Here is a 72,089-nt window from a genome sequence, read left to right as displayed (position 1 = left end):
ACATGTATGGAGTAGTGTCTTTTGTGTCAACCAAATCATTGACATTCATTTTCCCGCGTTGCTTGCTATTCATCTGAAAAAAAAAATGTCATCATAAGAATACGAATTTAAATTCCACACTGAACTTATGAAGAAATTCCAAAATAAAAAAACACGCGGCTTTTTTTTAATGATACTTTCACAAAACTCGTTTTGCATAAATCACTTTTGAATATTTTCTTGTGCTCTCAGCGTTTTTTATTCGTCGCCGTTCTCTTTAGTGTGAGAATGATTATGCGCTGAATATGCTAGTCGTAAATGTGTAAAAATTCAAAACAAACCAACGGAAAAAAAATATAATTATAAATTTATTATAATTTTTTTCTTCTTCAAATTTACATACATATCAACATTTTCTTATTAGCACTAATAAGATCTGTTTCGTCTTATTCTCCGTACGCTTTAAAAGAGAAACTCGAAGAAAAGAGATGTAATTGTTGGTTTTAAAAACAGATAAGCTGCGAATATGTGCATTTTTCATTAATATTTGTTGTTGTTTCGTTTTTTCAAACACTCTTTTTTTTGTTTTCTCTCTCAAAAGTCGCAGTAGTTTGTTCATTACGCAAAGGTACAGCCGTTAAATTACAGCATATGCGCTCATAGATACATTTTCTTCATTACACCAGCAGTGTACGATATTTGGACGTTTTCACTACTTTTTTTTTTCTTTTTTGCATTCATTTATGCATTCACTGCATCACATGAGTTCGCGTGGCTAACTATATTCGTTAGCAACGACATCAAATTGAGCTGAAACGTTCCATCTGCATTCTGTTGCGATTTTGCTTGGATTTCGGAATGCTTCACCATAAGCGCGTATGCCTGAGATGTGAATGGAAGAAATAATAATTATGAAATTTGTTGAGCGCTGTTAGTCACTCTATTTCCACTTACTTTGACTGCGCTCTATGAACCGCGCAGAAAAATATGCAACTGTCGCACCTAGATTTCTTTCACATTCAATGGAGTTTGGTTCGATTGAATGTTCAATCTACTGAATGGAATATGAACGTCGTATTTTTTCTTGAAACGCCCATACATTGAACGTTATGCTGGTTCGGGTAGTTGCGTTCAGTTGAGTTGATTGACTCTTTAAACAGTTGTTGCACACATGAAGTTGAACCGACCATAATGGTGTACGATTATTATTGTAACTTTACTCCAATGAATGTTTTGGCTTTCCTAACGTTTTCTTTTTCTAAGGTAATAAATTGCTGCTCGAATTGAATGATTCACTGAACAAAAATTACTGCAAAACACGGGATATTATCGATGCGAGAGAGGCAATCAAACGCATGCTCAACCAGATGGAGCAAAAGCAAATGGATTTCATGGCAATTTGGTGTGAATTCGAAACATTTTTATCAAATTTGAAAGTGGCAACAACGCTTATCGACAGCATTGGAACGGTTACTAAATGGATTTTGGGCAAAGGCGAAGAGCTGATTTCCGAGCAACATAAAATCGGCACTGATTTGGAAACGTCCGAGGCTTTGCGTGATGCTCACGATGCACTCGAACTGAAATGTTGTGATACATATGGATATTATGCTAAAGTTAACTATAAAATCAATTGTTTTATCAATGACAAAGATCCAATCACAGCCAATTCAATAATATACAAAGATTTATTGGCTCAAAAGCAGTTTATGCAGTTTTTGTGTCGAAGTTTTGCGAACCGTTTAGAAAAGCGTCGTATTATTTTGATCACATGCGTTCGATTTTATCGATTTGTCACGCTTTATTTCGATAGATCGAGCCAAGTGTTTGATCAACACATTGTGGGGAACAAAATAATGGAATTCGAAATGTGCGCGAAAAAACTGAGATCACTGCGCGAATCGAAAAAGGAGCTGGAACATATTGTCGGGGAATTAGAAAAGGAGGCGGAAAAGCTGAGTGATTTACTTTCCATTCCAACGAAAGATGTCTATGGACGAGACACTGGACTAGATTACACGGATGAAATCACCATGATACGGGACATTCTTACCGAAACAATGAATCGACGCCGCATTTTTTTCGAGAGCGTTGAATTACAAACCCTGACATTCGAGCAAATTATGGCAATTTACTCGTACGAACGAGACGCCTCGATGGCAAATAAATGGATTGACGACTTATTGTCGATCACTATAAAAACCCATTCCTATGTCGGCTGCAACATATTTGAAATTCAAAGACAAAAACAAAGCCTTCAGAAGATTCAAGAGACTGCTAAGGTAAAACACATTCACATTCTTTTCCGGTTCATTAACTACATTTATTTTTTTTTTTCGAACTCCAGAGAATTTTTGAATACGGAAATCAACTTTTGGAGGCCTCGTCGGCCTTACGTGTGTCTTGCAAGCTAGATGACTCTGACAGCCGTGCAAAAATAAAAACTCTCCTCGATACATGGAAGAGTTTAGATAATATAAGTCAGGAGCAAATGACACGACTAAGGGTGTCCGCTGTATTTCATCGTACAATGGATGTAGGTTTATATGATTCGCAACAATGGCATAATAAATTGATTTTTGTTTTTATTTAGGAACAATATCAACAACTGAAGGAATTAAAAGAAACGATCGAGGCAGAGTCAGAGTCGGAAAATAAGGAAGAGCAATTGTTGCGATTACGTTTGCACATGCTCAATCGAGAGCAATTGATCGTTGAGATTGGTAGAATGGTTCGGCTCGGAAAACTATTACGATCACGTTTGAAGGAGCCATTTGGAATGGAATCAATGACCTGCACAATAAACAATGGGTGCGTTATCTTATTAATTTGTTTGTTTATATCATTTTCTGAAATGATCACTTTATCTATGTAGGAAAACCGATGAAGAAAGTGATACAACACTTCCAATCCCAAAAAATATCGAAAGTAACATAATTGCAGCGAATGCAATCACTGGTAAATTGAATGAGGTGTCTAAAATCGCCGAGTCACTGGATGTTGCGTTAAGAGAAACTCAAACCATCCTAGAACTTGACAGTGCTCAAATTGACTCTCTTGAACGAAAAAATGATGGAAATACCAGCATTGACAGCCGTGGTAGTATTGATGTAAGTCATCCATTGATCTTATATTTACATATTCACAACTAAATCATTTTCTTTATTTATTTTTTTTTTTCAATCAGGAATTGAATTCGTTTGCAAAGTCATCGACAGAGGACGAATCATTTGTTACAGCATCCGAATGCACATTAACACCTCATTCGCATTCGTCGTCTTATGAAACAGCATCAGGTGGTTCGATGTCGCCATGGTGGGCAAGCAGTGGAACTGACAAAAACTCCTTTGAAACATGCAGCAGTTCTGACATGGACTCAGAAGTACCATCGATGCAATTACTTTCGGGAGTTCTTTCATCGGCAATCAATTCATTTTATGATTCAGATAACAGCTTTCAGTCCATTTATAATTCCAGCGAAGATGTTGACGATGACTTGAATGGTGGCAGAAAGAATAAAAATCTAGAGCAATGTTCTGATTTATCTGACGTTTTCATTAAGGCTACAAAGCATACTGTTAAAGGGTGTCTGTAACAAATAAGACAGTCACATCAATTAGGTTGAATTCATATATTCCATATATTCCATATTCATACATTCGCATCATGTGCCTCCATTCACATCGATTTGTTTTATGTTTACTTTTTCAAACGAATCAATATAAATGTTCAAGATAATTTTACGAAGGAAAAACAATAAAACCGAAATTTATTTCAATTCGAAAAAATATTTTTATTCCAATTGGTAAGAGTTTTCAAAAAAGACAGCGGGAGCGTGATATTGAAAGACTATAGCACCATTGCAAATTAATCTTCAGAGTGAGATACACTTTTTATTATTGGAATATGTCTCAACAAAATTTTATTATGGTGAGTTTTAAAATGGAAAGTTTACCCCGTTCACTACAAAGGTTAACCATACAGTAAGGTGTGATACATGTCTTGATATTGATATTGTTTGAAAAAAAGGACCGCTCTGAACTTGCTCTGAGGATGTCATACGCGTGCTGCTCGCGATGATGTATTTTTGGCTATCGAAAAATTCGATGTTTTTTCGGCTTTTTGTGCAGTGAATTATGTACGAGGAATATGTGCCAAAAAGCAGAGGAGACCTGATGCTTGAGTTATTGGCAAGCCTCACATCACATGCACGTAAATAGATTGTGATTTGGCATTTGTTCAGTACGAACTGCGCGTATCACACACACACATACACACACACACACACATATATACTGACAAAATCGCGCATATACATCGCGGTTTTTATACACACTGATGTATTTATTCGCTTCGCGAAGAGCACGAAATACGATAACAACAGAATGTAAGCAATGTATAGCGCTCATGCGTTATGGACAACAGATCGAGAGAAGAAGAGATAAATGGAGATGAGTGTAGTATTATCGCTGCTTTCATGATCATCGAGTGGATCGTATTTGTTGTAATCAAACTTGTATCGGCGCGCGCCATACACAGCGGTCTCGTTGTGCTATGTGCACGATGCAAATGTTTCCAAATGTATGTGTGCCAATATGAACACATGTTCAGGCAATCGTAAATGGTACGTGTCTGTGTATGTACATTATACACTTGAATGTAAGTAACAGCAAAAGCAGCAGCAGCAACAATATTAACGGCAAAAATGAAATAGAAGACGGGCAAAAACGTCAACAAACACACAGCAAAAGCAACTTCTTTCGGTACACGGATACGCATCGAATGTTTCTTATATTCGATTGAACCTTAGTCTGCTCTATCTCTTGAAACGAATATGTGATGGATTTTGTTTGCGTGTGGCTAATGTATAAAAACATTCAAATCGAATGAACGCGCGTATATTTCGGCGAAAAATAATTTTGATCAAAATAACAATCTTCACCTACTCCTGATCAATCGAATATCCAATGCGATTGGTCATTTGTACACCGATCAATCGCACTTCATTTGTTCCGCGCTCTTGTACAACGTGATGAGCAACTCGGATTGATTTTTCTTTTCATTGAAAATACTCGCACCGTATCGATAGCTTATTCACCAATTAGCATGTGAAACTGAATAGTTTGAACAAATGAATTTATTGCTGCTCGGCATTTTTGTGTGCGCCAGAGAATTGGATGAAAGAAGATAGTTGTGCAGAAAGTTTTATCTGTTCAACCGGAAAATAAAGTGTTAGATAAACATCGTGACTTTGTGCCGTTGTTGATTGATTTTATCTAGTGTCTTGGATTTGTATGATTGATAACAGTCATTTTGTGCTCTAATTTCATTAATAAATAAATCAGAAACTGTACTGAATCCGGTGTGCTTGTGTGTTGTTGTATTTCAAAGATTCGAAGAGTCTTTTTTTATTTCGCTTCAATTCAAAACGGTTATCGGTGAACACAATTTTGAAGAGTGGAGCTGAAGTGACCAAACGAGGAACATCAACTCAACGCAAAATCTAAATATATGCGTTTTTTCTCTTATTCCTTCGTTCAAACAACATAAAATCAAAATACAGAGAGAAAAAACAACAAAAGAAGAATTAAATGGATTCTTCAGCGAATAACAGTAGATATAATACGATGGATACAGAAGACGATCGCGCTATTGCAACAACATCAGCATCACCTGCAGCAACTGAAACGGCAACCACGATCAGCACAATCATCTTACAAAGTCATCCAATACAAATCGTTGTTGGGATTTTGCAGGTAAAAATTAAAAGTGCACCATCACTTGGTGCGTCCGTTCTTTCTGGATTTTTTTTTTTCATTTCGTTATTTATCTGTTTTCGAATATAGCCCATTAAATATCGCCTTATAATAAATTATCGACTTCTTACTCCATGCCGTTGTCTTCACATATTTATGTGCATTTTTTTTTTGCTCGTCAGTCTCTTTGCAAATGATATTGAATGTATTTGAAAGCCAACCGTGGCAAGTTCTTGGTTTTGTCTTGCCTTGTCTTGTCTTGGTTTGGCTTTGGCTTTCGTGATGAAATACTCCGGCATCCATAAGAAATTCGTATGGCAAATATTTTCGCTGATCATCTGTAAGTCTGCGTGCGAATGTAAGGCGATACTATGCTATAAAAATGCTGATCCTTTCAAAGAACAGATTAAAGCATGCAGAAAGAAATTTTGTGACCACAGCGAATTGAAATTAGTTGCCGTTAAAATATTGCGATCTGAACTCCTAAATGTGCTATTGCCTGCATTCGCACAAACAACACGCGAATTCCATTTTCCGCAGTGACCGTATGTTGCTTGCTTAACTTTACCAAATTGATGCCATCAAACGCGCTTATTTCATTTGCTTGTCAAGGAATCGAACAACTGAAATCCTAATGAAATTGAATAGTTTTCAATTTTCCCCCAACAAAACCTGAAGAATTTTTTTTTGTTTCTTCTTGAAAATTTGCCATGCTTTAAATCAAACAACAACAATTGTGGTACTCGTGTTTTTTTTTTCTTCTTCATATTAATTTTGTTTTATTTTTTTTTTTTGTTCAACGCTACGGGAAAAAAATCTATTTTCGGCCGCTCGGCAGTATAAATTTAATGTTGCCACTATAAAATCTAGAAAAATACGTATACTTGAAACATTTTCATTCGGCATTTGTGTTGATACATACACATGAAAATCGCTTCTGTAAAAATGTTGAAGTGAAACTGAATTGAAAAGCGGGTTATAGCAGTGATTGTTATGTTATGCAGCCCGTTCACAGTAATGTCGGTTCTCTATATAAATATTTATTGGTGGCATAAATACAACAGTAACAGTAATTTTCGATGAATGAATGTTTGAACTAAACATGTATCGTATACATCACCGAAAAAAACCGCTGGCGGCGGCACATATTTTCACTTCGCCGAATGACGCTGCTCGAGTTATTATCAGAAATGCTAAATGCTCGGAAGTATCAAGTGTTATTGGCCCTAATTTGTCTCACATCAGTTGCGGTTACAAAAGAAGAAAACCGAAAATTAAGATTTGTTTCTTTTTGTGAAATTGTTTTGCCAGTCGTATAATTCGATGCGCTGGTGATTTTCTTCATCGACCATAAAAGTAAGACGTCCAAAAATAGCGCTCGAACATATTTAATTGTAATGATTAGGAACAGTATCCAGTGGAAAACCGTATGATGCCAAAGCAGCGCAGCAGAGATATTCACGAATACTGAAGAAAGCAAGACATTCGCTCTCATTGAAGTGCAAACAGCCACTCACAAATTGAACCGAAAATAGAAAACATGAAACACAAACGAACCGTATGCAGATTGTAAACCTAGTTGTAAACATTGAAATGAATTTCACATCAAATCAAAGTCACACATGTGCTAAATGCGAGTCTGTTTGTTGTTTAAGTACCTGGGTATCGTACATGCTGCACCGTACACATATTCCTTGTCTACTTTGTCAGCCAAACAAATATATAACACTGGCAATGATAACCGTCGTCAGTTTTGACACTATATTGGGTGCGGCTCATGTGATAGCAATGAATCTCTCTTCACCACCGTCCACGGATTTTACAACATTTATTAAATGCATTATAGTATGTTTGCTGGTATTGTCTTGAATTCAATGGTATCCAGGAAACAATCATCGATTGAGAGAACAAAATTTATACTTAAGTGAAAGCAAAAGAAAAATCTCCGTGTAAATTTCATAAAATGTCACATTTGACACTTTCGCTCATTTTTCGTTTGCTTCAAGAGATTCAGAGAGGTTTAGCTAATGGAGGTATGCTGTTGAAACCACAGTACGCAAATATATCAAGCCGATGACTGAAAATTGATTGTGGCTTCATTGAATATACGATTCGTAAACATAATCGCTGAATCTTTGGCATTGTTGAGCGTTGAGCGTGCTATTATCGTTTCCATTCTCAATCCGAAAAAATACAGCCTTGATTTCATTAGAGCTGAATTTTTGTTAGCGACGATATGTCCGGAGGAAAGCAACGCAATTACTATAGTTGCCGCTGCGGTTTTAATGCCCCAATGGAATTATCACGGCAAATATTGTCATCATTGATTGAGACGCGTTTGCTTTGCTAAATTGCGGAATTCGAGCAATATCAGTTTCGCAGCGGTTGTCTGCCACACTCTATACATCTTTTATCATGCGTATGATGTGTGAGTTAAAAAACAAGTTACTGACATCATGCTGTTTGGTCTTTATCGTTTTCCAGCATTCGTTATTCGAACTGGGATGCTCTATGAAACCGAAACTATTGTTTGTCATCGTCACCATCGTCGTTGTTTCTTATTGTATGCAAATGTTATATTTCAATGATGCATATACATATGCAATATTTTCATTTGTGGTGTCGAAGTTATGCGAACACTTGTCCCATTATTACTATTAGCCACAAAATGTGTGCTGTAAATATGTAACAAAACTTTTGAATTAGCCAATTAAAATAAATTGAAAGTAGTTGCTGAAATGAACTGGCATATATACTTTTTTCATTATATTTATTCAAGCCAACTTTTTGGTGGTGGTGATCATTGGCCCGATTACTTGCAATAGCATCTGAATCATTGCAACAGATATTAATATTATAGATTGGAAATTGATCTTGCATTCATTAACATAAACATGCTGCGCTGCTTCTTCTGACTCACCATTGAGAAGAAAAAAAACCCATATGTTTACAGTAAAAATAAATATTGTGCATAAAATATGCTACAAATACGAAGTGCACATTTAAATTTACCTCAAATAAATGGGAATAAGATGTTTGATTTGATTTGTTTTGCGTTTTACCATCCTTTTACGCTTTCGAATCGCATTGGAATATTTTATAAATTTATGATATATTTAAAGCGTTTTTCTCTCCATATTTTTGTTTATAAAATATTTTCCATTCCGCTTGTTACAAATTATCATTAAGATTCGCCGCGACTCGCTCTCAGCTCGAAATGATGAGTGTTGTTGCTCAATGCATACACCTCGAGCAATGCATTCACTAGGTTTTTATAGAAAATCGATAAACATGAGTAAATTCATTACGACAAAACTAAGTGCGCTGTGCTCCCTCATTATTGTATTAATTGGCTTAAGCAGAGCATTTATTCCGAATTCATTTGCATTATGTTGAGAACCTTTTTTTATGTTGGCGAAATCGTAACATGCGCGCATAGCTTTGAACATTTTTTCTTCTATCGGATCTGTTGAAACATTGGCCAATCAACACAAATAAATCGATGACCTTTCGTACTCAATCGTCGAATATTTGTCGACGTTCATAATGTTTGAAGACATTTTCAATGTTCCTCCATTTGCACGCATTTCAAACTATTGATTTTTTTGAAATTGAAAATTAAACGTACCGTGATCGATGCTGCTTTACGTCAAAGCAAATGAAAAATACCTCATTTTTACCGATCGATTCGGACTTCTGTTTGCTGTTAGTTTCACTTTCGTTGGTAAATCTGTCGTTAATTCCGACGTGCGTATATTTTTGTTTGCAATCAATAAGCCGACTGTTGTAATCAATAATCAATGATCACATAACCGGTTCCCGATTTTATTCCAAAAAAACTACTCAATTTTGCAATAGTCAAAGAGAGAGAGAGAGAGAGAAATGGTTGCTCTTTATAAATGAATGGGCTGTATTGATATTTGTGGCACTGTGCGATATGATTCATATAGTATGGACATGTTGAATGTTTTACCGGCTTTTCAGTGACTTAATTTATTCGATCTAGCATTTGTGTTACTGGCTAAAAGTTCTGCACTCTGTCTTATTCTTGTTCGCATCGCTTCGCATGTATATCAACGAATAATTGAAAAACAATTTAGCTGAAGCAAAACATTCTTGTGAATCGGATTGAAAAAGAAATGCGTGTCGAAAAATTGGCGGAGAGCAAATCTATAAATAACAACTAATAAGTTCATGTTTACCACATCAAACACCGAATTGTATGTGTAATTCATTTTGTTTTCGCGGTTATTATAAGTATATACTAGATGTTCATCTACATACAGGCCGGTCGATTTGAGATAGTCAAATATAGATTCATGGGGGAATTGGGAATCGTGCATGAGCATGGGTGAGTCATAAAAGAATGGATGAAAGGCAAGCAAAAGAAGAAGAAACAGCGGTTATATCCACGATAAAAGTAGCATATGATTTGTTGCCATTTTAATTTTGCTATACATTTTGGACATATACTAATATCGTATGAAACGTTTTTCTTTCGAATAGAGTAAAAATAGTCTGCATATCAAAATCGTCGAGATCACACCGAAGCTCAGTTTTCTGGGAGGAAGCATTGAGGAAACTGTTCAAATGCAAAGAGAACATGAAGTCGTTTATCGCAAATTGACCACACAAAAAACACCAATTGATGAGTTTGCTGTCAAGGCTGAACAATTGATTGCCGAGAAGAATGCAAACCCAAAGTTGCTGGAAGCAATGGAACACTCCTTGAATATTGCATGGCAAGATTTGCTGAACATTTTCGAACAACGCAGACATGTACTCAACATAAATGCAAATTTTCACGAAAAAATCGGCATATGCTTGGGCAAAATGTCGTCGTTGGAAGTTGCATGTCGTGACACAATGCTACCGAACGAGATCGAAGCCATACAGGATTTCTTAAACAAATTCAAGCAGCTTCGCATTGACGTTCTTGCATCGGTGATGATGACGCTGAAAGAAGGCAATGAATTGTTGGCAACTTTGCGAGAAACAGCCATGGGTGGCCAGTGCGACACGAGGCCCGACAGCATTAAGGTTGAAATAAAAAAATCATTGGCCCAGGTCGAGCTGTGGCTCGAGCAATTGCATGATCGACGCAACGAACTGGAACAGGCATGGCAGACGAGAAAAACTCAATTAGAGCAGTGCCTAGCGTTTGCAATACTAATCCGTGACATCAATGAATTGCAACAACAATTGAGACGACTAAAGGGAATTTATGACAATCGTAAGCACCAATTAGATTCAGAGATAAGTGCAAGTAATGCACATGCCGAGGTAGTCGAGTGGAAGAATGATGCGGTCGTGATACGCGATCGAGCGATCAAAATAACAAGATCAACAGAAAAACTGTCAAGCACCTGTCGCTTCGACAACAGCAACAACAACGGCAACAATCGAGCTTACATGTTCCTAAACGAATGCACTGAGCTGGTCGAAGATTTAGATAATTATGAAGAGCTTTTATCGAAAATTGCATTATTCTTTGAAAAGGCGGAAAAAACGCTAACTGCTCTACGCCAACTAGAAACCGAATCATCGAACTTGATCAAAGAGAAGATGCTCGAAAAGTATACGCTGACACGGTTGATCAATGACACAGCTGCACTTGTTGAAGAGCCACTGCGCCTTGGTTACGCTTTATTGGATCGTATTGGCCGATCGAATCCAGAAGCATTTAGCATTGAAAAAACAATTGTGGAAATTGAAAATCGACGAATCTATTTAGAAGAGCTATACTCGCAATACAATTTGGACTACATTAAAATCACTCAGACATTGAATGAATTCTACGAAAGCTGTAATGGCATTTCGGCTTGGCTGGTGTCGGTGAACAAAGCATTTTTTACTTCCAACAATTCGATGGGCAAGTCACTCCAAGAGGGGAAACTATTCCTTCAGTTGCATCATCAAATGTTGTCCGATCTTGAGCACAAAGGAACGGAAATCAATAAACTACTTATCGACACTAGCCAAATTCTTGAGTTGATCGAAAGAGAAGAGCGCGATGAAGTGGACGAGCGTGTTCAAAAATTACGCGATTCATGGGACATTGTCAAAACAATCGTGGAAAATCGAGTGGATTTATCGACAAATTTCATAAAATTCCTGCAATTAGCGGAAAAGCTGGCCGAAATGTTCAAATGCGTAGAACAAATCCTACAATCAACACCCGACGAGTCGAAACTGAGCCAAATAGACGAATTATGGGCTAGAATCAACTCGGCATATACACAGCTAAAAGAGGACGGAAACAGTTTCGTTGAACACATTTCAATGGTAAGTAGTTTGATCGCGTGTAATTGCTAAAAATACCTACAAACCATGTTTTGTGTGTGCACTCGCATGAAAATACAAATCAAGAAGAAATCGTAGCGTACTGAGCATGCCTTAAAATAGCTCAAAGGGCTTCTTCTTCTTCTTCTTCTTTGAAGACTATCACCAAATTAGTGGAAGTGAGGCAAATATCTATGGCATATTCCGTGAACTGAGAATTGAATGCATTCTGGGTTGACTTTGACTGCGTGTGTACACTGTACATATGCCAAAATGGCACTCTTTCTCCTTCACTTTCACTCTCACAGCACGTCTAGTCGAAAACGACAAATCGAAATGAAACAAGTCATCATCACGATCTTAGATTGAACGCGACAAAAATGGTTTGTTTCACATTCGGCCATTAGCCAGAATAGACCAAATATACGTATACATGCTCAAACCGCAGTGATTCGTCTTCATGTCTGTTGTCAGTTTACGAAATGCGCCTTTATTCTCCAGAATAAGATTTGTACGATCATCGCACACATGTTGGAACCTAAGACCTAAAGTCTATTTATGTAATAGGTTGTCGACGATAGTCTTGAGAGGCGAACGACTCGTGAGTACGTTGAACAGATTTTGACGGATTTCAGTTTGCGAACACTTAGTATTAACAGCTTTGTTGAAAATTGGACCACAATAATACGTGAACGACGGGATATTGAGCAAATTCTTCAGCAAATTATGTCCAAAAATGAACTGGTAAGTGTAAAACGAATGAAGAAATTGAAATTTTACAAAAAAAAAATTGTCCAAATAATTTGCCACATGTTTGAAATTTTCGTTATTTTCTTCTGCATTCCATTCTCTTCTACACAGTCATTGATTTCCGCATCGAAATTAGATGCGCAGCTGTATCCAATTTTAATCAAACAGACCACCGATTTAAATTTGCTCAAGGCATTTCTGCACGATAAATTGCATTTATTTTTGGCCGATATAGAGAAGGCACAAATCGAAATAACACATCATATTCAAACGACGGCCGCCTTGCAACCAAAAGATGACAAAACGATTGACAAAGTGACACAAGTGCTGCGCAATCTCAATGCGATTGTCAATAAACTTGCTTCCATTAAAAATGATTTCCAATCGTTAATCGATGGAATCGTAGACTATATTGAAAGTCTCATCACAACGAAGAATTCGATTGACTTGTATTTCAAGCAAGCCTCATTCAGCTCCGATTCAAAGAGTGTTGATGCCAAAATTGCGGAAAATGAACAATTCATCGCGAAAATTCAACAAGAGTTGTGGATTTTGTCCCAACAAAAGGATCGTCTCATTGAGCAAATTAGCAAACAAGAACCGTTCGAAGCCAAAGATCACGATATAAACTTTGTAAAATCACTTCTGGACATCGTACAAGATGAGTTGACATCACGGAACTCTGCTTTGATTGAGCGATTAAAGAGTGAAGGGGACATCGAACGATTCAAAGTGAATTTCAAAGCCATTTTCGAAGATGTTGACCGATTGAAAACGCAAATAAACAACACTGAAGCACAATTAAAGGAAACTCTGCTCACCTCAAACACGAAATACATCAGCTATGAAAGCTACGAACAAGTTATACAGGTGAGTTTGTGCCGAGTGTTTTGAAAATTATACGAAATTGATTCTTTGTTTCTTGTTATTTCAAATTTATCATATTGAAAAATGTGCTTATCTCCATTTTGTGATGAAATTTCATCCTCATTCATTTTAGATCCTAGATCAACGAATTGATAAATTCATCAACACATCGGAAAATGTGTGCAATAATAACAGCGACGCGAAGCCGTTCATTCAAAATTCGATAAGTGAATTGAAACGTTATTGGAACGATTTGAAGCGCCAAGCCAATGAATTGGAGAAAAATATCGAGAATATGAAACAGTATTTCACAGTAAACGAACAAGTAATTTATTTTTTACGTTCTGGTTTTAGTGCAATCGATCGTTACAGATTTGAAAATAATTGATTTTATTTTGGCCCACACACAAACAGATTGATCGGATTTATAGAGAGCATAGAGAATATTTGCAAATAATCATCAATCAAATGTCATTTGCGAAAAACGCACACGAAACAGACGAACTGATCAACAAAATCGACCGATATATTTCGGATCACGAGTCTCGACAATTGGAGCTACTGAAAGATTTGGCAATTCTATCGAAAAATGTGAGTGAAACTTTTGTTCGATTCCGTTTCTTCGCTTCTCAATATGAGATTAACGTTTTTTTTTTCTCGTAGGTATATGGTTTCGATAAGACCATTGAAAAATACAGTGAAAATATCGAACTGTTTCAATCTTTCTTTTCGACGAAAAATAAGCTAAACCAATTGGGTGAACAATTATTGGAGGAGGAAAAAGCAAAAGAGGCTGCAGAAGCGGTGGCAGCGGCTGTAGCAGCCGAACAGCTGCGACGACAACAGGAGATTGAAAAACAGCAGCAAATAAAGCAATCGACTCAAGCTACTGAAGTGGTGGATTTTGTACCCAAATCGATTATACAGCAAAGACAGTCGATAGATATTACAAAAATTGCTGAAACCCGGCAAACACTCACACTTGAAGAGGCACCACGTTTTATCCATCAGCTTCGTGAGTCGGTGGTACAGGAAGGTGAAAAGTGCCAATTTGTATGTCAGTTGGCAAGCTGGCAACCAGCCATTCATATCGAATGGTTCAAAAATGGTGTTCCAATTGTTATGGTCAATCCACACTATGTGGTTCGCAATGAAAACGATCTCTGTACTCTTTCGATTGAAGAAACACTTACAGAGGATTTGGGTTTATTCACTTGTCGCGCCACAAATAACATTGGATCGGCCGAAACATCTGCTAGACTTTGTATACAACCGAACGAACAAACTGAAATGCTGTGTCCTCCGAAATTTATAAAGCCGTTAACAAATTGCAGAACATCGTCTGGCTCTTCCCTGCTGTGGAAATGCTTTGTTGGTGGCACGCCACTACCAACGTGCCAATGGTTTAAAAATGACGTATGCATCGATGTTTCGCCACGATACAATATTTCTTATAATAATGGCGAAGCAACATTACGTTTAGATGACTTATGTGCGGATGATGCAGGCAAATATACATGCGTTGCTAAAAATATCCTGAGCGTTGATCAGTGTTCAGCTTCGCTGACTGTAAACGTTCCGCCACAATCGATTGATTCACTTGGTAAAAATGGTTAGTTCAAGTTTACATTCGATCTGAGGCATGTTACTTGTCGCTTTATATATTGTAACATGACACGATTAATTTTCGTAGTTTTGCTTTGGCACATTTCAAATAATGAAAATAAAACGCAAGGAATATATTTTTCCGTTTTTTCTCTTTTGATTTTTCAATCGAGATCTGGGTTAAATTTATTCATTTTGCTAAAATGAAAGCCGAAGAAAAAAAACGATAAACCAAAATGAAATAAACACATTTAACTTGATTTTTATGTTTTGAACAGCTGAATCAGACAGTGCCTTGCAATCGCAGCAGCAACAGATTCATCATATTAGACCCGAATTCAGAACGCCATTAAGTAATATATTCACATCGGTGTGTCAGGCATTTGAGCTGGATTGTGAATTGGTTGGTTGGCCGAAACCAGACATTCTGTGGAAGCTCAACGGCAAGCCGCTCCTAATTAGTGACCGTGTTAAAGTAAGTGAGCTAACAAAATACAGTAGAAAACTAATTGAAATGCCAAGTCTCTTGCAAACGAATAGTCGTTGTGATCACACCAGTCAACACCAAATCAACGCGGGTTCCGTCAATATTTTCAAGTTTATTTTTATATAAGTTTGTGCTTAGTGTTTGAAAAAGCGCAGATAATTACTGCAAAGACTATGGTCGTTCGCGTCATCACCGTTTTTGTTTGGTATGTTTCTTCTATTGGCCCGCTTTTTTGCCAGTGCGTGCGTCCATTTAACCCAATGGATTATGACGCTCGTGTTTTCATTGAACACGAACGAAAAGTGAGCTAAATTTACAACTTATTTTCACGAAAACGAAAACTTATCCCAACGAATAAAATTTTAATATGTTTTAATAGCTATGACTTAAAGATGTACATGTTAAAGATTAAACTTTTTTTCGTTTATTTCTGTACATTTATTGAGCAATTTGTTTGCACAGAATCAGCATACATAGACACAAGTCGATAGCTGCCTCAACGATTACTTGGCACACAAAATGAAAACAGAAGAAAGCGTTTCAATAATCCTCAATAAAAATTTACTGTAAAATTTATTTTTTGTCGACAGTTGCAGCACGACCACGATCGAGTCAAGTTGCTAATAGCTAAAGCTCAACCCATCGACGCTGGCACTTATACCTTGTGTGCAAAGAATATTGCTGGGATTGCGTATACTTCGTGTGAAGTTGCAGTACAATTAGAGATGGCCGTGGATTCAGAGGTAATAAAACGGAAACCCAATCATAAATCTCTCCCGTTTGGGGGAAGGATTTAAATGGAAATTCCAGCGGAAAATCTCATTTTAGTGTGATGAATCTAAGAAGAAGGGAGTTTGAAGGGAATTTCAAATTGAATCAATTTATTTAATTCTCACATAGGTTGTCACAAACCTTCAACCGACCGTATTGCTGCCCTTGAAAGATGTACACGCCATTGAAGGGAAGTCCGTACAGTTGCAGTGCGAAATTAGTGGATCGCCTGAGCCAGAAGTGATTTGGTATCATGAAAATAAACCGGTGAAAGAGTCATCAGATGTCCAGCTTTTGTTCCGAGGTGATCGATGTTCGTTGTTTATTCAAGAGGCCATGGCTGAAGATGCCGGCGAATACAGAGTAGTTGCATTGAATTTGGCTGGTGAGGCATCCAGCATGTGCAAGCTATCAATTGAATCTTCCAATAAGAAAGTTGATTCGGTTAAAAACAGTGCAAGTGCAGTGAATGCCACAGTCGATGGATTCGCGCCAAAGTTCGAGAAACTTCTGTCTGACATTTTAGCCAATGAAGGGGAAACTGTTGAATTGGATTGTGTTGTGGTGGGCGAACCCAAACCGGCAATCAAATGGTTTTTGAGCAATAGCGAAATTATTGAAAATGATCGCATTCAATTCGATTACAATTCGGAAAATGGAAAAACAAAACTAATTTTGAAAAATGTTTCCATCGATGACAAAGGAGTGTATACAGTGCAGGCAACTAACTCACTTGGTGATGCGAAATGTTTTTCACATGTAAATGTGAAATCGATTAATGCGTCGGAAAATATACCAGATAAACAAGTCGAGAGCGATGAATCACACCATTTTCTCGAATTCAAAGAGAAATTCAGCGATAAGAGTGCTCACATCGGCGATTTGGTCAAATTTGAATGCATCGTTGTGGGAAAGCCAACACCAAAGATTCGTTGGCTATTCAACGATAGACCCGTTCAGGGTAAGCAATTTTTACCTTCAACCAGCGGTGACCGACAAGTTTTGACAATTCCAGCGATCAGCAATGAGACTATTGGTAAGATTTCTTGCACCGCCGAAAATGATTTTCACCGCGAATCTTGTTCGGCTCTTCTGAGTTTAACGCCTGACCTTGTACTTCCACCATCATCGCAACGCACCGAATTTTATGCGGAGGAGTATGATACAAACTCGTCAAATGTAACCATAAAGAAGCAATCAACAATCTCAACGCACACATCACAAATTACATCGTTCCAAAATGGATCAGCACCACTAGGTACTGCCGAAGCGTTGAGCATACAACCAAAGGAGAAAATGGTCAATTATGGCGTTAATGACTTTACCCAGCTGAAGAGAAATGCTCTTTTACAGTCATCACAATCGAAATTGGTGTCAACCGAAAGTCTTTTTCCCAAATCACCAAAGAAAGAAACAGCTCCCCGATTCATTTCTCCTTTCATTGGGAAAATTATTGAACAGGGTTCCAGCATGACATTGGAGGCGATCATTGACGGTTTCCCTCAGCCAGAGATTGAATTAACGAAAAACGGCGAGCCATTGTTTGAAAAAGAAAATTTAAATATTGTTCGCAAAAATAATCGCATCACTATTTCATTACAAGATGTAACCACCGCAGATGCCGGTCGATATTCGTGCAGTGCAACAAATCCCATTGGCAATGCGCTCAGCACGGCTGATGTTGTCGTTAAAAGTGAGTTAATAATTAGATATGATTACAAATGTTTATGAAAATGGCGTTTTCGATTCCAGAATCCATATTTCCGCCAGTGTTTGGGCATAGATTACAAGCCAAGGTGGCCAAATGTGGAGAGCGCGTGATCATGGACATCGAAGTTTCTGGTATCCCGCCACCAACGATAACCTTTTATAAGGATGATAAGCCATTGCACGAGTCCAATATTTCGGCACACAAAATAAGATCGAGTGGAAACTGCTACACACTCGTCATTGAAAAAGGTAAAACAGTATTAATTAATACAATAGTCACACTTCACACACATCTAATTGCTTCAAAAATAATCGTATTTCCTATGCGCAGTGTGTAAATTCGACGCTGGAAAGTATATGGTGAAAGCAGTTAATGATGCTGGCGAAACACAAAGTATTGCTGATTTCATAATTTTAGAGCCGACGCCTGAACGAATTGTTGACGTGGTAAAAACAGTTGCGGTCGAGAATATTGATGAACATAGGGTATGTATTTTTCGGCTAATTCTAGCAGTTTATAAGTTAGCTCAACTTGACACCTTGTGTGTTGAAATGATTTGTATTTTTTAAAATTGTTTTTATTTTTTCCACTAAAATAATGCCCATTGAACGAACACACAAAACACATACCAAAAAAATCGATTGAAAAGGCGGGACTTGATACAAATACGTCCGCCATTTCACCTAATTCATATCATTCCTCGCAAACTGAAACCATTAAACAGTCTGATTCGCATGGATCCAGCGAACAAACCATCCACACTGAAACATGTCGAATAACTGAAACGACAATGCGTATGGAACATAAATCACCACTTCCCGATATTGAGTTTAATCCATCACCAAGACCATTCGAATCTAGAGACCAATTCGAAATTCAAACCAAACCTCATGCCAAAGTAGTTTTAGAACCACACCAAAAACAACAACAACAACATCACAATGAGTATGACCAATTGGCTGGCCATAAAACATTTGAAAACACTAGATATACCACATTTGATGCGGCAGCTCCAAAAAAGGCGCAAGTTTTTATCCAGGAAAAACCATCTTCTGAAGCACATATGGGCTCCTTGCCAAAAACCAATTTTTCTAGCGTATCACAGCGTGTGAAAACATTGGAACAGTGTGAACAAGAGGTGCCTTTATACAAATCCAATCCAGTGTGGAATGCATTGAACGACTCACCAATCAGGCATTTCGATTCGGAAAAGCCTATTCATACGGAGAGTTCCACTCCAATCTATCAAATGAATGGAGTGGGTACGCCAAATCCAGTAAACAAAACCTTGGAGAAAATCTCGAATAAAATGCAAGAATATGAACAAACGCATTGGTTGAAGGGCTACGATTTGAAAGCACCGGCATTGGTTAAACATGTTACACCAAATGCGAATCATTTCAATGGATACGAATCAAAGGATGTAGCACTTGCACAACCACTGAACATGGAACCGGGTGAAACGCCTGAATTTTGTTTTGCTCCACGTTTCACAAGTGAAAGAAAACCATCGCTTGTGGAAAGAATCGAAAAAAGTTTGGAACGAGAATTGGAAAAGGGGCCATCAAAAGTGTTGCCATATTCAGTAAGGACGATGCCTCCATCACCACAAACTGTTTCAACGGAGACGTTTGAATCGACTAAACGTACTGTGTTGACACAAGCTAAACAGCCCGAAATCAATGTGCACCACAAAGATTTCAATCATATCAAAAACACTTTCTATGAACACAACAAACCATTACAAAGAAATGATCATATTCCTACACCAATACAAGCTCCCCAGGTTCGAAATGTCTGTTTTCATGTGTACATTTTTCAATGTGCTGAAATCGTTTTCTTAACAAAAATTCAAATCTTCTCAATTCAATAACAATATCCATTATCCAAATAATCCAATTATTTTCCGTTTTACACATCCGGATTGTTCGCTTAATTCTTAGTTGAGAAAAGTCCATCAATTCATTTATATACTGCCTATTAATTAGCTTGCACCAATTGATTGTGTGTGATTCTAACTTTCATTGCGTGAATTTGCATGAAGAAAATACATTTGTTGTTAAAATTTATTCCAAACACTTTCAAAACATTAACAAAATTATTTCTTTTCCAGAATCAATTCAACACGTCAGTTTGTTCGAATATTTCGTTTACTGCTAAGGAAAATAAAACGATCGACGAGCATGCATCGCACCGTTCTAGTTCGGTTCGGTTCAAGGACAATGAATTCGAAAGAGACACCACCACTAAGATACATCCAATTTGGCGCCCTGGATATGATTCGGACACAGAAACTCCACAGTTCCGGTCAATTAAACCGATTTTAACTCCAACCACAGGTCGTTCATCAGCCGTTTCAGTGGGCCCATCTCCGATACCACCGAGCCAATTTGAGCAACCACAACGATTTACATCGACCAGTGAGCAGCTAAACACTATTTCACGAGATTTCCAAGTGTTGAAACCAAAACCAGTTTCAGCACGACCGTTCAATCAATCAAAACCAATCACTTCTCATTCAGAGAGATCAACTAAATTTTATACGGCCACTGCAGGACCTCCATATCATAATCAAACGGATATCGCATCGGAGAGTCGCAGTCACATGGAAATACGTGAAGCAACGGAAAGCAGTCAGCGCATTGTGAATATGTCTTCAACAAGAAAAGTTATTACATACGACCAAAAAGAGCAGCAGCAAGAACATCAACATCACTCGCAAAGCACTTTCGAGAAATCACTGGAACCGTTTCCGTTTACGGTTTCACCAATACCAAGCATCTCACGGCAAAGAATACGCCAGCTACCAACACCCACGAAATTCGTACCTGGAGAATTCCGTGAGAGCGATTACGACAGTGAAATCGAAGCGATGAAAATTCGGCCGCTCTGGACACCCAACACAACCGAATCAGATCGCCTATATAACTACCGTCATGTTTCACCTCCAACGCCTCGGTCTACCAGCGTACCAAGGCACCATTTCGAACGTATTTTAACTCCAATGGATTTCGACGTGAGTGACGTTGAGATGCCGAGTAAAATTAAATGCCTTCCAACCAGTCCGACATACTCAAGTCAACAGCAAAATCAATATAAAACACAAACTCTGGATAGATTCCGTTCGAAAAAGAAAAGTAGTTCGCACTTTGGAGCTTTGTCAAGCCAAGATGATATAAACATTATGCATTCAACACCACAATACCAGACAAAACAAGAGACTAGGGAGTCTCAGTACGGTGAGTTAATAAATTCCATTTGTTCTAAACTAAATGGCCACAGAATATGCGGAAACATTTGCATGGGTTTTCACTTCATTAAAAAGGTTTTCGATAAACAACATTCAAACCATCATCTAACATCATTATACATATAGCTCTATGATAAATCAAGAAAATGGCCCAAACATATGCCATGTTTTTGTTGGATTTCAATGAACTTTCTTTTGACATTCGACTACTAAATACCCTAAATCCTATTGTTATTAGGTACAAAGTGTGTAGACGACGATGCTCTTATTTACTTTAAATATGATTTCGGTTACGAATTCGGCATTCTATTCCCGGGTAAGGGTAGGAAATATGTTGCTGGCAGCAGCAAATCCACTACTCCAATCTCCAAACAGTTTTTGCATAACTCAGCCGGAGCCATAGACATACCAGTTTTACATGAAAAAACGATTAAACAAAACCTCTGGAGACAACGAAATAAGAACGATATTCACGATATCATGGGTAGAAATAAGATGTTTGGCAAAAATCAGCCAACGGTTTCATTTAATATAGATGAACTTCATTGCAATTCGCCGAGGATTAAACAACATATGCCGCGAAAAGGTGCATGTTTATTATTGAAGTGTCACTCGACTGGCAGTGTATTAGCTGTTGTTTGGTGTTGCAATTTTTTGCTTCGATATTGTGTATTGAACTGGAATCTTTAGGAAAATGCAACAGCTTTCATTGTTGTTTTTTTGTTTCATACAAGCAGTGTAAAATGTTTCGGAATTTGTAGTAATTAGGCTAAACAGTTCGTTGGTGTTTCCGGATAATTCTACTCTATTTTTACTATTCAGGACACGCCAAACTAATTGTTTTATGTTGATCATTTGAACTCATTTTGCATACAATCATGTGATAATAATTTATGTATTTTATTGGGACGCCGTGCATTTCATGTCAAGTCAAGTGAAACTTCTGTGAAAAACATTTATTAATTTTAAGTGATAATTTGATAATTCTAACATTGGGCATTTCTTAATTTTAATAAAATTCTTCTAACGAAACATAAACGCTAAAACTATAGAAGAATTAAAGCCTTCTCGGTGTACTCGGAGTGCGCGCGCATCACACGCTAAACAACTAATCTAATAATCTCGCATGTTTTGCTGATTTAACAGAAAATATCCTTTCGTGTTTGATTTTAATTCATTGTTCATCGGTTGTGTGCTATGCTAATTTTGTGTACATGTGTGTGGTTCGAGAGCTTCTTCACTCTCTTTCTTGCATGGATTTTGAAACAGGGGCTTTGCCATACAACACGTAAGTCAAATGTCATTTTTTTCAATTTCTATATTTTTACACTTTCTGTGTCTCTGTTTGGAAACGCGAATGCAACTCAAAATTACATTTTTGTCTATAATTATGAAAAAAGACTTGGTTTCCAGTAAATAACTAACATTCAATATTTTTCACAAAATCCAAATAGAAATATCGAGAGAACAACGGGTCTATACACCGACCCAAATGAACTATACGATTGTCGGCGCATCACATGATCAAGAAAAATTGCCAAAGTATGCGCCCGTATTTGTAGCGGTGGGTTTTCAGCTCTTTTATTCAGTCCATGATAAATTCATAAAATTAATTTGTATAAATTCATGTTTTTTTTTGTCTCCAAAATCCATTTAATTTTAGCCTTTGAAAGATATAGCTGTGCTCAGCGGACATACTGCACGTTTCGAATGTATCGTACAATGTGATCCACATCCATACATCGAATGGTATCGCGACGATACACCAATCCGTAATGGTAGCGGCAAATATTTTGTGGAATTTCGAAATGGCGTTTGCCGCTTGACAATTCCCGAAACACTCTTAAGTAAATAAAAATGCATTTCTAACAGCCGAAAATTCAGTGAACATTCCAGGCTTCTTGATGTGCATATCAAATGTTGTGTTGTATTTCTATTTCAGGTGATGCTGGGCTATACACATGCACCGGAACGAATCATTTGGGTTCTGTCGTGACGTCGGCTGAACTTGTTGTCAATAACGAAAACTGGGGAATACGAAAATAGAGTCATTCATTCGTTTTTGGGTTAAAACACTTCCGCAGATATTTCTATTGCTTGATACATTTTTTTTTCTCACGAAGTCAACGAACTGAGTTGAGGTTTTGCGAGGGGGGAACACAATTTTATATAAAACCAATAACAAGTTAGATTTCTAGTTGAAATAATCATTTATCGAATTATATCAATTTATGACTAGTTCTTACTTTTAGTTATGAAAACATCAACTTGTCTGTATCTGCAATGTTTTAGCGAATGAACGAAGTTTCAGTCTGTTAAGCGATCCAAAACTTCGAGCTAAATTACACTAATTTTTTCAAAGTTCGAAAATTTCAATTGGAATGTTCAGGAGAACAAATAACATACGTCAATTTCCAATTTCCATCAGATTGGGCCCAATGAAAACCGAAAACTATATATATACTTATTTTTTGTTCGTATTTCGTCGCATGTCAGCCTGACTCTTTCAACATGACTCGATGCCTTCAACCATATATATTGCATTGGAATTCAGATTGCTTTGAATGAATCATTTGTTATTTAAGTTTTAAAAAAAAATATGCATCAATTTATGTATAACAATAAGCTCTCTGTATTTTTTTTCAGTTCTTCTTAGCTGTTTCAGAACAATAAACTTATGCTTTGACAAAATGTTCTTTTCTGTTCGCGCGTGTACCACAATAGCCATTCAGCCTGTGTTTTATTGTTACATTTTATTTTTGTAACTGTTTTAAAAATATAAACCGAAAACCTAGCGGACGAGAGAATGAGACTTGAGAAGCTTTAAAACGGACAGCAACGCTGCCATCTCTCGATTGTAAGCTGAACACTAGACAGATCATAATTATATATCCTTTATCGATATATTTTTAATTTCTTATGGGAATGCCGGAAATGTGACACTGAGCTGCAATTTAGGCTAATCGACTTCGTATGAATCGAATATTTTTAGGATGTGATTCTTTGTCTTGCCTTATCGACCTGGGGGGGGGGGGGCTGTGAACGAAAGTGTGTGATAAAATATTTCAACGATTAAATCAATGCATTACATTCATAAAGTGGTGTGGCTTTTTGAAGAGAAGGAACTTGTTGATTTTTAAAAATAGAATCATAATCACCGAAGAATCACTGTCAGCGTGCCAAAACATGACATTCGTGCTATTTTCATGTGTCTTGTTTCTGTATTGGAAATGAAATCATTATGACTGTATCAAATGATGATTTCGAAAATAAAGGCATGGAATGAGAAAAAGAAAATGGCCATTAGCAATGCAAACATTTGGATCTTTTAACCCTATATATTTGAATTTGATGATGATTGATTTTTGTTTCTTTCTCGCAAGATCTTCGGTTGTTTTGTCATTTTGAATTGTAAGTAAATCAGCCGATGAATACATGCTAATAGAACATACCTTTAGTGCAAAAGCATTTATTGCTCTCTCTAACGCAAACGCCATCTATTCGGTGCGAACATGAAAACAAACAAACTGACCTCAGCTGACAACCGATATATGAACCGGTGGAAATGAAGGCAGTGTATAAAAAATATGCCGAACAAAACGAACCACAGCATTTCCTCTATATAGAGATGTTGTTGTATCATAACTCTGTATGGATCAATTTGTTTGTTTTCATGTTCAAACTGAACAGATGGCGCTCGCGTTAGGTAGGGCAATAAATGCTTCTGTACTGACCGTATGTAAGAGAAATATAGTTGCTTATTTTTAGTCGGCATAGTCAACATTGCATAGTTAACAATAAATCAAATACGTGTGCAATGGACAGTAAGAATCGGTGTGATGCTGAAATGCAAATGAAGAACAACCTGATTTTGATTTGAGGTTTTTGCGATGTTTTCTTTTCTTTTTAATCCAATAGATGACTATTTGTCAAATTTTTGTTTTGTCTGGCGTTAAGTAGAAGTATTTTCAAAGCAACGAGCTGGTGTGATTTGGTGTGTATTTGTTATTGCAGCTCGGGTGGGAATGAGTACTTTGGGCGTACAAAAATGCTAAGGCGATGTCGGTACCGAACGCTGAAGTTGACAAGAACAAAAATATTTTAGATCTGAAATTTCAGAAGAATTTGCAATGTGTGCGATCTGTTTGTTTCACTGCTTTCTGAACAGGTCGTTAAATACGATATGGCCATAATACTATGAGCTCAATCGCTGCGTAACCATTTATGAATGTTGTTATTGCTGGATGAGATTTTTTGAATCGTCATTACAAAATGCGAGAAGTTCCTAAAAATAGTGGGAATACTTCACCGAGCGATTTCCAACTTATGCTTGTTTCTTTGATTTTTTTCCTAAGTTAAATCACAATACGTTCGGATTATTAATGTGAATATTGCTCAGATTTTTCTTCTGCCATTGCATTAGACGTGGAGATCACTGGGGATGTTTTAAATTTTCTCAAATGTTTGTGCGCTTGAAATGTCTTAAAGTACATAGTGCGCCATATTTTCAAGTTTTCAACAATTTTTGGTAACCTATTGCTAATGTATAGTGTCAGTTGTTTTGTTTTTTTTTTCTGTTTTCAGAACAAAAGTTACGATTTTTTCAACATGAAATACTTTGGTTACTCATGTCTTTATGCTACCGTCTAATAATAGCTTTCGATTCATGATCGAGTGATACACTATTAAAACTGACCAGCGACTACATCTGAATGGATTACAATGTTGAAATCAATCGATATATACATTCAATCAACAGCAAGCAAGAATGGGGGAAGTAACATGCTAACAGACAAAAGCGTTTTTTGGCGAACGTTTATCTAGATTAGATATCAGATAAAACCGGTTTTTTTTTTAAAGTTTAGATGAATACTTAGAATAAAATATGAAAACAAATGAAATCATATCTATAGATATATCTTGTACTATTATTACCAGCTACAGACACATTTGGTACAAATTTTTTTTCAACAAGGACGAAAGGAAACAAAAACAATTTTCAAAAATCCGGAAGTAAACGAATAATTCGAAATAGTTTTCCACCTGATCGATAACACTCAAATCCTCAAAGAATATTTTCTGCACTATACAAACTTTGTAGAAAGAATAGAAATTGAAAGTTATCCATATAAATTACTTCATTATAAAGAAAAAATGTTGAAAGCGTCACATTACCCGTGTGAAAAAATAGCAACTGAGCAGTCAGTTAACTAATTTGATACAAAAATGACTAACGTTGATTGACATTTCAGTACAAAGTGTAGTGTTAATCTATCATAGTTGACTGAAATCATTTGAAGTTACAAGTCAATCTAGGTTGCTTCATTTGGGACCAAGTGATTTTCTTAGAATAAAAACATAACTAAAGTCAACTAAAGTTATAGTCAGTCAGTCATTTTTTTTTCATACGGGAATAGTGGTGCCTCAGAATTCGCATAATTCAAATATTAGAAATCTTTCGAAAATAGAACCAATATTTTTAAACCGCCCATATGTTTTCTGTGCGGTGGAACGAAGCCCACCGCGTTGCACAGGCGAGATAGTGCACACAGCATTAGCGTACGAATTCAGCATAGATGCGTAGAGCGCCAATACACTCACATACACTAGTACGCATGTTACAATGACTGTGTGTACAGTGCACTATCTCGCCTGTGCAATGCGGCGGGCTTCGTTCCACCGCACAGAAAACATATGGGCGTACCTAAAAAAAAAGGTTCCAAATTGAAAAAAAAAATCAAATGTGCAAAGCATTTTTTCAATTTGCAAAAGATGGGCTCCATGGTATTTTAAAATTTAATTTACCCATAAAGTATCAATTCGCTCATATGAAGCAACATTTTCTTTCCTATCGTGTTGTCGTAGTTGGATGGCAATCATAAACTCCCTGTTTCTAATGAGCAATCACAAATTTAATTATGTGCTAAATACAAAATTTTCTACTTTTTCCCATTTCCTGTCGATAATTAAAAAAAAAGATTTGCTGAAAGATGAACGGAATAAAACAAAAAGTTGCACTGTATGATGTCCAAATGAAAACGTACCGTGAACAATTTTTTGCTGCTATTGTTTACAGTCTTTTCACTTAGCGTAGTTAGTCTGCCAATAAATGACATTTCACTGCAAAAACAAGAGAAAATGTGAAGAAATTCATTTAGATGAAAGAGGAGAATACGACACAAAGTGCGTAAACCGTTGTATGCCTTTGAAATTAAATAATTGTTATGATAAAAAAAAACACAAAAGAAACATCTCACTTCGCTCGATTTGCTCATGTACATAAATTGTACGGTTGAATGTGTACGAACATTCGAACACTTGAGACAGGCATTCTCTATGTCGCCATTATTTGTGCGAACGCCATTCATTTGATTTTTTTTTTCTTCCTCTCGCCAATGAATCAACGGTAACAATTATATCAGTGGTGAATAATTTGTCTACGTTTTGTTTGTTGAATTGAAATTGGCTCAATTTTATCAGCTCAATCACATATAAATTTGTTTAAATGATTCAATCTTTGGTAATGATTAATACATTTTTTTCTAATTAAAGCAAGACAAATTCATGGCATTTGTCGTCGTCGTGCGACCGAATTATTCGAATCATGTCAAACTATCGAAACTAATAATACATATTTTGAGTTATTTGAGATGTCTCACTTTGTTCTGGGGCATATGTTTTTTTTTTTTTCGTTTTCTGTGTAAACAAAATTATAAATGTTCTGGACTGACTCACATTTTCTCTCAAATGAAAATATGAAAAAAAATCTGCTCACGAATCATCGATAGGCGCACATGTTTTGTGACTGGACTGAGCTATGCCTGTAAGAATGGTTAAAGGCCTATTTGGGCTACAGGTGACGACAGCAAATAAAAAGATTTATAATAAATACGTGATTTTTTTTCGTATTCTTTTCAAGCAACATCGGTTTGCACTCATAACAGCGATGTGACTATTTATTATGAGAGAGTTTTGTTGTCATTCCAACTAAATTGAAAATATCAAACGCTCTTCGTTACAGTTTCATATTCTCTAAATTACATCAAAACTGAAATGAAGAAGAAAACGCATCAGCAGTTGTAATGAGGTGAAGTAGATAAATTACATATAAAATGACATCGGTGCATTTCATCACGTCTATATACCAACGTCCATATAAAGTGAACAATTTTTGTATCCAATTCGTTGCGTCATTTTCATTGAATGCTATATTTGGCGATATTGTGACTCTCGCTGCGTGTACTATTTTACTAGTTCAATATCAGCTGCTGTAGCAGACTTTATTTATTAAATGATACAATCCATAATTTTAACTTAATGGAAATTAGCGTTTGAACTTGTTCAAGATTTGTGGCGACTGTAACAAAGCAGTTGAAACTTACGGTTACCGGTGTGTGTTGTGCGATGCGCAAACGTTCGCGAAACAATTTTGTTTTTTTGAAAAGAGTCATTCATAATAAAACAAAATAATAAGTTTTTTTTTATCGTCCTTTCGTCCCGCATCGCATCCCAGCGCTATATCAATCATTTGTTGATATTTTTTTTACTCATGTCAAGATGGCGAATATTTTTAGAAGTAGATGATGGGGCTATGAAAATAAAATTCGGACAGTTCAAATTTCATAATAAGGCCACCAATTTTGACAGGCATTCGGATTGGGTCGATGTGTGTTTTGCGAACACCGGATGGATGGGTGATGCGATTTCAAGAGGAGCGAATAATGTGACTGAATGATTTCAATGAAGAATTTACATCCCGACGAAAATTGAATTTAATGCGAAAACGCATCAGTGCCGACTGAAACAAACAGTGTTTGGGAATTTAGCACAGGTCACATGCAATGATGAAAGCTGCTATTTGCGTTCCCATTTGATTTATTTTGGAAAACACGATCAGTATTTGCTTGACGGTGATTGTCTGTGTGCTGCGACTTTATGTGTCGTATATAGTTTTTCAGTTGGTTGGCGTTGTTGTTACATTTTTAAAAGTGAAAATTCCGATGAAACATATTCCAATGCTGATTCAATTCGATTCGTCTCGAATTTCGGTTGGCAGCGGAAAGAGCGCAACGGCAACTTTTCAATATTTTTCTCACTGCATTCGTGAGGCGCTCGGCGATCGATGTTTCTAAAAATAAACACCCGAACTATCATTGTAGCGCAAGTGAGAGCGCAAGAGAGCATCAGCCGCGAGAATATTTAGCCGATAAAATGATCCTCACTCTTAGCTCGCTGTTTTATAACGACGGACGTCTTAGTTTAATATTAGTCTCGGGATTACGAAAAACCAAATCTTTGCCTATCTTATGGGCACAAGATCGACTTTCTTAGGCGATAGTGTGATTTTTTTTTTCAACGAACTGTCACTTGAAAACAATTCGAAAATATCAATAAGGAAATTACCAACAACATCGAGGATTACTTCTGTTTTCAATAAGTTTTATGAAAGTAGTGGTAATCAATCGTTTCAATTGAAGTAATTAACGTCAAACGAAGAAAAAAAGAAAGTGAAAAGAGAAAAGAAGGAAAAAAAGATTTGCAAATTGTTAAAGAGGAAGAAAATTTTGTGTGCACATCGTGTGAGATATAGAAGAATAAAAGTGTTATATAATGCATCGGCAAAATTTTAGTTCGCAACAACAAAAAAGCGTGCAAGAGTATGCTGTCAATCAGGATAGCAATCAATACCATCAGCAGCAGCAACAGCTACAACAACAACAGCAGCAGCAGCAACAGTTAGCTCAGCAACAAAGGATTACGCGTACCGAGCATACTATCCGTCAAGTAACGCAGCAAAGAGGTCAGTTAAAGGGACTATCAGATAAATTGGAATTCCGCCGAAGTCGAACTAACGTACAAATCGAAAAGTTCACGCCCTCGAAACTACACCAAACTTAAAGCAGCAGTAGTTGTGTATTTTGATCGCTTCGCCATGAATGTGTTGTGCTCAGTTCTTTTCTCCTTTTTTTTTGGCTAAGGGCAAAAAGGACAATCGTGAATGGAATTTTGTAATCTGAATGGCCAATAAAAAAGGAGGAATGAAAAAAGAATCTAGTGTGCCGAATAAAATGAAGTGAACGGATTTTCTTTAATTTGCAAAGGATTAAACACTAGTCGCACTCGGTGTGTGTATGGATAAGTTTCTATTAATAGACAGGAGATGCTGCAGCAGCTTAAACATTTTCTGGGCCAGAGTGTTGTTACTCATTTCACCAGAGTCACTGATATTTATATCTTTCACAATTATTTCATTTGGTTTTCATTTTATTCGATAAAAAAAAGCAACACGACGGCCACAAACGCAAAATATTTTTATTTTTTCTCTGTCGGCCATTTCATATTTACACTTCGGATCTCCTCTCAATGCTATGGTCCATTGAGAAGAGCCAACTAAAGCATTTTTCTCGCAATAAAATTTGGTTCGCGGTATAATCAATTTCAACATTCTTGTTTTCTTGCTTCTTCTTTTCTTCTTCCTCTTCTGTTTCTGCGCTTTCGATTCTGTTCTGTTCTGTTCGGTTGCCGCATACACGAATTATCATGTATTTTCAAAAACGTATTTGTTATAAATTTAGATGACAGGGGTATTCGTTTGTACATAAAAGCTTCACGAGCCTTCGAATGTGTGTCACACTTTGGAAGCGATTGAGAAATATTTTAATGAATTATCTGGGTGACACCTAATTAAACAGATGCATAGCCACTCATCGAATGCTCTAGACAGATTTACCACATTTCTTCTGAACGAATTGGGACTCTCATTCTCAATGAAATCCCTGCATATTTTGCACTTGCCAAAGTGAGACTTCTTTATCTTGAATGTAATGCAATCACTGATGATGTATTGCTGGCGTGTCCAATGGGGACTTCCCATTGATTTTACTCAAGGTGAAGAATGCCATGCAAAATTGAGGAAATATTTGAAACTGCAATACGTTTTTGTCATCTGTTCTGTTCACAGAAAGCCCACCTGAAAAGTGTCGCACAGACAATTAAAATGATAAACGTTGCTTTCAGTGAGTAATTCAATATAAATTGCATTTAGCCTGTATAATTAGGATTGCAACATTCTACGGGTATTTTCGACAGTTGATTTCATTTGGTGAACATGAATGAATTGAATGAATTGAATTTCCAATAGCTAGCACGTATGTGCATCTAATCTTCTGGTAGAGGTTTTTGATTTTGTGTAGGTGCCGCCTGAACAAACATTCGAATTTTCTTTTTTGATCATATATACAAAAATGAATAATGTATGTAGATGTAGATGCCGACCATTTCGGAGCCTCCACCGTCCTGTTTTCTCATTCGTAAATAGATTCGTTCGTAATGTTCTATGGTGTATGTGGGCGAATGGATGTCGATGATAAAATAGGCATACATATAACGTGTGAATGAATTCAATATGAGCTCTCTGACATTTATTTATCCACAGAAATTGGACGCGGCATTTTTTTTCGGCTAATCACTCATCTATTTTCCTCTCGCGGTAGAAAGCACTGTGCTGTTCATTTGAAATATAAAAAGAACATGATGTAATGGCTAGTCACACTAGGGACAGTTATAGGACAAAATATAATGCAAATAAATTAATGAGAGGAAAATATAAACAAAATATACTACATACACACTGACAGTACAACGACAGTAGCACGACATGCAAATTTATGGCATAAAATATAAGACGTAATATTATCGGTTCCACTCGATTTGCGAACTAATCGATGAGAGAAGAATTGAATAAATGCGACTTCCTGATTCTGAACAAATTCACCAATTCATTGATGCATATTTCCATTTCTCTTATTCATGGTTTTTTTATTGTTTTTCATTACAGTACATGGTTCAGAAAACCAATACAATCAAGGTGGTTTAGCCAATCAACCACAGAGTCAAAGTGATATTTCTCCACCAGTATTTGAAAAAATCTTCAAAAATGCACGTTTCGCTCAGGGCGGAAATGCATTGTTTGAAGGCAAACTACGTGGAAATCCAAAACCGGTTGTTTCTTGGACGCGAAAAGGCGCACCACTTCTCCCGTCCAACAAATACCAAATAAATTACAATGAGAATACGGGTGATGTAAGTGCTTTGAATAACTTTTTTGTTTATTCAAATTTTCATTCAGATTGCTCAATTGCTTTAAAAGTTTCCAGCATTGTTGCAACATTAGAGTGGTTTTATTTCTGGTGATTTTGCCATTTTCCACGTGAAACTATTACAATCGTCGGGGCTTGCCTCCAAAATAGGTTATTTTAAGTATCATAAGACCAATCGGAGGTCGCTAAGCGCTGCCGATTCTATGGACATTCAAGTCATTTAAAAATTGTAATTTTTTTATTTTTCTCTCATATTTCGACTGCTTCTGAAGAAATATTCCGATTGTTCGTAAAAAAAAAATTAGATAAAAAAATTGTCAATTTGATATCAATTTTATTCAGTTTCTTACCGATGGAATGACACATTAGCCAAAAATGATAGGTATTATTTATGATATTTGGCTTGCATTTGAAATTTTTGATTTTTTACATGATAATTTAGTCAAATATATCGGAATTTGCTACGTATACGTAATTATAATTTAAACAAATAAAACTGAATCCTAAGTTAAGAGTAAACTTGATTATTTGACAATTGTTCTTTTGGAAATTATTTTGGGTAGACAATAAAACACTACATTACTGAATGGCTGTATCGCTGTTGATTAGTTACGCCTTCTCACGAAAAAAAAGGAAAACGCAAAATATATCAAAATGAAATAAATTTTCTACGCACACACTCAATATTATAGCGACATCTATTATTTATTAAAATAGCTTGTAAATTGCAAAATTAGCTAAAATTATTTTAAATCGATCGTTTTTATCTAACTTTTCACAACCAATCCGAAAATTATAATGAAAAATAGTAGGAAAAATTACAAAATAATGGTATATATTCTATTTTTGGAGGCAAGCGTTGACAGTTGCTGAGTTTCGAAAAAGTTGAACGAATATTTTTGGACAGCATTCAATATACACTTTTATTTACAGGTATCACTTTTGATTAACCATATTGGTCCTGGCGATGAAGGCGAGTATACATGCACCGCTAGAAACCAATATGGTGAAGCAATTTGCTCGGTTCATATTCAACCCGAAGGTCAACCGCTTCCACCGATGCAAAATGTCCATCAGCAATTCTATAAACAAACTAATCAATCGAATCAATTTTCGAATGGCTACTCTTTCACATCGATTCATGAGGAGTTCAAAGTAGATACGTTCGAGTATCGTATTTTACGCGAAACATCATTCAGAGAGTCAGTGACGCGTCGTAATGTTGGCGAAAACGATTACAATTTGTGCTATGAAGTTGATCGTAATCTTGGACCGGCCACTCCACCACAAATCACACAAAAACCACGTAACTCGAAGTTAGTTGAAGGTTCGGATGCCACTTTCTCTGCTAAAGTTGGCTCAAATCCAAGACCAAGATTGACATGGTTCAAAGATGGTCAACGTTTGGTCGACAGTAGCAAGCATGAAACGATATATTCCAATAATCAAGCTACGTTGCGCATCAGAAATTCAAATGCCAACGACTCTGGCCACTACACGTTGTTAGCGGAAAATCCGCAAGGTTGTGTTGTTTCATCGGCTGTGCTAGCCATTGAGCCAGCTCAAGAAGTGCCCGTTTACCGACAACCAGACGCACAAGCCGAATTAGCCGAACAAGGAAAAGCTCTGGCACCTAACTTTATTCGTGTCTTTGAAAACAGAGATGTGACTGAAGGAAAAATGACAAGATTCGATTGCCGAATTACCGGTCGTCCGTATCCGGAAGTGTTGTGGTACATAAATGATAAACAAGTGCAAGACGATGCAACGCACAAAATTCTTGTCAATGAATCGGGCAACCATTCGTTGATGATTACAAATGTTAGCCGATACGACGCTGGTACTGTCACATGCGTTGCTCGTAACAAGGCTGGAGAAGTAGCCATTCAAGCTCAACTAGGCGTAGTGGAAAAGGAACAAGTGGTCGCACCCAAATTTGTTGAACGTTTCACTACTGTCAATGTCCGCGAAGGCGAACCAGTTTTATTGAATGCACGTGCAATTGGAACACCTGTGCCACGAATCACATGGCAAAAGGATGGAAGCACATTGTTGCCAAACCCAAATCTATACGTTTCGGTTGACGGAGGTGCCACCTCACTTGATATACCCAGAGCAACCGCTGCTGATGCTGGTTGGTATCAATGCACTGCTCAAAATGTTGCGGGATCGACAGCAACACGAGCACGCCTCTATGTGCAACTACCCAAAGATCCAACCCCCGAGCAAAGACGTCTTTACTTCCCACGGCCGACTAAGATTATCGAACCTGAGTAAGTGTTTCATTGCAAATACCGCACGTTTGTGTGTATGTGCATTGGTTACTTGTATATTGCAAACAATGATCTAAATCTGAATATGAATATAAATATGATGCCGATCTCTTCATTAGACCTGAACCCGAACCCGAAGTTATTTTTTTGCGACATGTTGAGCGTGCAAGACCGCATGCTCGACCTGAGGATGGAGACCGCGTTTATCCACCGCCTCAATTTATTGTGCCATTGAAAGATGTCACACAAACTGAAGGTGGTAAAATTCACTTCGAGGGTCGCATTGAACCAGTTGGAGACCCCACGATGTATGTCGAATGGTTTTTGAATGGAAGACCATTAGCCGCAAGTAAGTACCAATCACCTCTTGAGCGGATGCTCGCTTGTCATTCTCATATAATTTTGTGATTAACCAATAAAATTCGTCGTAAAAATGTATTTCTTTCTGGAACGACTATTGATCTTTTGTTGATGAATTTTTCATTTGAAGAAAACAAGTGTCTGAAATTCATTTATGCATTTCCTTCGTAGTTTTCAATCAGTTTTCGAGCTGTGAAATATTCCAGGGTTCGTTTTAACATGATTTTTTTCTTTGCTCATTTTGCCATCAGGCTCTCGATCAACCTATATATTTAAATTTGGATTTATTGCACTTGATATGTTGAGTATTATCGCCGAAGATGCTGGCGAGTACGTTTGCCGAGTCACAAGTGCGACTGGCGTTGCTGAATCTCGTGGCATTTTACGAGTTACGCAACGTTCAACAATTGAAAAATCGTCGCAAAACCCGAATAGTTTGCAATATATTCAACAATTAGAAGATTACTCAAGATACCAACGAACCGAAAGCGTTGATGATTCAATCAATGAAAAGCCAGCTTTCATTCGTCCACTAAGAAATTTGGGTCAGCTGGAAGAGGGTAGAAATGCTCATTTCGAAGGTCAATTGTCACCTGTGAACGATTCAACGATGAAGGTTGAATGGTACAAGGACGGGCGTCCAATCACAGCAAGCTCACGAATTACCGCCATCTTCAACTTTGGCTATGTCTCTCTCAATATTTTGCACTTAAGAGCTGAAGATAGCGGTTCGTACACTTGCCGTGCCGTGAACCGTCTTGGTGAAGCCATTAGCACTGCAACGATACAAGTTTTTTCCCGTAACACCGTTACTGCTGACCTCGGAATTCCCGAACAACAACGATATATCGAGAGCGTTGAAGAGCTCGAGTCTCATCAACGTCAACAACAACAAAAATATGCACAGGAGATACCGGAAAGTGTATCACCACCTGTATTCAAAACACCAATCAAAGATCAATTGAATATCCGTGAAAATGGATTTGCCCACTTTGAAGCTCGCCTCGAGCCGGTGGGTGATTCTACATTGAAAGTGGAATGGTTCAAAGATGGACATCCGATCAAAGCCAGTTCACGGATCACATCATTCTTCAATTTCGGATATGTTGCATTAACAATTAAACACGTGTCTGTCCATGACATTGGTACATACACATGTCGTGCTACTAATGCCATTGGACAAGCCTCAACATCGGCCCGAATCACCGTTGTCACCAAGAATGACATCAGCTTCGACACAAACAATCCAGCCGGATTGCAAAAGATCCAGAACTTGGAAGATACAAGCAGATACAGCCGTAAGGCAGAAGAAGAAGTGCAAATTTTGCAGAAACCACGCTTTTTGGGCCCAATGAAGGGAACAAATAAAATTATTGAAGGACAACGCGCTCACTTTGAAGCTCGTGTTGAACCACAAAATGATCTAAATCTGAAAATTGAGTGGTATCATAACGGCAAAGCAATCATGCCGGCTAATCGCATCCAAATCTATCACGATTTCGGCTATGTCGCATTAGATATATTAAGCGTACGAGCTGAAGATGCTGGAGTTTATACCGTTGTGGCTAGAAACCAACTTGGTGAAGAGCAACTGTCCGCCCAAATGGTAGTCGAAAGTAAGTATTAACATTTAGTCGCCCCTTATTTTATTGAAAGATCGTTCGCATAATTCTAATGAATCAAAAATATTTTAGCTCGTTCAAGCATAGATACGTCATCAATGCACAAAGGCATCTACGAAAAAACGCAAAAATTAGAGAATTCGAAATTCGTTGAACCTCAATATGAAATCGAAGAGATTTCAAAATCGAAACCTTATTTTGTTCAACCATTGTCGGACCCAAAACCCGTTAATGAAGGCAAGAACATCCATTTGGAGTGTCGCCTCGAGCCATTGGGCGATCCAACCATGCGTGTCGAATGGTTTCATAATGGGAAACCCATCACAATTGGATCACGCTTCCGTACATACTATGATTTCGGTTTTGTTGCTTTGGATATTATCCATGCCAGCAGTCTTGACTCCGGTGAGTACACTGTTCGAGCCACAAACCATCTTGGCTCGGCCCATACATCATCCTGCGTCCGTGTCATCGGTAAATCGGACATTTTGACTGAAACGCAAAATGAAATGTCAATGGAGCATATACAAGCGCTTGAAGATTCTTCACGCCGTCAACATCAAGCAGCTGAAGAAATTACTGTACTGCAAGCACCACAATTCACTCGTCCATTGCATAACATTGAAACGGTTGAAGGAACCAATGTGCATCTTGAATGCCGATTGCAGCCAGTCGGTGATCCAACAATGAGAGTAGAATGGTTTGTCAACGGGCATCCACTCAAATTCGGTCATCGCTTTAGACCAGCCCATGATTTCGATTATGTTGCTTTGGATCTTTTGGGCGTGTATGCTGTTGACTCAGGTGTTTACACTTGCCAAGCCCGAAATCAACTTGGCGAAGCAGTCACCTCATGTTCGGTTCGCGTTATTGCACAAAAAGATTTGATTACGGAAACCCAAAACAAGTCTGGCTTAGAAAAGATTCAATATTTGGAAGATTCTTCACGCTACAAGCGTACCGAACAAATTGACGAACAATCAAACATTAAACCACGATTCTTGTCCAAACCAAAAGATTTGTCGAAATTGCGCGAAGGACAACACGCCCACTTTGAATGCAAATTGGAACCAGTCACCGATTCCAATTTGAAAGTGGAATGGTTCAAGAACGGTCGCCCAGTCACAGTAGGTCATCGTTTCCGTCCAATTCACGATTTCGGATACGTTGCACTCGACATTATTGACTTGATTGCGGAAGATTCGGGCGTTTATACATGTCGCGCCGCCAATTTGGTTGGTGTCGATGAGACAACTTGCTCTCTGGATTGCCGCAGTAGTCAACAAATTTTGACAACAACTCAAAATGAGGCTGGACTAGAGCAAATTCAATACTTAGAAGATCGATCGAAATATTCACGCAGTGAAGTGAATGAGGAGATTACCAAGCAAACACCAGTCTTCACAACATCATTGAAAAATGTTGATATCAAGGAAGGTCAACGTGCTCATTTCGAGTGCCGCATTATTCCAGTTTCCGATCCAACAATGAAGGTCGAATGGTACCACAATAATAAGCCACTGGTGAGTTTTATTTTTCATATTATAATGATCAACTAGTAACTAGCTTATAGACAAATTCATATTTATGAACATTGCCAGATTTGACAATTGCTTTATTCAATTTCATCATGCATTCAACTATTAATAAACTTTAATCGCATTAAATGAATTCGATTCAAAATTATTTCACAGAAATCCGGATCTAGATTCACTGAAACCAACAATTTCGGATTCGTTGCATTGGACATCCTCTCTTGCTTGCCAGAAGATTCGGGAACCTATACTTGCCGTGCAATCAATGCTCTTGGTGAAGCCGTTACATCGGCTATTGCAAATGTTCACACAAGAAAGGCCATTTATACTGAATCGCAACACGAAGGCGCACTTCGCAGCATCAACCACTTGGAGGATACTTCGAGACATCAAACACGAAGCGTTCAAGAAGAAATCATCACACAAGCACCAGTTTTCACGATGCCTGTTCGTGACATTCGTGTCGCCGAGAACCAAGCCGTTCATTTCGAAGCACGTATCATCCCCGTTGGAGATCCAAAACTCAAAGTCGAATGGTTGAGGAATGGTGTGCCACTAGATGCATGTAAGTTAACGTTTGATATAGACTAACCGTGTGGAAATATTCTGACTGAGCATCCAATTCATTATTATGAGATGTAGTCGACTGGCTATCTAAGTGATTATCCAGTACAAATAGTAAACTGCAATCACAATCTGAATGCAGACAAATATGTAGTAGACTTCAGTTATAGCCAGTCAGACAATTGTTTTCCACATGGATGTTGATATTGATAGCACGAAATCTTATCCAATTAATAATTAATTCAATAATTCGATAACAGCTAACCGATTGACAACTATGCACGACTTTGGATACGTTGCCCTGAATATGAAATACGTGAATCCAGAAGATTCGGGAACGTACACATGCCGAGCCATCAATGAATTGGGACAAGCTGTAACATCTGCAGCGCTCATTGTTCAATGTAAATTATTTGAAAATGTCTTCGGTTGCGAATGGAGGTTGATTTTTTTTTTCTTTCATACTTTCTAACAGCTAAAGCCGCTCTCCAAATGGAAACGCAAAATGAATCGGCTCTGCAGAAGATCCATCAATTGGAAGATACTTCCCGCCATCAACGACACGAGGAAGAGGATACTATTGTGCGTCAAGCACCTCGTTTTATAACTCAATTGAATGGTCCAAGCAATTTGCATGAAGGTCAAAGTGCCCACTACGAATGTCGCATTGAACCATATCCAGATTCGAATTTGAAAGTTGAGTGGCTTTATAATGGAAAACCACTGCAATCGGGCCATCGATTCCGCACAACTTACGATTTCGGATTTGCCGCACTTGACATCTTGACTGTGTACGCTGAAGATAGTGGCGAATATACATGCCGTGTGACCAATTTGAATGGTCAAGCTCAGTCAGGTGTTAAGCTGGGCGTACAACCACGTGCCAGCATCGTATATGAAACACAAAATGATAGCGCCTTGGAGAAGATCCACTATTTGGAAGGTGATTCGCGTTACAAACGCAAGGCAGATGATGATGTAATTGTTTTGGAGAAGCCTGAATTTGGCCGACCATTGCGAAATGCGGCTGTGCAAGAAGGGAAACCAGTACACTTGGAAGCCACTTTGACTCCTGTCAATGATCCAACAATGGTGGTCGAATGGTTTTGCAATGGTAAACCAGTCCAACAAGGACATCGTTTCAAAACCACCTACGATTTCGGTTTTGTTGCCCTCGATATTCTCTATGCACACTCCGAAGATACTGGAACCTACATGTGCAAGGCTAAGAACGCAGTTGGTGAAGCTGTAACAACTTGCTCCGTTTCCGCAGCTGGTAAGTTTCAAATATGAATTTGGGATTTGTGTGTGAGATTAAAATAATGTAAAATGAACATTTTTCGTCATCAATGTCATAGCTAACGCTGGTCTATTCTTGGAAACGTTGGACGAGCAACGATTGCAGAAGATTCGCCAATTGGAAAGCTACCAAAAACCAAAAGAACCAGAAGCTGAAGAAGTTGGACAGAAACCAGTGTTCTTGAATCCATTGACAAGTTTGGAAAACCTCAAGGAAGGTGATCACGCCCACTTGGAATGTCGCGTTGAGCCGATCAATGACGCCAATTTGAAGATCGAATGGTTCAGAAATGGAAAGCGATTGGTAGTTAACTATTTTTTTCCTTTAAAACAATTTTTCTTCTCTTTTACAATCAAATTTGTCTATTCATTACATTTTTGCAATACGCATTTCATTTCAATACTGAAACAGTCTTATGAAAATGACATTTATAATTTCTTTATTTAGGCTACTGGACATCGCTACAGAACAACACACGACTTTGGATATGTCGCACTTGATATTTTGTATGTGTATGGCGAAGATTCTGGAACTTACATGTGCAAAGCAACGAATTTATTGGGCGAAGCAATGAATACATGCAACATTCGTTGCGTAAACCGAAAGAGTATCATTTTGGATACACAGCATCCAGATGGATTGGAGAAAATCCAAAAACTCGAATCACGCGGAGCTCCAACTCGCAACGAAATCGCTGAAGTTCCAATCACACCACCACGATTCACCACCAACTTGCATGGTTCTACCGAAATTTATGAAGGTCAAACCGCCCACTTCGAGGCACAAGTTGAGCCAATCCATGATGCTAATCTACGCATTGAATTCTACCACAATGGAAAGCTTTTGCAGTCTGCCTCACGATTCCATACCACTTTCGATTTTGGCTATATTTCACTTGACATTCAAAAAGCAGTGGCTGAAGATGCTGGCGAGTACATGGTCCGTGCCTTCAATGCGCTCGGTGAAAGTCGATCATCAATCCGTTTGAATGTCATTGCCAAAGGCAGCATTATCACCGAGTCTCAACGACCAGAGGGACTCGAAAAGATTCGTCAATTGGAATTGGGAACACCACATGCTCGACCAGAAGTACCTGAACCGGTAACAAGACAACGTCCGGTGTTCACTCAACCATTACAAAATATCGACTCAATCACTGAAGGTCAAACCGCACACTTTGAATGTCGTTTGATTCCAGTTGGAGATCCAACGTTGAAGGTTGAGTGGTATCGTAACGAACAACTCATCGAAGACAGCTCACGCATTACAAAACAACATGATTTCGGTTTTGTTTCGATGGACATAACCCATATTCGGGCCGAAGATCAAGGAGTTTACATGTGCCGTGCCACAAATGCTTTGGGCGAAGCTGTCACAACGGCTGCCATGAAGATTCGCACACACGCTAGCATCCAAATGGACACACAACATCCAGACAGTATTCCTAAATTGCAACAACTTGAACGACCAGCTCAAGGACCTGCACCTGCACCAGAGCGTGTATTCGAAAAGCCAATCTTCACTCAGCTTTTGACTGGCCCAGCTGAATTATGGGAAGGACAACATGCTCACTTTGAAGCACGCGTTGTACCTGTTGGCGATCCAAACTTACGTTATGAATGGTACGTCAATGGCGTTGAATTGAAAATGGGATCTAGACTCCGTACTTCGCATGACTTTGGATTCGTATCACTCGATATTAGCTCAGTCGTAACGGAAGATTCCGGCATTTATATGTGCAAGGCAATCAATTTGGCCGGTGAAGCTGTATCATCGACTGGCATGAAAGTCAAAGGAAAATCATCAATCGTTGGTGATACATTGTCGCCAGAATCATGGCAACAAATCCAATTGAAAGAAGCCGCCATGAATCGTGTGCCAGAAATGTTTGTTGATGCCACACCTCAACCAGCTCCAGTGTTTACAACTCATTTGCAGAGCTACGAAAAATTGGTCGAAGGACAAAACATTCAACTGGAAGCACAAGTTGAGCCACGTGCTGATCCAAATTTGAAGATCGAATGGTTTAAGAATGGGGTATCTTTAACAACTGGATCGCGCATACGAAGCACATTCGATTTCGGTTTGGTGATCTTGCAAATCAATTCATTGCGCGATGACGATTCTGGCATTTACACGTGCAAGGCCACAAACTTGGTGGGCGAAGCCGTTTCAACATCATCGATCAGAGTTGGTGATAAACATTGGTTGCTTGGCGATTCTTTGCATCCAGATGCTTTGCCACGCATCGCTCAGTTGGAAGAGCCAAAACCAGGCCGCCCCGAAATACCAGAACCAGTTTATGAATCACCAGTCTTCATCACTCATTTGAACAATATTGAATGCAAAGAAAATGATAATGTCCGTTTCGAATGTAACGTTGAACCGGCCAGAGATCCAACCATGCAAATCGAATGGTTCTTCAATAACAAACCAGCTAATGCTGGTTCCAAATATAAGACCACCTATGACATGGGATACTGTGGTTTAGATATCGTGTCAACATATGCTGAAAACTCAGGCATTTACACATGCAAGGCAACCAACTCAAAGGGAACTGCATCAACATCGGGCAGTTTGCGATGCGTCGGAGCGCAAACAATGTTCTTGGACACACAACATCCACAGGGACAAAGTGGATTGGAAGCCGTTCAAGAGACCGAAGAAGCATTGGCTAATAGATACAACCGCGAAGTATTCAAACCAGAGAAAGATTATCCAGCTCCAGTATGGACCAAACCATTGGAACCAGAATTCCGTTTGAATGAAAATCAAGCTCTTCATTTGGAGGGCCAAGTCGAACCAAAGGAAGATCCAAACTTAAAGATTGAATGGTATTTCAATGGGAAAGTATTGCAACACGGTTCCCGATTCAAAATGAATAGCGAATTCGGTTTCGTTACACTTGATTTGGTCGATGTATACGAACGTGATCAAGGTATTTATACCTGCAAAGCAACCAACAGAAAGGGAGAAGCCTTTACTACAAGCACAATTGTTTGCACTGGAAAAGAGAGCATCATTGAGGGCACTCAACATCCTAAAGGCGCCGAGGGACTTGAAACTATTCAGAATTTGGAAGATTCGTTGCGCAAACCCGATGCTGGCGCTGAACAAGCTGAAAGTGGTCAACCACCTCGTTTCACAACTGAATTTGTTACAATTCCAAACATTTCTGAAGGTGAAATTGCTCACTATGATGCCATGCTCGTTCCAACTGGCGATCAATCGATGGTTGTGGAATGGTTCTATAATGGACAAAGCATTGATGCCAGTCATCGTTTTAAAACCGTGTACGCATTTGGTATGGTTGTGCTAGAGATAATTGGAACGAAAATCGAAGACTCTGGTACATATACATGCCGTGCTACGAACAAACACGGAACAGCTGAAATCAGCACATTTTTGACATGTGTTGAGCGTTTAGCTGGACAGCCACCTAAATTCACCACTCAAATTCAGAACCTTACTGGATTAAAAGATGGTCAATCGGCCCACTTTGAATGCACATTGGTTCCGGTTAACGATCCAGAATTGAAAGTTGAATGGTACTGTAATGGGAAACCGGTAAGTGACCTAGTTTTTTAAAGATTTTTTTTAAGAGAGACTTAGAACATGCAAACGAAAGTTCATTTTCTTGGACGTGTGTGTATGAGTGTGTGAGTTGATTTACGAGTAGATTATCGCCTGATGTGGCGATCAATAGCGTTTTTGTGAGTGTTTGTTGAATTCGACTTTTTCACTTCGTTTTCAAGTAGCCAGTTTCTGAACTAATGAACCGTTTATGGGTTTCGTACGTTATGCCGTTTTGGATTTTCGTCACAATTTGACCGCTTTTCCAAGTGCTTGTAACAAATACGCACACATCGTAATACGCACACCGCACTATTTTCTCGGGCCCGGTTTTTATTTCTAATTTTATGTGAATTCTTTGTTTTATTAATGTACGATTTTGTGTATCCTGAACCGTTCATGATGAATGATTTGGGTATCGCCAATTATTCCTCAAACTGTGCTAGTTTGCATCTGTATGCATACGTACGCACGAAACGTGCGGCTGTGACTCCATCTCCGGCTTCGCCAATACAATAACATTTCATATTTAGGATTTATTTATTGCTGCATAATTACGCCGATTTTCCTTCAAACCAATTTCGAATCGAATCCAAAATTAAAAATCAATGGACGATCAAAGATGAGAATTAACTGTTGTACGAGTTAATGTTGCACACAGAAAAGAATCCCCGGAAATTTTGGGTGTTCGCCGTAAAATTTGACATTTATATATAAATTTCTATATACATTTTACCGGCAACACTTCAATTTTCCGGGCGATGACATATTTTCGAACATTTTATCAAATACTATATATATTTTACCGCTTGAAATGACAGATGGCGCTAATTTCTGTTGGAATATTTGAAATTATGTCATCGCCCGGAAAATTCAAGTGTTGCCGGTAAAATGTACATAGAAATTTATATATAAATGTCAAATTTTACGGCGAACACCTAAAATTTCCGGGGATTCTTTTCTGTGTGTGGCAATGCGTTGTAATATTCGAACGAAAAAGCCAAAATATTACTGTTTATGTTTGTATATGGGCTTCAAGTGGGGTATATTTTTTCCGTAGTACTTGCATAATGAAATTTCGTTTTCTCTACAACAACAAGGGTGAACAGAAGATGTGTATAGAAAGAAAAATGACAATAATAAGTATAGGGAATAAATTTAATTCATAAAATAAATCTTTCTTGGTTGAGAAGCGGTAAAATGAGTTAGGGGGTTGACTGGAAATTGTTTTCAGTGTCGTTGACATCGAAAAATAATTAGGTTTAAATGCTTTATTTCGAGTCAGTTTTCAACAATTTTTGGTAGACTATTCCTAATTAAAATTTCAAATTGCTATTTAATTTAAATCTATACGTTTTTATCTTATTTGTTTTGGAATTGGATTCGATCACGTTGAAAATTTCTTTGATGAATTTTGTACTGTATAACTTGATTTTTTGTTTTGTTTTGGAAATGACGAAAAAATTGTTAAAAGTTTTACATCGAATTCAAGTATTTCCAAAGCGGGACTATTCTGAACTGTTACAGTTTTACAATGAGACGGTGGTGATATGAATAACAAACCTAAATTACTCTCATGGGTTTTGATTGTTGTTATTGCATTTTTCGCTTTTGTTTAGTTTTGTCTGTTTAAGGCACAGAATAGCAAATTTTCAATGTAAAAAGCTCATACCGTTCAGATCGGGTGTAGCTTTAGAATATTATCTTGGTTGTCAAGTAACAGTTGGGCAAATGCTGTTGAAAACGCGGACGATAGTTTAACAAGCCGATGAATACTATTCGGGATGTGCGATGTCTTCAAACGATTACTTGTTGTTGAATGTTTGGAGCATACTTTGCTCCAAATGTGTCGCTAGATAGATATGGCACACGAACAAAATAACACTCCACTATTTTTCCGCTCAGATGTGATCCATGTAATCCATCATACATTTCTAGATTTTGTTTATGCACTGATAATCTTCCCTCCTTACCGAGTACAATTTAATACATGTGAACTTAAAGACGGTATAATTCTCGCTCTGCTGTTGTCATCTCGATAGATGCACCACTGTATGCGATGTGGTCTTTCTCGATTGCCTGCTGATTGCTCTCCCGTTCAATCAAGACATAGACCTTTTCGTTTATCTTTTGGTCTTTGTACAAATTACAAAGAGATTGGTGTATATCCCGATCTCGCGCGTTACACTTTGTCTCATCAAAATCAATCTCAACCAACTTTGAGAAAAAAAGAGAACAAACAGATGATTAATTATGAGATAGTTTTGCATCACTTCATTATATGTTTGTACTTACCTTTCTAATCGTTTTCGTAGTGCGTTGACGTTTATGTTGGAAATATATGATGGTCGTCAACTTATAGCTTACCGGATGCAAACGAAAATCGATTACAATGACATTCTATGAGTGATGCATAATGGCATCAAGTCAAGGACAATATTACTTAAAGCATTCATTCCAGGATAGTAAAATCCATTAATTTTCTGTGGGCATTGAATCAGGCACATCCCACTTACAGATTGTGTCTAACTCATCTTGGATTTTTTTCACTGTACCCAAATTGTCTGCCAATGAATACTCCTTCCGGTTTAGATCCTTCAAATATGCATCCACTTTGGTTTTGTTGAGTAAAAACTCTGAAAATCCAATATTCATCTTCATGGCATTGGACTTTTCGATGACGGCTCTTTTTGTCTCTTGATCCATCCAATCGCTATTCTCCACTAAGCCATTGAATGTTGAACGAATGTCCTTGAAAGTGTTCAACAGCTTCGGTCTCGTTGTATTATGAAAGTTTGATATTGCAATCGCATCACCAAGTAATGTTTCCATTTTTTCATTAACAAGTTGTGCACAGTAGTTCGAATTAGCGAAGCTATAATTGTCAAAAAAATGTATGGAACCAATTGAAGTGTCGATAATGATCAAAAAAAAAAGATTGATTCCAACGGTTTTGCCGTGATTTTGTTCATTCGGAGCTTGCTTTCAATATCTTTGCCGGGAATCTAAAATGATATGATGATGAGTACCTGGTTTCGTTTTGTATATACCCAATTCACGAAAATGGTGACTTTTGATCGATTTGGGAAATTATTTATAATATTTAAGAATTGAAAAAAAAAAATTCAAAAATGTTTTCCGTTGCATTAAAACGACAAGAAACATACATTATTTGAAATGTTGCCTGCATTTCTGATGGCATTGGCAATAAGCTCAATAGTGGCTAACCGTTTGTATAGGTTTAAAAAAAATTTAAGAAGTTTTCCAATTTATTCATAAAATATTGTTCAATCGCAATCATCGCAATAGGACGAGATATATCTTTCTTATTATATGTTCCATTCAATTTGCTAAAATTTTATTTTTTATTTGCTAAAGATCCGCCACTCAACCAGAATCAAGCCTGTTTCCGACTTCGGCTATGTTTTGCTCGATATTGCTTACGTGCAAAGCCACGATTCTGGTGATTACGTATGCCGAGCGTGGAACAAGTATGGTGAAGATTTCACTCGTGCCACCATCGAATGCTTCGGAAAGAGTGGAGTTTTCTATGATAGCTTGCAGCCACAGTCTTTGGAACGAATTCGTGAATTGGAAGCATTAGGGTTGCCACAACAAGCAGCACCACGAACACCAACTGGAGAAGCGCCACGCTTCATTACCGAATTGCAGGATATTTCCAAATTGGTTGAAGGTCAAAGTGCGCACTTCGAAGCCCGATTGACACCAGTCAATGATCCAGATTTGGTCGTTGAATGGTATTACAATGGAAACAAGTTACCACATGGCCACCGATTCCGTACTTTCCATGACTTTGGCATCGTTATTTTGGACATTTTGTACTGTTACGAAGAAAACTCTGGCGAATATGAGTGCCGTGCTTCAAATAAATACGGAACAGCTGTGACCAAGTCATCATTGCGCTGCTATTCCAAGACCAACCTCGTCCTTGACTCACAATTGCCAAGAGTAAGTAGAATGCAAACTTTTTTTTGTCATTGTTGAAGTTTTGGTTTAATTTTAAATGAAAAAAATAAATTTTCCTGAAATATTCATGAACAAAATTTTTCTTTTTCACAGGGAATGGAAGGTGGTTTGGAGAAGATTCAAGATCTTGAAGATTCACAAATTCGTACTAGAACCGAAGCTGTTGAAGAAACGAAGGGTAGAGCACCTGTATTTACTGTTCCATTGTCGAATGTAGATAGTTTGCGCGAAGGTGAAAATGTTCACTTCGAAGCCCGTGTCACTCCAACTGACGATCCAAAATTGAAGATTGAATGGTATTTCAATGGCAAACCGGCGAAGACCGGCTCACGTTTCCGTACATTCTGTGACTTTGGATTTGTCATTTTGGAAATTTCACCAGTTTATCCAGAAGACTCTGGCGAATACGCATGCCGTGCAATCAACGAATACGGACAAGCCGTTACAACTGCATCGATGAAGGTTCAAGGAAAGCGAAGCATTATCCTTGAGTCACAATTGCCCAAAGGAATGGAAGGAACCATCGATAGAATCGCCGAACTCGAAGGACTTGGTGTTCAATATGGTGAGACAATGCCCGAAGAAGAGACTGGCAAGCCGCCAGAGTTCATTACTTCACCAGCTGATCTAACAATCAATGAGAATGGATTGGCCCACTTTGAATGTCGCTTGACACCAATTAACGATCCAAGCTTACAAGTTGAGTGGTATCACAATGGCAAAGCACAATGGCAGGGCTCGCGCATCAAGACAATAAACGATTTCGGTTTTGTCATCTTGGAAATTGCTGGATGCTATCAGCGTGACGGTGGTTTGTACACATGCAAAGCAACGAATAAGCATGGCGAAGCAACTGTTTCGTGCAAATTGAAAGTAAAAGGTCGTCAAGGAATCATAATGGAACCACAATTACCATCCAACTTCAGAACCGGTACGGAGAGTTTGCAGAAACTTGAGGAAAATCTGCATAAGCGGGAAGAAATCTTTGTCGATGAAGAAGAAGCTCATCCACCTAAATTCACCGTTGATATCTCCGATAACTTGGATATACCAGAAGGTGGACCAATTCATTTCGATTGCCGCGTTGAACCAGTTGGGGATCCATCGATGCGCATTGACTGGTTTTTCAATGGCCGTCCATTGGCCACTGGCTCAAGAGTACATCAACTCAACGATTTTGGATTCATTGCACTCGATATCGACTATATTTACTTGCGTGATTCTGGAGAATATGTTTGCAGAGCAACTAACAAATGGGGACAAGCCGTAACTAAAGCTAAAGTTACATGCATCGGCAAACAAGGAATCATTTCAGATTCACAATTGCCCCAAGGCATGACTGCAGAGCACTTGAAGGACTTGGAACGTGGACCAATCACCGAACCAGTTCCTGAAGAAGCACCAGCTGGACCACCAAAATTCATTACACACATTACATCACGTACTGTTGAAGAGTCGGAATGCACTCGTTTCGAGTGTCGCGTTGAACCAAAGGGAGATCCAAAACTTCGTATCGAATGGTACCGCAACGGTAAGCCACTACCAATGGGACATCGCTACAGAAATGTTCACGACCTTGGATATGTGTCGCTGGACATTTTGTATGTTTACGCCGAAGATTCGGGTGAATATGTATGCCGTGCCGTTAATGATTTTGGTGAGGACTTCACCAAAGCAAACATTTCATGCAAAAGTAAGTTGAAAATTTAGTTTATGCATTACAATTTAGCGAAAATAAATGTATCTAATTTTCCATTGTCAGAATTGCCATCGATTATTTTGCAAAATCAAGTTCCGAAGGGAATGAAAACATCCGAAACATTGATGCAAATGGAAGCTGCCATCAAGAAATACACTTCGGAAGTTTTCCTTACGGAAGATGACTTATATGATGCCGATAAGAAGCAACCACCACGTTTCGTCACTCAAATCAAAGATCAAACAACTCTTGTTGAGATGCAATCAACCAAATTCGAATGTCAATTGGCCCCAGTCGGCGATCCAAATATGAAAGTTGAGTGGTTTTTCAACGGGAAGCCCCTGCATCATAGTAAGTGCAGTACTAGTTTTTCAGATTTATCAATTATTTGTGACTGTCAATATCACGTTAATTTTTTTTTCTGTTACAGAGAATCGCTTCGAGCCGATTTATGATTTTGGTTATGTTGCAATGAACTTTGGATGGGTCTATCCAGAAGATAGCGGTGAATATGTGTGCAGAGCAACGAACTTGTACGGACAAGATGAAACTAGAGCAATCATCAAAACATCAGGAAAGCCTGGAATCATCTACGATTCACAATTGCCCAAGCACATGAAAAGTATCGAAAAGATTCGTGAGATGGAAGCCTCTTGGCAAGTGTAAGTAGCAATTTGGTATTTCATAAATCTGAAGCTTATACTCAATCAAAACAGGAGTTTATTTCATTTTTTTTTTTTTGAATATTTATATGATATTCAGTGCACCGGAACAACCAGATGAAGACGCCAAACCAAGAACTGCGCCAGTTTTCGTTAGTAAACCAGAATCGGTTGAGGTGGAGGAAGGTGAATGGGCTCGGTTCTGCGCTCGTGTCACCGGCCATCCACGCCCTCGCGTTATGTGGCTTGTAAATGGCCATACCGTTGTTAATGTAAGCCAAACATTCGTTGATCACTTTGATTCGATAAAAATTTTACAATAAAAAAACAAATGATAATTTATAGGGCTCTCGATTCAAACTAACGTACGATGGAATGTACCATTTGGATATACCAAAAACAAGACAATACGACACCGGTAAAATTGAGATAATAGCCAGAAGTTCAGTTGGTGAAACAATGGCTACAGCCGACCTCAAAATTGTTCCACGAACTGACGATTATCGCAATGTCCTTAAGAACTCGCCAAGACGTAAGTATTTCTTCAATCCGAATTTTACACGGTACTTGGTTCTGTTATTTTAAAAATTAAAAACATTTTAATGAAATGGCGTAAACGAATAGCATCATCACTAAAAAAAGAAATGGAGTAAAAACACAGATCGAAAAGTCACACTAATACACTTACAGCAACTATATAATATTTGACACTGTACGGATTCTGTACAACTAACCCAGATGCATTGTACTGAATCTGTTTAATTTAGCTGTCAAAAATCTGAGTTTCGCTGACACATACAAGTAATACAGATTCAGTACAATGTATCTGGGTTAGTTGTACAGAATCTGTAATGTGTCAAATATTATATAGTTGCTGTCTGTGTATTAGTGTGACTTTTTTGTCTGAACAAGAATAATGTAATTGATAAGTGTTTTATGGCTTACTTCAAAGCCTTTGGCACATAACACATCTTTGCTTTCTTACACAAAACTTTTGGGAAAAAGTTTAAATAACATATCAATAGCAAATACACACACACACACAAATCACACAATCACACTATTACACTTCACAAAATCCAATGCACAATTCCTTTATACGCTCCTTTTGCAATTCCACAATCCCAATTCGCTTTACTTCGCATCAAATACTAGCGGCTGCTGCAAATTGGCATGGGTCATTTTGTGATTTAAGCACACAATCGAGGTAAAATGTAAGATTTGTACATAATGTGAATAAAATTAGATTTAGTCAAATATATATTTTAACAATTATTTTTTTATATATGACGTAGTGGCAATGCGGGTTAACTTTAATTTAAATTAATGGGCTTTTCTCTTTTTTCTTTCTTTTTTTTCTCTCACAATAATGGTTGATGCAATAACGTTAAATGTAAAAAAACATGTTATTTTTCTGGTGTCTCATGACATACTTTGACATTTTTCTCATATGATTTTGCATTCTATATTGTCAGCCTGGTACGATTCCGAATTGGTTCCTTATCAAAAAGAAAGACAAGAAACTGAGCTGGAGAAAACATTTGAGGATCGAAGACAACAGAAGGCTGAACAAGGCACCGTAAATGTCGGACAGCATTTCAGCAAGACACCACAAGGATTTAAGCAAGTTCCTGAATGGACGAAGGCCGTACAACAAAAGAAAAACGAAAACTATTATAGTCAATTGCAAGAGCTTGAAACCGATCAACTGCTTCGCGAGACAAAATTACGCGAAGAAAGCCACCAATATGCCATTCCAGGCGAAAAAGTCGTCAATAAGTCGATGGCGAAAGGAATGGCACAGAAATATCAAGAACAATTGTAAGTGAAACGCCATTTAGAGTTGATTTGGTTTGATTTATTACAAATGTTCTCTTATACGTTCATTTTCAGAGAGAAAACCGAAGATGTCGTTGATTCAGGCACCAAAACGGTTCGAAAAATACAACAACAGCAATCAATTCAACCGCAAGAATCATCAGTTCATGGTCGCGAAGTACACGTAAATCGTCAAAAGCAAACGCAAAAAGAAACCATTGGTGATGTAGAAATCACACGTAAAATTACCGCAACGGAGACAACCGAGATGGAGCACAAAGGATTAGCACAAGAACGTGTTGTGGCAGGACCAGTTAAACCATCCAACCCACCATTCTTCACAAAGAAGATGCAACCATGCCGTGCGTTTGAAAATGATCAAGCTCGTTTCGAAGTTGAATACGATGGAGATCCAATTCCAAAAGTGCAATGGTACCGTGAAGACTTCCCAATTCAAAATTCGCCAGTGTTCCAAATCCATACATTTGGAACCAAGTCAATCTTGATGATTCGCCAAGTCTTCCTGGAAGATTCGGCAATGTTCTCAGTTATTGCCGAGAATGCTGGTGGTACGGCTAAGTGCAGTGCCAATTTAGTAGTCGAAGAACGCAAGCGTCCAGGCAAAGGAACGATAAGTCCACCAAGTTTCTTGTCTACTGCTCAAGACGCCACCGTTAATGAAGGACAATTGGCACGTTTTGACGCCAAAATCAATGGTACCAAGCCGTTGGATGTGTACTGGTTGAAGGGTGGAAAGAAGATCATTCCGAACATCAAGTACAAGATTGTTGAAGAGGACAATACCTACACTTTATTGATCATCGAAGCGTTCCAAGAAGATGCGGGCGCTTATGAATGCGTCGCCGTAAACAATGCAGGCGAAGCTCGTTGTGAAGCCGAATGCACAGTCGTATCATCTAAATCTGCGGCAAAGAAACCGCAACAAAGTGTACCTGGTACCGAGAAAACACCAACACTTATTGAGCCATTGAAAGATCAGACAATCAGTGAAGGCTCGAGCGTTGTGTTCAAATGTCGTGTGATTGGCAAACCAAATCCAACTGCTCAATGGTTCAAAGGACCGAACATTATTAAACCGTCGAAATTTTTCCAAATGTCACGTGATGGAGAATATTACACTTTGCGCATAAGTGAAGCCTTCCCTGAAGATGAAGGCGCTTATAAGTGCGAATTGGCCAATACACTCGGAAAGATCACAACAAGCGCTAATTTGCGTGTACAAGCACCAGAAATGCAAGAAAGTTTGCCAACATTGTCACCAATGAAAGATGTTGTTGTACCGGAGGGAAGCCCAGCTCAATTCAAAACAACGATTTTAGGAAAAACCAAACCAACCAATGTAAGTTGTAACACTGACAAAAGTGTTTAAGAGGTTGAACTATTTGACAACACTTTAAAATTCCATTTTCACAGGTCCAATGGTTCCGCGAAGGTGCTCTGATTCCCGAATCACCGGACTTCCAGGTATGCATCTTGTTTGGATGTTTCGAACACTCCATTTATTACAATTATAAACTGCATTCAGAATGTCTAAACACTTTTTTTTGTTGGGGAATCACATTCCCGTTTTTGCAAAATCATGGTTATTCAAGCGCATTTCAAACCAATTTCAGCTGTGATACTAATATAAGGTCGAATTCTGTTTATTATTTTCTCCTTCAGATGATCTTCGATGGAAACAATGCCGTCCTATTGATTGCAACTACATATGAAGAAGACTCTGGTCTTTTCACTTGCCGTGTAACCAGCTCTGCGGGCCAGGTCAAAACATCGGCCAAACTTATCGTTAAAAGTAAGAACTAAATAAGATCTGTTGTCTGAACCGTTTCTGTTTTGTGTTATTTGTTTGATTTGTAATTTTCGCGATAAATTGTTTTTAGCTTTGAACATTTAAAAGCAAAAAAAAAACGACAGCACTAAAAATTGAGAAAAATATCCGGTGCATAGAAATTTGCCGAGTAAACAAAAAAAGAGTTATTTAATTATCCCGTAAAATCAATACATTTATGTGAAGAAAAAAAATCATAAATTTCATTTAAAAATAAAACAAAGTTTGCTTTTTGAGTGTGAGGGCACAGCATTACAGCCAAAAAGACATCCATATGTCAATACTCATATCACATAATTTGCAAGTATTTTTGGTGCGAAATTTTTGTTGATTTTTTGTTCCATTTCGACCAATCAGAGAGAAAAGGTCAACAAAATTAGATACTTGTGAATATATGATCAAGTAAATTTTTGGTTGAATAATGTAAAGTACGCAAGAGATGTAAACCATTTAATTGTGTCCCACTCTCAGATTCGCAAGCAAGTTTGACAAAAGCGATAACTGATTGCATGATTGCATTCACTTATTTGCGTAGAGTGAAGAAAATGAAGACAATAAAATTATTGAGTGTGTTCACGAATGTGTTTTATTCGATGAGGTTTTCACTTTGATGCAAATCGAAAAATCGTCGAATAGAGCATTTCTGAAAGATGTCTTCAAATATAATTTATTTTTTCTAAATAATTTTGTTTGCATAATAAAAAAAAAAAAGAAAAAGAAAAGAAACACAACTAAAAACAAATGTTATAATGAGTGCCAATAAAGTGTTGAAAATAGAAAGCAAACTGACCAGAACTTTACATTTGAATATACATAATGTCACTTTTAGTTGTTAAGAACATATAGGATTCGTTATACCATTTTTTTGCATATTTCTTGAAGACTCATTGCAATCGCGACGTTTGTACTCAATTTTAAAGATTCGGTATGTTATTTTTAATAAGATGTAAAGACGGAACAAATGATATGAGCTAATCTGTATATATACAGATAAAATGTATTTCGAAACAGTTCTGCTGTGTGTCACCTTACCCGCTTAATTTTCGTCAATACGCGCCAAAATAGATTTAATTATTCAATTTGTTATTCCCGAAAAATATACCGAATACCACCTCGTTATATTTTTGTTGTTGCTGTTAATGATCGAGAATTTAAAATGGCGTGCGAAAAATTAAAACGGCTTTTGTGGAAACAACAAATGAAAAATCGAAAATTCAATTGCATATGGTTTTTGGGCGAACGAAGCGCGCTTCTGTTTCTCATTCTAGGAATAGATGATGAAGTAGGATGAAAACGAAAAAAAAATTAAGAAAACGACTATAGAAACACAGGCGATATTTTTCACACACATGCGCTCTGAGCGCCGCCTTCAATTTGCTCAAAATTTATAACGATCGTTTTCAAAGAAATCATAGCACTATTCAACAGCAAGAAAAAAAGCAAATAGCGTTGGAAAGAAAACAAACAGCGATGGCTCACTTTCTTTTCTATTTTTAAAAGCCAACTAATAATGGGGGGGGGGGGGGCCGGCCCCAAATGATTAAGAGGTGACGCACGGTGATATGTGCGTGCGTTTACCGACGACGAATTTCATTTAACGGTTCCAAAACATTTAAGGTTGCTCCTTCGACGGTTTGCATTTGTACGATACGTTACCTTGTGACCAGTCTAAATTTGGACTATTCTATCACTTACCTTTATGTTTATGTTGCTGAGTCAAAAAATAGAAAACAGAAAACAGAGGAGAAAAACGTATACCATTTATTTTCGGAATTATATAGTCAGACCAACTAGGCAAAAAGTTGCTATATAGCACCTTTTAGTTATACTACTTGGTTTTTGATAATTTACAATCATAATTAATTTATAAATAGGATTTTTGAGATGAAACGAAAACGATTTTTTTCATGTTTATTCAAGTCAGAAATTTATTGAAGCCCAAAGTTTTGACAAAATGCAAAAAAATGATAATAATCAAGAATAGAAAAATGAAGAACAAAGAAAAAAAAAGAAGAAGCAAACAAACTTAATCATCACTGAACACATTCAACAGCACTCGAAATCGGCAATCAGTTATTCGTTCATAAATTCATTGCACACTCACAACCATACTATATCTAGTATACTATAAGAATTGAACATCAATTTGTTTAGGTTCATTTATTTTTAATTTTACTGTCATTGTATGATGGTTGCATGTTGATTTTATTGCCACATTATAATTACTAATTCTTATGAGCCATACGAAAATTGTGAGCTTATTGCTTTGTTTAACCCTTTTTAGACCGTTCATTTTGTTCGCATTTGAAATAATCGATTGGATTTCTGTTTTTTCTTTTCTTTGAATAATGTGCTTAATTAAAACCAACATGCATCCATTTCGAATTTCGATGGAAATTGTTTATGTTTGTAATTGTGTTAAAAATCGAGAGATCAGCAGTAATAAAAGAATGAAACAACCACTAAATGTTTATTAGGCAGTGATTAATGTATTTTGAATTTTTTTCTCGTATGTAATTTTAACGAAATTAGAAAAATTTAATGTGTTTTATATTTTAATAATAAAAAAAAACAAATAGTCATCCATCAATGGAATGTCCAATTGAATTCACTTAATGTATTCCATTTTGTTTTTTTTTTACTATTGTGTCTAACTTAATCCCAGCAATTTTTTTTGTTCAGTTCACTTTGGTGTTTTGACCCGGCAAAAGTAAATCGTTATCCAAAAAACACAAAGAAAAATTTCCACTTTGTTTATTTATTTTTCTGCAACGGATTGTTTGTACGCTAAGAATGTAGCTATCGATTTTCCCCGGTAACCGTTCACATCTGAGGCTAACTAAAGACTAAATCCTGTTTGCCAAATTTTCAATCGATGAAAATATGGCGGCTATTTATTTCAATGTTATTCTATTTTAAATATCGTATCCGAGCTCGTCACAATGTGTTTTAACCACTAATACACACACTCCAGATGATACATTCGGTGTATTTGAATTTGTGATGTTTTATTTAATATTCTATGTTGATACGATCACTCTTTCCCTCTTTTCCCCTTTCCCTCTTCCATTCTCGCTGTTTCTCGATTTCTCTGTGTCTATTAATAACCGAGTCGAACAAGTAATTTTGATTTTTAACTTTGCATATGAACAGCGCCCATGTTGGTGACGATGCTTTCGCGATCCTTAACAATGTAATGCCAAGAGATGATTTCAATCTCGAACAGTTGTCTTTGCACGTATGTTGGCTCTCTTACCGTTTTCTTCATTTTTTACCGCAACGAAAACGATTATTCGATGGATATGCATAATATGTGTTTATTTTGTATATGTGCCTTACTCATGCTCAAGAATGATTTATAAATATAGAATCTGAGTCAAGTGCATTGCTCACCTATTTTGCATTAATTAGCAACAAAAAATTATTTAATCGCAATTGGTTTAATTTTATTTAATGCATTTACTCAATAAAACGGTCTGGTTGCAGCTCACAAAATCACTTACATTCAGCAACGCATTTTGAAAAATTGCCAATTTTCGTTTCGGTTACCAATTCAAAATGCACATATTAATCTTCTTTCAGAAATACAACAACATTCTCGCCAATCTCAACGGTTTCAACCAAATGAATTGACTCCAGACCAAAGTGGACCACAGGGAAATCGCATTTATGCACAACAGTATCAGCAACAAACAGTAAATCAACAACAGCAACAGCAGCAGCAATGGCAACAGCAACAGCAACAACAAACACAACAACACATTCAGTTTGGAGACAGTGTGCAACAAGCGACACAATTTATAGAAGTGCCAAAAGGCGATGAATCGTTGCCTTGGCGCCGATCAAAAACTCCAAAAATTCGAAGTCGAAGCTTGCAACCTTTGCATGACATTGAGAAATTGCCATGGTTGCGATCTCATCGTGATCGTTCGGTGCCAAAGCAACCGACATTCTTGCAAATGCAACGTGGCCGAGTGCCAGTTCGACCATGGATCGAAGAGGTCATTAAATTGAAACGAACTGAGCTACACCAGAAAGTGATCGAACGTGCTAAGTTGGAGAAAGTTCAATTGAAAGAATCGCAAATTGAACACAAAGAAATCCCGCATGAGGAACTGGAGAAAGTCGATTTGAAGCACCTGCAATGGGATGCAGATGCATTAAAATCTGGACAAATAACACAATTGGCTGAATGGCAACAAGCTCTGCTTGCCGATTCTGGCCTAACTATGCATGATATTGAACACGAAGATCAAATGACGATCCTTGAATTGACCAAGCAAATCGATGAAATTGTTCACAGCGATAAATCGCAAGGTGTGCCCTGGGAAATTCAAAAGAAACAACTCAAAACCATTGAACGAGCACAAAAAGTTATCGATAAATTCCAGGTGCAAGACGTTGATCTGAAATCAATGCGCCAGCAAACACTTCAAGAACATCGAAAAATTTCAGCCGGACAGCGATTGCATACAGAGGATTCAAATGTAATGCATGTTAATCAGCAATCTGATATCCAAATGCATCGATTGGACGATCAACAAAGGTTTATGTTACAGCAGCAACAGCAACAGCCAAAAATGCAACCATTGTCACATACTGAGGATATTTCTGTTTTGAAATTGTCTGAACATACACAATTGGATATGAGAACTATTCAGCAAATGGAACAGGAGACTCCGCATATGTGGCAGAGAGGTGGTAAGCAACAGAAAACCGACCAAGGCGATCTATCTTATGTCGAAGATTCCACAATTTTATCGCTAAAAAAGAATGAACAAATCACACAGAAATACACCGATTTGAGTGAAACTCCTGTCGGTTGGAGACGTGGACCGAAACCACAAGAGACTATCCTATCTGACTCGCAAGTAGAAATGTCTCAGGTTGAAGACGAACAAACACAGCCACAAGAACAAGCTTTACCATGGATGCGTGGAAAGAAAATCGCGAAAGCTGCTGCATCTCATGTTGAGGATACGACCGTTCTGAAGCTAAATGAGAGACAGGAAATCACTCAGCAGCAACTGAAATCAGATGAAAAACCGGTGATGTGGCAGCGTGGTCAAAAGCAACACGAAACTACCCAGCATCAAGAAGATGAAATTACACAATTTGTCAAGCCAGAGACCGAAGAAGAGATTAAAGAGACGCCTGTTGCTTGGGAGCGTGGCAAAAAAGTGGCCAAAGGTACTGTGCCACATGTTGAAGATTCAACTATTTTGAAATTGGATGAAACACAGCAACCAATCCAACCGGAAATTATAATGGACGAGACGCCAGTCATGTGGAGACGTGGTCCAAAACCACAAGCAACACAAGCCACTGAAGATACTGCTGAAGAACGCGTAGAGAGTTTGCCCAAGCAACTGCCTCCAAAGGAAAAACCCAGACCATGGACAGAAGAACAGGTGAAATTAAAGAAACCACAACCCAAACCCGTTGAGACCGAAGAATCCATTCCCAGAGAACCGACTTTACAAGATAAACCCAGACCATGGACAGAAGAACAGGTGAATTTAAAGAAACTACAACCCAAACCCGTTGAGACCGACGAAACCGTTCAAATGCGTAGAGATAGTATACCAAAACAACCGAACGATGTCAAACCATGGAAAGAGGAACAAGTAAAATTGAAGACAGCTCGACGCGAATCCGTCGAAATCGAAAAATTAAAACCAGCAAGAGATGAGGTACAACTGAAGCCCATCAAGCAAACTGCACCTCAACAACCAGCCGAGATCGAAACGGTTGACGAGCATAAAGAAGGGCCAGCCGCTCAAGAACCAATGGTAAGAGAGTACCTTTCAATTGTTCTTGCAAAATTCTCAATACGATTGTGTTTTCTGAAAATAGTTTTGATTTAAAGTTTTTTCGGCAATCGAACTTTTTAATGGAAATATATTTGTTTCTTTATTTATTATTTAGCCGCAACAACTGGAAGAAGAGAAACCTGTGCCATGGCGTCGTGGTGAGAAAAAGAAACCGGTTGAAAAACAACCCGAAGAGAAACAATGGCCAATGGGAAAACGAAAGCCATCAACTACCGACGAAGTGGAAAAGGTCGAATTGAAACCAATTCCACGCAAGAAACCAGAAGAACAAAAGCCAAAGGAACAACAAGAATTGAAACCAGTCAAAAAGGATGAAATACCTGTCGAACAACCTACTGAGGTAAAAGAAACATCGTTACCACAAATTCGAGCAGGTAAAGCACAGATTAAGGCACCGAAGTTCATTAAGAAGCTCAAACCGGAAATGTGCAAGCCGAACGAACCGACCATTCTGGCCGCAATCGTCGAGGGTACGCCATTTCCCGAAGTTAAATGGTTCTTCAACGATGCCGAGCTACGTGCAACGGAGAACTATGAGATGAACGTTGTTGAAAAAACTGTCACACTGAAAATCGCAAAAGTTACACCGGAACTGGTCGGCACCTATACGTGCCAAGTCAAAAACGAAGCTGGAGTGGCAATTTCACGCGCCAACATCGCATTGGGTAAGCACAACATTTTGTCTTTATTTGTTTCATCATTCTCAAAACCTAATCGTGCTATAATTACATGAAAATATTCATTTTTGAGCTTTCATATAAATCACTAATTCAAACGTAAACAATAAAAATCTTAGTTCCCTGTAAGAAAAAGCCACTTTTGTATTTTTATGATTAGAAATAGAACTTACAAAATTTGCGTGTGATATTGTCTTATATTGGCACTGACCTGTAGATAAACACTACAGAACTGTGTACATTGTACAGACCCTATTTTCATTCATGCTAATAATTGTATTCAAATCGACTGTAAATAATTATTATAGAAAAAGAGTCTGGAATTGCACCGATATTTACAAGACCAATTGAAATAACCTATTCGGAAGAAGAAAACAAAATCCTTGTATCATGTCAAGTAGAAGGCACACCGAAGCCAAATGTTGTTTGGAAAAAGAACGAACAACAGATCATTCCAAGCGAAACCGTTCAAATTCTATACGATGAAAGTACGGGTGATATCGCTTTAATATTGACTGAAGTACCCATTGAAATCGACAAGCCAATCGTTTATAAAGTCGAAGCTGAAAATAGTTTTGGTAAGGCGATTAGCAGAGCAGAAGTCATGCAGACTGTGGAACAGCCGGAAGCCGTGATTCCACAAGTTTTAAAAGTACCGCATGTAACACCACTGGAACCACAAACGATCAAGAACAAAGCTACTCTCACAATAAGTTCATCTTACGTTGGAATACCCGAGCCCGAAATCAAGTGGCTCAAGAATGGCAAAGAAGTGGTGATTGATGACGATGTTACAATTACAATTGAAAATGGCACGAGTATGTTAACAGTTCGCAATGTTGATCGAAAGCGAGCGGGCAAATATGAAATCGTTGCAACAAATGAAATTGGAGAGTCTAGAGCTTCTGGAAGTGTTATGGTATCGGACGATGATGCACCAGAAGAACTGATGCCACCACATTTTATTCAGTCACTTAAGCCCAAGACTGTGCTCCTGGATGACGTTATGATTTTGGAGGCGTCGGTAAAATCACATCCAGGTTCATCGTTCCAATGGTTCTTCAATTCAACATCAATCACACCAACTGAAACAATGCGCATCCATTCGCAGAATAATAGATCAGTCCTTTATATTGATCGCTTCGTTGCTGAGAATGATGGAGTTTATACCTGTCGGGCGGAAAATGTTGCCGGCTCGGTAACTTCAAGTGCTTCCATCAAATTGGTGGAATCCGAGAATCAGCTTGAAGAATCGAATGAGTACTTATCGCCTAGATTCATTAGGAAATTGAAACCAGTACAACTAATGGATGGCGAAGCCATGAAACTCACTTGCCGTGTCATCGGTTATCCAACACCAAAAATATCGTGGTTTAATAACAAACGATTGCTAACGCCAAATAAAGGGATCATCATTGTTCAGGACAGTAATGGCTTCTGTGAACTAAATATGCCTGAAGTATTCGTTGAAGATGCTGGAATTTACAGTTGTAAAGCAATCAATAAATTTGGAAAATCCACGACTAAAACTAATGTTGTCATTGAAGGTATTACCATTTTGAGTTTGCATTTCTGTGTCATATCTATTGCATCGTCGATGATATATTGGTCATTTTGTAGATTGATCCTTTTTAGTGTTTCCTGAATATTCATAAGTAGAAATTAGTGGTAAAATGAATCATTTATTCAAATGAATGGAACCACACTGTAGTTCTCTTTGATACTAATCGCATTAAGAACCAAAATGACAAACCATACTAATTTTGTACATAAATTCCATATGAATGTCTTTTTTGATTTGAAACATAACGAACATAATAATTGTTGATATTTTAGTCTCTAAAATCTCCTTTCCTCCATATATTCATTGGTTTGATGATAACTCCGAAATCCCAATCCATTCATTTCAAATGATCAATAACTTTAATATCGTTTCGAAAAATCCCCTAACTGTAAGATTCTCTTGAGTATTTTGAAAGTTTTCTGTCATTTTCATTGAGTAGAGGTAATAAGACACGAACAACAAACGGCGATCATTACGGAACGATTGATTGGGCCTTTGATTTATACGATTTGTTCGTGGTTGTAACAATCAAGTGAATTTCATGGTTGTTAATTCGTAATTTTATTTTATACTTAGCATACGAATATGTGCCGGACTCGGAAATGACCAGTCAAACAATAGGTTCACAAGAAGATCTACTAGATAAGGTATGTTATGGTGGAAAAAAAATCAGAATACCTATAGACTAATATTATGGTCGTTGTCATAAAATGCTCAAATCTCGTCTGTATTTCTATATTCATTTTTTATGTTTCAAACAATCAATTCATAGACCGTGTCTATTGAGGAGGATACATTGGTTGCGCCAAAGATTGTTAAAAAGCTACCGAAGGTCGTGAAAATGAAACAAGGAGAAGCTACTTCGTTGGAAGTTAAAGCAATTGGAAAACCACAACCAACTCCAAAATGGCTCAAGGCAAACGAAGAAATCATTCCATCAGACGACTACCTCATTGAAAACTATCCAGATGGAACTTCTGTGCTAACGATAACAAATGTTCAACCAGATACCATCGATCAAATTACATTTGAAGCCGTTAGCCACGTTGGTATCGCAAAAACTGCAACTAAATTACACATCGAAGGTATTTTATCGCGTAATAATATGATACAAACGATTTTAAATTGTCTTATTCGGGGAATCAACTCCCAATCATACAAAATTAATTTTTTTTGTTTGCAGCAATTCTAGCGAATATATTTGAAGCAACTTTTAATTTCCTATACCGTCTTACTCCATTTCCTAAAAAATACATATTTATATAACTCTCAACACAAAAACACACTTCAGTATACAATTGGTTATATTTTGTGTAGTGATGATGTTAGAAATCGTTTTTTTTTTTCAGCCAGCGACTTGATATAATATTTTTGTTTTATGTTCATGTGCATTTCTTTTCTATTTTCAATTATTAGAAATTGTTGGTACAAAAGAATATCGACAGCCGGAATGGGTTACTCATATGGAAGAGATGCGTGAGGCGCTTAAAGGTAAGATTTATTTTGTAGTATTCTAAGAACAAAAGAACACATAAAAACAAATGCACATAAACATAAAAGAACACAAAACAAAAATGCACACAAGTCCGATTGAAATATTCAGTTTTGAATGCACAAGTAAGTTTGAACGTATGTAACAGTCTCACAATGCACACTGGCTACGCTTTATCACCAATACTACACTTTTAACACAAAACAAATTTGCACATAAAATGCTATTTATCAGTTTTAAAACAAAAACCCAATTTTTACTCTTCGGCTAATCATGCTCTAGCTAATGCAATTTCTTTTGAATGGATATATTAATTTCAGCTGCTAAATCAGCACCTTCTTTTGTGGTAGAAATAGTAAATAAGAGAGTGGTAGAGGGTGAATCGGCTAAATTTGAATGCCAGTTTTCAGGAACACCAATACCAGGTATAATTTTCCCCCCAAACAAAAAGTGAAATAGCCCCCAATGTTGAAATGTCCATGTCATATTGCAAAATTTTCCAATTGATTTTCTTAATGGCAAATACAAATTGTGTTCCTTCTAGATATTTTATGGTATCACAATACTAAATTTCTTAAAAGCTCTGACAATATCAAAATCAACACAAATTTAGAAGAATCGAAATCAACATGCATTGTATTAAATGTGACCAAAGAAAATATTGGCTATTATACATGCAAAGCTATAAATGATGTTACCGAAGTGTCAACCAGAGCCAAATTGGATTTGGCAGCTGGTGGAGTGGTAACGGGAGCATCAATGACGACATCTGAAACAGAAAGCACAGTCAAGGAAACTACCAAGGAAGTAAGCAAAGTTGTCAAAGTCAAATCTGAAAAGAAAGTCAAGTCACACAAAAAAGCCGCTCAAGGGCACAAAGCGGCTAAAGAAGGGAGCAAAATGGAACTGATTGTATCACAACCACAAAGAGGTGTTAGTGAAGAAATCGAAACCGATGTGTCCGAGGAAGCCACACTAAAAACCGCAAATAAAGCACATTTAGACGTAATTAGGGCAAATGAGCGTATCTCAAGCGCAAACACTGTAGATATTACCACCAAAAGCCAAAGAATTGAAGAAGAAAATGTTGAAATTTTGGAAGAAACCGAAGAGATTCATGTAAAAATTTACAAAGAAGTCTTTTCAGAAGAAGAAATGGAAAATTTCAAAGTTGCCGATGAAGTAAATTCGATACTTGAAACGATCGAAGCACATCAATTTGGTAGTGGAGAACGACCACTTCGTGAACTAGCCACCATTGGACATCTTCTCAAAAAAGGTGTTGAAATCACGGAGATAATACAGCTTTATGATGCAAACTTTTTCCCAGCACTTAAACTACCAGAATCTCAATCGGCATTAGTTCAACTGGTTGAAAGACAAGGATATGAAAATTTAATAACTGAAATTCTAAATGCAAGTTCGTCCGAAGATGAACATTTACTGGCATCAACCGTTGGATTCAGAGCAATCATGCGGATGGTTGAAGTGACGAAGACACCAATCGAAGAAATTATCACAAACTTCAAGTTCGAGGATTTTGTTTCACAAGAATGGAAACATAAAGAAGTGAAAGATAGTGAATTTGTCGAAGTAACGGAAAGTCGTGTCAGTAGCATACGAGCTGAGAAAATGTCAATAATTGGTAATGATTTTGACTAATATTTCCTTTTGTTGATGTGGTGATTCCCATATGAATGTTTCGAATACGGATTTAGAATAGTTTATTTATTGTCCACTTCTGTATATATCATTTTCAGAAAAAGTGTCGAAAGAAGAAAAACTAACCACAATTTGTGAAGGTTTGAATGATGAAAGTTTATATCCGTATCAAATATGATACATATACATATACATATATATATATGTATATCTATTGACTAGATCGAGGGGAGAGTATGTGAAAAAATTCTAATATATTTTGAAAGAGGAGAGTATGACTTCTGTTGATTCTATCTGCGTTAAAAGGAAGTATGTTGGCATCCCGTCTAGCCTCCGCGGTTTTTCACGGTTTCCGTGAAACTGATAAAAGATAACAACATGGTGTCTTCGGCAAAGTTGTTGTACTTGAGGTTTTCTTCAACATTGCTGAAGACATCTATCTCTTATTTTTTATCAGTTGCGCGCAAATCGCGCACATAAAAAAGCAAATTTTATATAGAACTTTTTTTTTCTTATCATTTTTCGCGCTTTTCGCGGAGCTGATAAGAGATGAGAGATAACTGACTTCAGCAATGTTATAGAAGACCTCGAGTGCTACAACTTTGCCGAAGACACCAAGTTGTTATCTCTTATCAGTTCCGCGGAAACCGTGGAAAACCGCGAGGACCCACCAAAAATGAACATACTCGCCTTTAACCATTTTTGAGTCGAAAGAAACTTACTCTTCTCTTTCACAACAAAGTCAGATGAACTTACTCTCCTCTCGATCTAGTCAATAGATATAATGCCATTCTATTTAAATAAACTCTCACTCTATTTTGATTTTAATATTTTATTTACTCGCGTTTTGCTGGAGCCCCAAATTCTATTTCTTTCGAGAAACCATTTAATATTTTCAAAGTAATTTCCACCAGAAGAAAAATTGATGAATAAGATCATGTAGCCCATGACCCACTCCAAATTTCTATTCAATTGCAAGAGTTGTGTGACTGATAATTAACTTTTTTAGTTTTAAATGCTAATTAGAGCGAATGTTAGTTGATTGCAGAAATAACCTTTCTAATTCAAATTAATCTACCGAATTGCTTAAACCATGTTTATCATATGTTGACTATCACTGTTAATAATGCCATTCTATTTTTTATTATAAAATTGTTGCACATGCATAATTAGTTGTAAAGTATAATTCTATTTTGCTTTATAAACATATTAAATGATGAATTTTAGACTAGGACCTTTCTAAATAAAATGTCAAATAAATTATTTGAAGTTGATTAGATTGAAGCTTAATCATTTGCTTGAGTCGCTTTTCGCTTTAGTCTGAGAATCTTACCATAGAAGCACACCTGCAATAAATGTAACCAAATGGTAAGTGTTACTTTATGCTTCTTAACCATAACATCTAATTCCGCAATAAACATTTAAAATCTTGAACGGCAAGTAGAAAATTGAAAACAAAAGCATTTTGTAAAATCGACAACTTTCGAGATTCGCATAAATGCATGGAAATGATGTGAACAAAATTCATTCTTCAAAAACAAAAACCAAAACAAAAAATGAATACCAAAAATATATACACGCCACACACAAACACCAAACAATGATACAGAAACATCCCTCCCAATAATTCCCGGCCAGTTTTTTTTATAAACTACCTGTAGCGCACATGAATGAATACTTATAAGTAGATATAAACCCAATCCAATAATACAATTCCAAAACGTTTATATCAAATGCGACTAAAGTAACATTCGTCCAGAGAAGAAACTCATTTGAGGCACTGTCACGAATAAAAGCCAAACATGAAAACACTAAATTCCAAAATATATCAAATCACCCATTCGGACTAACACTCATCGGATATAAACGTAGGACAAGGTTCCAACCGCACAACTATCCCCAAAGGCACAAACATACACACATTAAAAATGCGCAGAACATTCGCTCCGTCCATTAAATTATACATTTTAAATTTACATAATTCGCAGAAAACATCGAATCGGATGAAGCGGAAAAATCATTGCAAACTGTAAAGAAGAAAAAAATTAAAACGGACAAAAAACACAAACGCCATCAAATCGATATCGATCATACAAGTGAAACTTTAGACGAAACAATAACAAAATCTAGTATTATCAGTGAACAATCATACATTGAACACAAAGTCACATCCGAAACACACGAACAAACCATTAAATCCGCATCATTGGAAGTAGCCCCTGAAAACACAGATACATTTGTATTCGATGAAAAAACCTTACCCATGGCAACCGACACCGGTCCAAAACCTATCGAAATACTACCAATTTTCCATGCATCGAACATACAAGCCGCCAGTGTAATTGAAAGCGAAACGTTTATTCATTTGACCGATTCACCAACACAAAAATGTCTTGTAAATATTAGCGAACGTACTCCGCTTGTTATATCTGAAATTGATGAAACAGAAACCGTATCGACTAAAGAACAAGAAAAAACTGTGCCATTGCATCAATTATCGTCGACACTTATCACTAGCTCTGCCGCTATCAGCGATCAAGTTATTCCATCGGATAATGTAAATGTTTTCGAATCGAAAGCAATGCCAGCAACAATTGTTGCAGAGTCAAGCCGAGTGTTGCATGAAAGTAAAACCATATTCGAACAAGTGGCTACGATAAAAGAAGATTCATTACCCAACACATATGCTCCCATTCCTAAGCAAGCCACCAAAAGTATTAGTTTGCAAAGTTCGATTGAAATACAAGAAGTTGATGCTGGCGAGTCTGAGAAAGCTATTCTCGACAAATACGAACCAGCAATTCAAATTGCAACATGTAGTTTGATTTCGAATACGGCTTTAAGTACACAGGAAACGCTCGTCGAAAATGTTTCAACGAAATTCTATCCTGAAACGTTTATTGCTACGGAAGAGGCAGTGCCGAAATATGTTGAGCAAATTCCGTATCGGACGCAAGAAATTTGTACTGCTGAGGCAGAAAATGCGCTAGATGTGCAAGGTATGCCTACCAAAAAACAAGCTCACCTTGAATTCACCAACCTGCAAGCGATCAAAATAGAACAAAATGATATTAGCGAAAGTGAAACTGTATCAACACATACGATTTCCGCTGACCTATTGGCCACGGCCAAAGATACATTTGACTTACACAAAGAAATGCAAACTGGCTTCATTCAACCCATTGATTCAATTGTTCCACGTGAACCCATGGCTTTCTCAACGAAAAGAGCCTCTCTATCGGTGGATGAAATGGATAGTAAACTAGTTGAAACTGTGAACGTGTTACATAGTGAAAAACCATTTGATATTATTAAACCAACAATGGAACAGGAAGCCAGTCCAAGCTGTGTATCGCAAGAAAGTGTCGCTGTATCAGAAACGATAGTTCAAGAGAGCGATTCCGAATTCTTTCCGATTGCGCTCAATTTGGCAAAGGCATCAAAAACCCATGAAGTCTTTAAAATTGCTGAGCAAAGTGACGAACAAACGCTACATGCAACTGGTGATTACCATCGTAAAAAAGTGAACGAGACATTTAATGCCCAAGTAAATTTTGAATTGCAAAAATCGGTAGTTCGCGAAGCAATTGTCACTAATGATTCCGAGGAAGCTTTCGAAACGAAATTACACACGACTCTACCACATTATAGCTTCGATTCGAAAATGAACAGTCCAATAGTGGTTTCTGAAGTTCAAACACAAGAGGATAGTGCACAGCTTTCGATCGAACCAACAGTTCAAGGGGAGGCAACAACATCTCAGGAACTGTATAAAACTTACGAACAGCAAGATGAACAAGTTCTTGATACAACGTCTGAATATCGTGGCGATAAGAAGAGTGTGGCATCGAATGCTCAAATCAATTTCGAACTACAAAAATCGACAATTGGCAAGACTGTTCTTGCTCACGACTTGGAGCAGATATTTGACACAAAATTGAAAACCAATGAACCACATTATTCATTCGAATCGAACCTCAAGAGTCCGATTTTGGTTTCAGAGAATCAGATTCATGAAAGTAGTATCAAATTCTCCACAAAGCCCGTGGTTTCAACCACTGCCATGACGATTCAAGAGTTGTGCAAAGCACCTGAGTCTAGCGAAAATCAAACGCTTGAGTCGACTAATGATTTCCAACGAAAAGATAAGCTGCAAGAATCCACTGCACAAATCAACTTCGAATTACAGACATCTATGATACGCGAGACGATCATTGCTCAAGAGTCGGAAAAGAAATTCGAAAAGATAACACACGGGATTCACCCTAAGTACAGTTTAGCACCAACTATCAATAATTCAATAGTTGTATCTGAGACTCAAACTATAGACTCGGAAAAATTGCTTGGAACCAAACCAAGTGAAACACAACAACATTTGAATATTGTCGACTCTCCGAAGCATTTATCCCACGTTGGAAGTGTAAGTGAAACAATTCTTTATGATTCACCAGAGATTATATGCACGACGTTGGAACAACAAGTTTCAGCGAAAGAAGAACATATTTTACACCATGAAATAAAAGTAGAAATTTCAACTGCATCAGAAACCTTGGATCGACTTGACCAAACAAAAATGAGAGATGAAAAGAAGGCCACTGCTAGTATAATGAAAAAGAATGCGTTGAATGTCACGGTCGAAGAATCAGTTGAATCGCTAGATAAACTCAATGTGGCTGTTCCAAAAGAACTAGTTCCAAATTTCAAAGCAGATATGTTACCTGCAAGTTCGATAGTTGTAGACGAAACCAAGGCGTTAGAGCAAACTTTTAGCCTTGATATGGACTCTTTGAAGACAGCTAGTGCAATCGTTACGACAACGTTGCATAATGTTGCACATATAGATGAAAACTGGCCGATGGAAATGCTGGATGATTTCAAACGAAGTGCCATTGCTGCTGGTCAAAGACCAAACCAAAGCATTGTTGAATCATCTGCAGTTGAAACATCTACCATTATCAGTTCTGACAGCCTGGAAGAATTCGAAGAGAAATTAGAAAAGCCAATTCAACCGAAAATTTCGCTAAACGAACAAAATAAATTAGTTATAGAAAATATAATTTCTCAAGAAATGGTAGAACAAAGTAAATTCACATTAACTCAAGACGTTGCACAGGGACACATTGTAGAGAATGTTGAAGAGCAACGTCGCTGTGCATACTTACAACAAAATACATTTGAAAGCACTGTTCCACTGCAATTAAAGAATGTAGAACAGACAGTGTCTATTACAGGAAATGTGTCAGCGGCATTAACAACGGCTAATGTAGAAGAGATACAAACCATTTCATTTGGAAAAACATTCGAAGAGATGAAACCAGATCAACAGCATGGCAAAGAAGTTCAAGAAACTTTCAATGTGATTGGACAAACTGTCCAGAATATTCCACTTGAAAGTGAAGAAAATTTAACCATAGATTCAAAAACCAAAGCAGAATATCCGACAAAATCCATTGAAAGGATGTCATTTTATGCTACAGGTGCAATTGAATTACTAGAAAAAGAGGGTGAAATGGTAACTAAAGCTCAGAAAATATCACAAGTAGCGAAAACAACAACGGAACATTCATTGGCGGTAGCAAGTACTTCAGTTGATACAGCTTTGACAAATGTACATTCTCAAGAGGCAACGATCCTAGAAAAGCCAATTAGAAGTGCCATTTCTACGGTTGAGAGACCTTTTGAAGGCATAAATAGAGAAGATATATTGATACATGAAATGTTAAGCGATGTAACTATCGAAAAGGCAAGAACATCGGTTGCCAAACCAACATTGGAATATAAGAAATCACTTCAGATTGAAGGCATTGGACCATTTGACAAAGAAGGAAAACTTGAACGTAAAGAAACAGAAGAAAAAATATGTGATCAAAAACTTGAAGACCACTTAAAATCGGCTGTTTTCGAAATAGTGCAACCGGTTGAAGATATAGGCAAACAACCCAATTATGTGATGCAAACTGTCAAAGCGAATGAATTGGCAAGTGAAATGAATCAAAGCATAACTTTTGAAAGCGTTTATTTACAAGAACACACCCATTCAAATGAATCAGCACAAGTAATAAACAAAGTACCAACACATGCCGTCAAGGTGATCGAACAAATTCCTTTGTATAAAGACACCAATTTTGAAGAAAATAAAACAGAAAAATTACTAATCAAGCCACTAGTAGCAACACAAGAAACAACAGAACTAAAGAGCGCGCATAAAGAAACAGAAATTAATACGATTGTTGACATTAAAACCAATAAAAAAGCTGGCAAAATTACTAATAAAAGGGGTACAAAGAAAACAATAAGAAAAACCGAGCCGAGCGAAGCAGAAGGTAGGTGCAATAAGGGAATACAAATGTCTATTTTCATCATTACAGGAATTAAGATTAAGAATATTTCGTAACACAAGGTACACCGAGTACACAAAATCACACAATAGGCTATAAGAGAAACCAAAACAGAAACACATACATACACAAAACTTAAGGAAACACTTACAATATCATTCATACAGACACACCAGAAGAACACACAACACCACACACAAAACCCACATACAAAAGCAAACAAACTGAACATATACGTAAAACAGAAAAAATCATTCAGCAATTATCGTTGGATGATACGCAAAATATTGATAATATTCAATTAGTAGAGGAATTACCGGAAAGTGTTATAGTACTAGAAACAGAAAATGAAGAAGGGCTAAAGAAAAAGACAGTGGTGAAAAAACGAGTAATCAAAAAACAAAAAGGACCAAAGCAAGAAATTACTGAGATCCAAACTGTAGAAAAAGAAGACGAGGCTCCAGTTACCACCGTAACAACAAGCGAAATTGAGGCTCCATTTGAAGTCGAACCGCAAGATGCAGAAGTCGTACAAGAGCTCCCTGAAACAGTTATCGTGTTGGAAGGTGAAGACGGTTCCACAAAGAAAACAGTGATCAAGAAACGCGTCATCAAGAAGAAGAAGGGACCCAAGCAAGAAATTACTGAGATCCAAACTGTGGAAAAAGAAGACGAAGCTCCAGTTACCACCGTAACAACAAGCGAAATTGAGGCTCCATTTGA

The 72,089-nt window shown here is 37.5% G+C and overlaps 4 protein-coding genes across 7 annotated transcripts in view; all 4 read left to right on the top strand.

Annotated features, from left to right (window-relative positions):
• Window positions 1–3,757, top strand: part of LOC129575417 (uncharacterized) — a 7,302-nt gene extending 3,545 nt beyond the window's left edge. The window contains exons 6-10 of the mRNA XM_055459018.1: window positions 1,243–2,261; window positions 2,327–2,515; window positions 2,573–2,790; window positions 2,855–3,089; window positions 3,167–3,757. Of these exons, the coding sequence (XP_055314993.1) occupies window positions 1,243–2,261; window positions 2,327–2,515; window positions 2,573–2,790; window positions 2,855–3,089; window positions 3,167–3,574 (2,069 nt within the window). The 3' untranslated portion in view covers window positions 3,575–3,757. The remainder of the gene's footprint in view (window positions 1–1,242; window positions 2,262–2,326; window positions 2,516–2,572; window positions 2,791–2,854; window positions 3,090–3,166) is intronic.
• Window positions 3,758–4,781: 1,024 nt separating this feature from the next.
• Window positions 4,782–24,149, top strand: LOC129575416 (muscle M-line assembly protein unc-89). Of its 4 annotated transcripts, XM_055459014.1 has the most exons (18): window positions 4,782–5,735; window positions 10,242–12,020; window positions 12,585–12,761; window positions 12,879–13,637; window positions 13,768–13,959; window positions 14,049–14,225; window positions 14,298–15,246; window positions 15,518–15,714; window positions 16,317–16,469; window positions 16,627–18,190; window positions 18,250–18,456; window positions 18,539–18,693; window positions 18,858–19,994; window positions 20,322–21,447; window positions 21,697–22,044; window positions 22,913–23,022; window positions 23,122–23,305; window positions 23,401–24,149. In XM_055459014.1, the coding sequence occupies exons 1-18, from the start codon at window positions 5,571–5,573 to the stop codon at window positions 23,502–23,504; spliced, it is 9,483 nt and encodes a 3,160-aa protein (XP_055314989.1). In that variant the 5' UTR covers window positions 4,782–5,570; the 3' UTR covers window positions 23,505–24,149. The 4 variants fall into 4 exon arrangements, with proteins under 4 accessions (XP_055314989.1, XP_055314991.1, XP_055314990.1 ...); XM_055459016.1 differs by lacking the exon at window positions 18,858–19,994; XM_055459015.1 differs by lacking the exon at window positions 21,697–22,044.
• A 5,524-nt stretch (window positions 24,150–29,673) lies between these two features.
• On the top strand, window positions 29,674–54,584 carry LOC129575415 (titin-like). Its single transcript, XM_055459012.1, has 21 exons — window positions 29,674–30,258; window positions 32,296–32,540; window positions 33,491–34,830; window positions 34,950–35,179; window positions 35,442–36,806; window positions 36,885–38,335; window positions 38,507–38,912; window positions 39,172–39,315; window positions 39,387–40,187; window positions 40,270–40,514; window positions 40,659–43,778; window positions 47,163–47,753; window positions 47,865–49,464; window positions 49,534–49,821; window positions 49,901–50,132; window positions 50,233–50,404; window positions 50,478–50,664; window positions 51,608–51,953; window positions 52,026–53,310; window positions 53,385–53,435; window positions 53,634–54,584. Exons 1-21 carry the CDS (start codon window positions 30,069–30,071, stop codon window positions 53,772–53,774), a joined length of 14,430 nt encoding a protein of 4,809 aa, XP_055314987.1. The 5' UTR covers window positions 29,674–30,068; the 3' UTR covers window positions 53,775–54,584.
• A 1,584-nt stretch (window positions 54,585–56,168) lies between these two features.
• LOC129575423 (titin-like) lies at window positions 56,169–72,078 on the top strand (the record flags this gene model as incomplete). The annotated part of the gene is made up of 9 exons (XM_055459027.1): window positions 56,169–56,238; window positions 57,286–59,591; window positions 59,728–60,298; window positions 60,619–61,857; window positions 62,451–62,521; window positions 62,647–62,959; window positions 63,291–63,365; window positions 67,017–71,351; window positions 71,534–72,078. Coding segments are annotated over exons 1-9 (9,525 nt in total), but the record flags the coding sequence as incomplete, so codon positions are not given.
• Between the last annotated feature and the right edge of the window lie 11 nt (window positions 72,079–72,089).

Source organism: Sitodiplosis mosellana, unplaced genomic scaffold (assembly GCF_009176505.1).
Source record: "Sitodiplosis mosellana isolate CC-2019 unplaced genomic scaffold, AAFC_SMos_1.0 Smas_scaffold_6167, whole genome shotgun sequence".
Classification (NCBI taxonomy): Eukaryota; Metazoa; Arthropoda; class Insecta; order Diptera; family Cecidomyiidae; genus Sitodiplosis; species Sitodiplosis mosellana.
This window is presented reverse-complemented; position numbering and strand designations above follow the sequence as displayed.

Excerpts from the sequence above, each read along its gene's own strand:
- LOC129575415 (XM_055459012.1), top strand. The coding sequence starts at position 30,069 with ATGCATCGGCAAAATTTTAGTTCGCAACAACAAAAAAGCGTGCAAGAG. Across the intron at positions 30,259-32,295 it reads TCAAGTAACGCAGCAAAGAG|TACATGGTTCAGAAAACCAA; the intron begins GTCAGTTAAAGG and ends TTTTCATTACAG. Across the intron at positions 49,465-49,533 it reads AGCAAACATTTCATGCAAAA|AATTGCCATCGATTATTTTG; the intron begins GTAAGTTGAAAA and ends TTCCATTGTCAG.
- LOC129575416 (XM_055459014.1), top strand. The coding sequence starts at position 5,571 with ATGGATTCTTCAGCGAATAACAGTAGATATAATACGATGGATACAGAA. Across the intron at positions 5,736-10,241 it reads TCGTTGTTGGGATTTTGCAG|AGTAAAAATAGTCTGCATAT; the intron begins GTAAAAATTAAA and ends TCTTTCGAATAG. Across the intron at positions 16,470-16,626 it reads AGATGGCCGTGGATTCAGAG|GTTGTCACAAACCTTCAACC; the intron begins GTAATAAAACGG and ends ATTCTCACATAG.